General features: G+C 38.1%; 1 pseudogene; it reads right to left on the bottom strand.

Moving 5' to 3' along the window:
- Positions 1-42271: 42271 nt before the first annotated feature.
- On the bottom strand, positions 42272-51144 carry LOC148186939 (uncharacterized; annotated as a pseudogene).
- Positions 51145-72089: the final 20945 nt, after the last annotated feature.

Genomic DNA, 72089 nt, shown 5'->3' with positions numbered 1-72089 from the left:
TGCTGATTTGCAAGTTTCTACCAAAACAAGTTTCTCGTTCCCGCAAAAAAGTTTTTCTGTTGCACATCAGATACTATCTGGTGTGCACTAGAAAGTTTATGGTACCACTGAGATCCATTTGGATGCACATCAGAGACTGCTCATTTGGCTTTTATGGGATCTGTACATTTCTTTGTTTATTATCCTTCATTACTCTTATCTATGTTAAACTTGCAGTCAAAGAAAAATAATGTGGAAATTTAATAGTGCTGCATTTGTCAGTGATCTCACAAATCATCTGTAAGTGTCAGGAGTTAGTGTCAAGAGCTTCCTAATACCCCCCAACATCTCAGATTTATGGAGAGATTATATATGTTTCGACTGTATCCTCAGTGGTGAGAAATGCATTTAAAGAAATATGCAGTGAAGAATGATGTATACAAGAAAAGTTGTAATACAGCAAAGAAAATTGCAAATATTTCATTTGAAAATAATTCCTGGAATGCATGACACATAAAAAAATGATGATATGTAACATGCAGTAAAATGTAAGGATTTTTCCTTTTTAGTTCTGTGCCAGGCAGCTGTCCTCTAACCACTGTTACCTCATTCCTCCTTTAGTACTCTTTGGCCGTGTCAGACCACCACTAATCTGTCTGCTCAATTAGTCAGCACCATCCTTCGCTTTGATGGCTGGGGCTCTGCCAAGCCTAATTATATAAGCTTCATTTTTGAGGCTTATGTCAAAGAGCTTGTCATTTTTTTATTTTTTTTTTGCACTTTGCTCGGGGAACATTTTCATCATGCTTTCAGGGAGGACATCCTGCGAATATCCAACTATTACTGGACTAATATAAAGATGAAAGGATGGGAACAAACCACTGCATTGATTTCTTCGCAGGTGACTGCAGATTAAGCAACACGTCGTGCTGGTTGACTGGTTGAACTTTATTTGCCTCCTTGCGTCACTCTGGAGCTTCGGCTAAATGCACATACTCAGAATTTAAATAGCTCACCCTCCTACAGACAGCTTATGGCTCAGAGTTATGTAACCAGGTTTAAGAGGTCTCTTGAAAAATTTGTCTTATTTAAGAGCAGACTTATGATTTTAACTCCATCACTGAATGACATAGCTGGCAATCATCAGTCCCAGAACCAGACCATTTTTAATGTGGAGGCTGGGATGGGACCAGCACTAATTTTGGTAGTGGCCCAAACAGTTTTCATATGACAGTTAAAACAAAAAGCCATAACTGAATTTTGGGAATTCTATTATGCTGCTAAAGTATTAAATCTACTTGAAGACTATGTCAATATGAGAGTTAAGGAATCTCATATCGATTGACTTTGGTTTCCACTTTTACACTTCAACACTTTTAAATCTGCAATTGATTTCTTTCAAAAACATGGATAGAAGGCAATAAGCAATGGAAGCAGAAATGACCAAAAATTTAGCAAGAAATTGGTAAAAAAAAAAAAAAAGAAAAAAGTAAAAAAGATAAACAAATAAAATAAATAAAAAAGATATATATTTTTTTAAGGATAATCTCTTTACATAATGTTTAACCAGTATGTACAGCAAACCCTCCATATCTAACTGTTTTTCTTTTTCCTGTTCTTATTTCCCAAGGCTGAGGGATAAGAGTTACTCTGAGTTCAGGAGGCCAAAGTGCCTGCATGCACAACAGTACAGAGTATTCTTGCCATGAGTGTAGTGTGTACAGCAAGGCTTGAAAGTTTTATTTTCACCTGTCTCCCTGGGGAGTCCTGGGAAAGAGTTTCAAATGTGGTTGTACCATTGTGTCTTGATTTAGAAATGTCTTTTAAAAAAGAAGAAAAAATAAGCAATGATGTTATGTTGCAGAGCAATGACTAATAACAAAGATCAGGAGTTGCCATTAAGTTGAACTACACTGCAAATCTGACAAGCCGTTCTTACTTCTTGGAAGGAGATTGCCTTGAAAAAAACAGGTAAATATAACTATAACTCTTAATTGGTGTTTACTTTATATGTAACTGATACATTTACTTGAAATTTAGCTCCATATATTTAATTTTGTGAAGAGGTTACAACTTAAAAATGATGAGCAAAATCAGGTTGTTCTTTGTAAGTGTTAGCAACTTCAGTAAACTGAGTTAGTCTGATTGACTTTACTGAATTTGCTAAAACTCAGAAAGACTGATCTAATTAAACTTGCCATTTTTAGTGAATAAATATTTTTTTATTTGAAGTAAATTTAAGAATTAGATATAAAGTAAACGTGAATTAAGATCAACAGGTGTACTGACTTACATTTTTAAAAAAAAATTAACTTGATTTTAAAGTGTGTATATTACCTCACTCATTCAACAGATGATCCACACCCTCTATCTGCTTAGAAAAGAGTCAGTATTTTGAGCATTCACCCTATTTTACCCCCATAGGAATAATTATATGAACTCATTTCAAGCCAAGTGGTGTAAATCAGTGATATTCATTATTTATTAGGTCATATGTAAACATTACCACTGTACAGAGTAGGAGGAACTGAAGTACAATTCATGTGTGTGGAAGAGTTGGTACCTGGAGGTCCACTTGGGCCAGAGCTCAGTGGGGGCTCCTCTCTCTCTTTCTCTGAATCTGTTTGTTCCTTTTCCATGTCACCCTGTCTGTCACTCTCCTGTGCCTCAGCTAGATCGATTTTGCTGATCTTATTTGTCTGTTGTCTTTTTCTTCATTTTCATTTCTCTGATTTTATGCACCTGTTTAAAATGCAGAAATTACCCACTTTAGCATCATAGTACTATCTGTGTCAGCCCTAGAAAGTTGCACAACTGAGTTGTTTATTTTTTTCACAAATATTCTTTGATATTTTAATCCTAAATGAATAGTTTGATTTCTAGGAAATGGCCTATCTTGCAGCGAAAAAGATGTGAAGATTGATACACTCCGACTGAAATGGAACTCTGACTGTGATGTAAATATGTAGCTGGAGCAAGTAACCAGTTAACTTAGCTTAGTATACAGACTGAATAAAGAGGAGAAACAGCTAGCCTGGCTCTATCCAAATTAGGTAACAAAACCTGCCTAGCAGCACATCTAAAGCTCAAATAGCTCAAGGAAATAGCTCAGCACATAACCCCCAGTAAGCAATTTTAACACTTTGGGTTTTTTTATGGATTAAACAAACGAGATGTAAAATTAATCAGTGTGCTTTTGAGGTCAGTGGCTGTATAGGCGGATTTTGTTCATTTTGAACAAGCACATTTCCAAAACTGTGTAACTATTCCTTTAATGTCATCTTATTGAAAAATAATAACCATGACACGTGATAGAAGAAGTGAAAGTGAAAAGCCTGTAACATACAAACAACAATAAAAAACAAATAAATAAAAATACTACGGACATTGTATTTCTACATAGAAGATTGGGTTTTTCCCACCCACTTCAGTATAATGCATTTGGACTTTTTGGCACCAGCATTGTGAGCAAATACTAGAGGGCACTTTAGTGTTGGACTCAGCTTTTGAGTTGACATTTGTGGCTGTAATGCAATGCAAACTGCTCGTCAACGCATAAGCAATGATTGACAACTGTTAAGAAAACATGCTGTTCTGTTTTACGTTGGGGTGTATTGAGTTGACTGCATTGCTGCACCTAAATGGAGGAAAAGGAAAAAAATAGGTTTCTTGTTTATCAAGTTCACAAGGCAAAACTTTAAGCACCTTTAGTGTTTTCCACAGAGTTAGAATTTATCTTGTGTCTGTGTGTGCGTCCCTCTTTTATCATCCTAAATTTGGATGTCTGTGAACACAGCCAAGATGAAACCCGTCATGAGTTCTGTTATTCCTCACTAGCAGTTTAAGGAGTTTGAGTTGCAGGGTGGTTAACTGAGCTGTCAATGCAGTCAAAACTGATCAGACTGATAGACGAAAAGAAGCAACTGCCAAAGACTTTTAGATACAGCACAATGAACCTTTAGGCTTCATTTTCACTGTACTTCCCATTCTGCTGCTCCATTTGTGCCCAGAGTATGCACTGCGTTCTGAGAGTGTGGTGCAATTTTTCACAAACACTTTTTGTATATACTATATATATATATGTATTTTAGTCCTCTGTGCTCAGCCATTTTTCTTATCCAAAGCCATTCTGTTCTGTACCTTTTTAATGTTGTTTTTCTGTATGTGTTATGGGGGGTGGGCATGACAAGCCTCCACAAATAAATGTTTGTACAAACAGTGAAAGTCTCCTCAACTCCCCCTTCCAAGCCAAAAGATGTAGCAGGATTTAGGGTCAACTTTAATTTAATTTCTTCTGAAACCACATTTAAGAAAAATGACAAAATAAAATGACCTTGTACCTTTTACCTTGTACTTGTGGTTTGGGATGGCTTTCAACCACAGTATGAGTGCATATGCAGTAAACCGTGTTGGACATAGCTTAGTTTAAGTGCCTTTGCGTTCCTTTGAGGTACAACACTCCATGTCTAGTTGCTTATTTGTCTGCCAGACTGACACTGCATGTGTTTTTCCAGCTTGCTGCAGATGAAATCACTTTTGTGCAGAGTGACTATTGGCAGTGCAGTACATCATCGTGAATGTTTGACAAGAATGCACACAAATCAATCTGTATTAACATGTGGGCCTCTGAGTGTCCTTCAGATTATATTGTTCTAGTCTTGCATTTATTGCACTGATACTAGAGAGGACAGGCCAAAGAACATATTAAAAATAATTGCTTGTGAGGAGAATTAACAATGAAAGATAGTAAAGGTAACGAAAAGCAAACATTTGAAATGAAAGTGAGTACAAACTGTATTTCCATCAGCATTTTTTACTTTAAATTTAACTTCTATTGTTCAAAAATACAGTATAGTGAAGATACCCCTGGTGTAGTGTGATATTTGGTATTCTTCCACCCCTGATTGTAAGGTATCGTGTAATGCAATGCTGACACAGCACAGCATGTTTCAAGGTTGTGCTGAAACACTCCCACCACAGTTTATATTCCGGGAGAAGACAGAGAGAGAGTGATATTGATTTGACTTGGGAGGGCAGCAGGGAGGTAGCAGGCTGAGAAAAGTGAGCACACAGAGGTGGAGAGGTGCTCAGCTGGTGATGCACCCAAACAGGAAGCCCGGTGATTGGATAAGTGGATGTGATCAACATTCCTGCTGTGGAGCCTAAAATCGTTTTGAAGTGCTCTGCATTAAAGTTGTCAAAGTAAGTAGATTAAAAGGATCTGAAGATATCTTATTTTGTGCTTTTATATAGCTTTATTTTAGTGTTAAACCTTGCATTAGTGCATGTGGTGCAGCACTTCCTCTTCCTGCTTCTGCTTTCTTATTGCGTTGTTGTTGATAGAGAGCTATTCTCTGAGCTTTAGGTGAGTTAAGGTCTGTCACTCCCCAGTGAAAACACTTGATTGACTAAGCCTTGAACAAGCTCTGTTCCCTTGCAGAAAGTATAGTATCAGTATGCAGCAATGTTGTAATGAACTGGTTACAATTTTGTTTGGTACATGCACATGCATGTACATGCATGCAGACAAACATTTCTGGTGGTTTAATGCTATTTCGCTAAGTGCCAGTTGGTTGCGTTTATGTGCCAAGGACACCAAAACACTATTTGCTTTGCAGAACAGTTAGGGTTGCATTACACCTTTTGCAGCTGCTCAACAAATACATGGTTTCCTTTAGTCTTATTTGTGCAGATTTAGTGGCCACAAAATGTACACGATCCTTTTGTGAATTTGACCTGCATGCTGAATTTTGGACCTTTAAACTCTACCTCTGAAAATAAAAAAAGAAATAATACCGATAAGATCTTTGCAATTTTTTTCTTTGGGAGATCATCACTACATCTATCTGGCCTTGTGCATTGTATATTGTGATATTTGACGTTCTGTACTTTAGTGGAGATTTACCAATAGTCTTCACTAAAACACTCAAAGTCGAAGGGGTTTCTGTAGGTAAGAGCACTTGATCTACCCGTGGGTGCTGCAGCTCTTTGAGAACACCTTTCCCACTCAGACTCAGCAGGAAGGCTGTCGGCTCTTACATTCTCTTCCACCTCCTCTCTCTGCACTGTATATTTCTGCTCGGCCTCACTCCCATGTCATGAAATACCAGCACTTTGTTACACCCCTCAGTGTCCGAGACACACAAGGCAATGGGCTTTTGACTAACTCTAATATAAACCCATGGACAGAAATATTAGACTCTCAGAGAAACTGATGTACAAGAAAGACCAAGAAAGTCAGGCGGTGGGGTGGATGGATGGATCAAACAAACACGGCACGTTCACCCAAAGGACTGCTATTTGTGTCTATTTGATGACTTTCACATCTATCAGATGCAGAGGGGGCAACAAAGCATCAGGATTTGACAACATGGGAATGAGTATGGGTTGTACACTTACACTGTACATTATCTTTGCACAAATAGCCATACATCATCAGCATAATATGCAATTTTAAATGGTTCTTGGAGTTCCAAAATAGGAATACATTTCTTAAGGACCCTTGGTCTATTTGGCTGACGTTGTCTCTCCTTGCTGGTAACAGGGAGGGGAGTAATTTGGCCCAATCCTTCCTCCATCCAGCTACTTCACAGACATCAGGAGGCGGTGGACAGCTAAAGAAAGACTGAGGAGTACATTTACATTCAACAGTATTGATAATCTTTGAACGGAGACACAAGGTCTTTCTCTGTATAGAGTGTGGCAAAGTTCAACTCAGGATTCCAAACTCTCGGGTACAGGAGGATGCAGTATGCTCACTTTGCAATTGGAACAAATGTTTTCTTGCTGACAACACCTGACTATGTGTCTTTAACATAAAATAGTCTAAACTCAAGTGTCTACCTAAGTAGCTTCTCTGGGAGATTTCAGCTGTGCTGACCATAAGATGTAGTCTTCACTGTAATCATGAAATGTAATAGCCCTTCAATGCACTTCCTCTGTTCAACTGAATTCATATAAATGGATTGTTTTTACAAGTCTGGTAAAGTGGACCAAAAGTACACAACGGCAGCACTATTTCAAAATGCCAAATGCCCTAATAATATTAAAAGTACTGTTACTTAAGTCAAGGTAATTTTGCTAGTTTAAAGAAACAAGTACTCGTGTGAAATGCTCTACAGACACTAGTAAATTAGTTAAGAGCTGCTGAAATAACTCTATTTGTTGCACATAGGTCAACAGAGTAGTCACTTATCTCAGGAGTTGCAGAGATGATTGCCTTGTCTTACTGGTTGGCAGGTCTAAACATGTCTCTAAAAATGTCAATATAAATTTTCAATGATGTGTCCCACTGGTAAAGCCTTATAACAGCCATCCATCAAGAACTCCTGAATTAAAAGAGGTGCAAACATGAGGGAATGGAACATCGAGTCATTTTTAACAAACTTTCAAGCAAGTGTTGTTTTAATAAAGCATACATATATTCAAAATCTAAACAGTTGTCTTTAAATTCCTTTGCTAGAAAAAGCCAAAAACTCTATGTACTGACTCATTAACCGTTCTCCTTCTTAGGTCAAATAGCACCACTTTGACACGCCCCAAGGTACCCTTTGTCAGCTCTATGAGATGCACATGATTTTAAACTAATAATTCAGTAATCCAACATAAATCCATTCACAGCAATACTTGATGTGGCAGCAACTGACACATAATATAGAATGACAAAGTCCATGCAGGGAGAGTGCGATTTGGGATTGATGGGTCAAACAAGCAAAGAATTTCAGAGAAAGACCGCAGTTCATGAACCATATAACACCAAAAGTAGATGCTGTTTCAACAAGATGTTACCAACCCTAGCCTCCAAACGTAACCTTATACAGACTGTTTTTTTCAAACCTAACCAAGTACTTTCGTTGCCTAAATCTAACCACAATTTAAACCAAGTGTTATGCACATCACTGTAGAGACGGCTATGCTGTAGAGATATTAACGGATGCTTCTCATAGTCACACCAAAGGTTGCTTTCCGCATCAGTATCACACCTTGAAGACATGCGAAAGCATTTGACAACCTGAGATGAGAACACATTGGTGTTTCACCATTGCTACTGGTTGATCCAGTTTTGCAGACTGTGATACCTGTCTATCCTAAGTTGAACCGCCATCACCCAAAATATATGTCTCAGTCTACAGTTAAAGCATGTTACATGCATATCAGTGTTATATGCAGTCCATTGGCTCAATGAATGGTCATAAATATCCAAGGCAGGTTATCATGTGAAAATAATCTAAACAACTGTAACTCTTTAACACCATACTACAAATTGTTATAGAGAAATCTCATTGCAATGTGGGTTACTCTAGTTGCTGAAATACTATAGCTATATATATCTTTTATCTTTAAATGTTCTATGTGCACATCTTCTATGTGCACAGATGATGTCCAATGCTCAGCTGGGGCTTAGTTAAGCAAAATACGTCCATGTTTGTAAATTCCCAGACGCTCCGTACATCAGATAACCCTGAATTTTAGCACACCAGCAGCAAAAGCAGCATTCTGTTTGGAGCGCTGCTTTAAGTGTGATGTCAGATAATGAGAAGATTAATCATCTGCTGGAAAGAGCAAGCCCACTGCGCCTGTCTCTGGAGGAAGTGGAGCTGCAGTGGTCTATAAAGAGAACGCCGGAGTCTACAGGGGGCTCTGCACTCTCTGTACTCTCACTGTGTATGTGGCTGGAGACTGGGAAGGAGATACTTCTCCATCCAGGCCATGCAACAAAAGAGGCCTGAGACCCGGCCACCACTCAAAAGGAGTGTTGAGCGAAACCAATATCATTACTGGCAATGCAAGAGTATGTGCGTTGAAAAGGCCAGCCAGTGAATGGAGCCCGATGGGTTTTCACCGAGGTCAAGAGGGGCAACACTGTAACTACGCTGGCAGACTGCAGATGGTGGCGTCTCTTTGTTTTAGCCAGACTCTCGTAACATTGTGTGAATGAGGGTTCTCTTTTCTACATAGCTGTTCACTTACATGAATACCTGGCTGGGAAGAGGCTTGTTTGAAAGCGGTCTATTTAGAGTGCTTATATTCCCACGTTAAGTGTCGAACAACTTTGGAACAATGTGTCAAAGAGGGACAATGAAAAAATGCTGGATTACAAACAATAAAATATGTCTGTCTTAAAAGGAATTCCAGAGGTAGTTGGCATGCTGGTTTGGTAAACATTGTGTTAATACTATCAAAAACTAGCTTACTAATTAAAAAAGATAATACCGGGTTAAAAACAGATTAACAACATAATACAACATAATATGATGATTCCATGTCACTTTAATGAGAGGAATTTGATTTAACCAGGCCACAGATCTGGGGTTGTGAGCAGCTGTTTGCCTAGGATTAAGAAACACCAACCAATCACAGCTTCATAAGTAAAAAAATGAAGATTCATTCTTATACATCACAAGTAAAACAGCAACATTAAAATGGCCACAACAGTTAATCAGACTGACACAGCTGTGCAGGTTGTTGCAAGTTACATACATACAGAAATACATCTTAAAATCAGTATTTGCCTTAAATGTGTAATTTGTTAAACGACCCACCAGCTAAGCTTTGGCCCCCTAAAAAGTTCATCTGGTCATGCAATTTATTTTTAAAAGCTTTTTTTTTCTCATTCTGGAGGATGAACAGAATGTTTACAAGTGTGTGCATAAAGAAGATCTAATTAAAGTCAATTAAGGCAGCTTTGATCAGTTTTTTTGGGGGGCCACTTGGGGGAAAAACTCCATAACTACCCTAATAAAACTGATATGGCTAACATGTTAGCAAACTGTTGCATATTTACACATCCAGAGAGACATGAGGGCATTTTAGCATGAATTTCTGACTGTCTGACTTTAAAACTACTAAAGCAACATTCAGAGTATTTATGTAGCAGCAAACCAATATTTGCTGTGTAAAGATTTAGTGTAGCAATGGTGTCCTGAGCATGGAAAGACATTGCGCTACCTCTGTTTGTGTTGTATGCTGAGCTTCTCTGTTTTTTGTTTGTAGTTAGTCAGTCTGGCCAACAGTGCATGTTGCATGTGTGTGTCCCACTTGCTAGCTCATCATCGCTGCTTTGCTCTGCGCTCATGGTGGCTCATTTGGTGCTGATGTCTGTACATTGTCTACACTACACAGGTTTCCATTAACCCTCAAATTGCACAAATTGAGATAGTGCAATTTTATTTTCTTTTTATTTCAAACCTGCTAATGTTTTGAACATCTATCACCATGCTTTTTTGTGAGACGGGATGTTGCAAAACATTGCAAGAGAATTTACATGATACGACTCAATGGAAATGCAGTTTTGCACAAATCTTTAATGGAAAGACCACCTAGTGACCCCTTTAGAGATCAAACAAGACAAAGTGCTTATGGGGGGCAATGCCAGCCATATTTAGTGACTCATAGTCACTGAGTAACTCCTGACTCCTGATTTGAGGAGCAGCCCTCACGCCTCAGACTGTCAACCCTAACGATCGCACAGTCGCTGTTCTATTACTGCACTCAAACAAACAGGTTACAATGGCAAATGCACTGTGAGTCACACAAAGTCTCTGGCAGTGGCACAGACAGAACTTTCTTTTGAAATGAAGATCAAAGCTGCGTCGGCAGCGTCGGGGCCTGGCGGTGCACAGAATATTCATGAATGCGAGACATCTGTCAGCTACTAGACAGCGTCGCGGGCGGGGAGGGAGGGAGGTGACATTTGTTTCCCAACAATGAGGGATGGGCTTCAAATAGGGAAGTAAGTAAACACCCCAAGAGGAAATGCATGGGTGCTTTAAGTTTGCTCACAGGGTGTTTTGTCTTATCACGAGTTGAAAACAAAAAAGGGACTGCAAGGCTTCCGTGTTCTGGCTCCTATGTGTTTGTATGAATCATGACAGTTTTGCATAATACCTATTTCACCATGTGATTCTATCATTATTTATATGACCTCTTTTTTTTCTGAAATGCTCATCTCCCTGAGTCTGCAGAATGCCGTCCTTCCTCTAGGCACTGTGAGTTAAATTTAAAGTCACAAGCAATGTCATCACAGATTTAATTTTCATATTAATAAAGACCTTTTGCATGGCGTCCTCAGCTGTGCCTCGCTTTATAGCCTGGAATGGAGGGCTGAACGTCGGAGGGAGGGGAAGTGGAAATAACAACAAGGATCACACGCTCCGGTTACCATGGTACTTTGGTCCGAGGTTCCAGGGCTGTAATTTATAGTGGAGGGTGGTCACAGGCAGCAGTGATGCTACAAAGTGAAACATGCACCTGCTGAGAGGCTGGTAGTCTGAGGATGCCAGGGGGTCTGGCGAGGTCACATCTGGAGCAGTGTGACATCCAGCAGTGGCCAGTCTATTCCAAACACCTGTGATGGTGTGAAAAGATAAATGTCAGCAAAGTGGAACTGTATTATATTTTATTTTATTCAAGTTTTGGGGTTTATAGAAGCCAGTGTGGTATTTCTTAATCTTCTGGAAGCATGAGCTGGTTGTCAGTGATCATTATGTGACTCTTTACCCAAGGCTGAAATGTAGAAAACACCATATCTATACCCAGTTTGTCAGAGAGCAGGATTAGTTTTAACTGCACTTTTCTAGGATGTGTAAAATTTGAAAAAAAAGGATGCCTATTAAAATGGTCAAGTGAAAGCAACTCCAATATCACTATTATTTTAAAGCTGCATTTATCAATATTTTTTTAACAACAGATCAAATAATATTGTGTGCACAAGTTAACTAGTAGTGACAAAAAAAAGCAATTCACTATTCCTAACACTTCATAATTCTTTGCAGGGAATTTCTGTGGAATTAAGTGTCACCTTGTTTCCCCTTTCAAAAAGCCTTTGGGATTTTTCCATTGTATTTTGAATCATTGTGGAAAATTAGTAGTGTGGCAAATAACTGTTTAGAATAATTACGCATTTTGTTCAGCAAGATAATCTTCACAAATAAACACCAATTTTGGACACATCCTTTAACTTCAGTTGCCAGAATTTTTTTTTTTTCTTTTCATGTAAAAAACAAATACACCGTCCTGCTGCCACAAAGACTCCAAATGTGGAACACCAAATGTGGATTAATCCACCACTGAAAATAGTTCCCAAAAATGCACTATTTCCTCCTGTTAGAGTAGTGTTTGCCAAAAACTGCAATGACCTGCTGTTTTAAGAAATGCTTGAGCACATAAAAAAAAAGAAATGCATTTGTGAATTGGTTTAAAGAAGTACATCTTCACTTTAAACCAATGGGCTTTAAGCTAGGGACGTCAGAAAGTATTGAGAGACAGGCAAACAGACTGTTGCTTCTTTTCATGGAATTTAACTGTAGGAAATGCTGAATAATACCAGCCTCATCCTTTAATATGTAGATTATTTTTCAGCAGAAAATTAATTAATTAATAGATCAAACTGCCACTTGGAATAAAGCTCCTCACATTGTGCCACATGGCAGAGCCTAACTCAGCTGCGGGATGTTCTGTCTGTTCCTCTCTTGTCGCATGAACCCTCTGTGTTGTTTTGCAGTTGTTGACGTGCGCCTTTGACGTTGTTTCACGTTTCCTGTCAGGGTAATTGATGGTGACGGTGTCAAGAGACTTGAGACCAAACAAAATCATATCACAGCCAAATAGTAGTTGCCAAACTGCCTTGTCATGGTTTGAATATTTCATAGACGTATACACACAGCGTGACACAGGGGTACACAATACTCCTGTTACTTCTCCACAAGTTAATTAGTCTCACTGAGCAATTAGAATTTCTGATTAGGTAAACAATAAGCATGAAATGAGTTTCCCAAAACCTTTGCATCCCCAACATATGTGTCTCCGCTGAGAAGAAACAGGATGAATTGTTTATGCCTTGCATCCATATAAAGGCCTCAAGTGGGTCATGTTTAGCTTCCTCAGCCAGTATAAGCAAACACTGTTCATACTGATGTAGTGAAAGAAGTGCAGGGGCGATGATGAGGAGAGATGCAATCAGCTCTGCACTCATGGCAGGATGGCTTCATTTAAACGCAATCCAACAAAGCACAGAGGCTAATTACCACATTCACTCATGCATCCGTCTACTTAGACAACAACTCTACTGCTAAGTGGTCATTGCAGTTCATCGGTACTGTATTACACAAAGACTGTGACTTTTTTTTTTCTTCATTCAAATAAAACATACAGCAACCACAGGGCACTTTTATTTTTGTTTTGATTTTGGTGGCCCCTGTGGACAAATGTGGTAGTGTTTCCTGGAGTGAAGACTATATTGTCCATGAACACTACCGCCATATATAGTAAAATATATACTATATTTTATATAGTATATATAGTAAAAAAATATATAGTAAAAATATTGATCTGACTAGTGCTTGCACTTGTTTGGGGAGCAAGTAAAAGAAAGACACATATTCTGAACTTAAAAACTATTTTTAATACTGCATTTCTTTATCTATTGCGTTTATTTTTCAGGTACATACTTGTAGGTTGGGTTGCAAATATATGTGTACGTGTTGTACATGTATGTGTACATGCTTTAACACTCAAAAAAACACTTTATTTTCCTTATACTGTCTGTACTGGAATATCTGCATTCACCCTCTGTCTGAAATGCTCCATTTTAGTGCCTGTCTCTTTAAATTCCCCTCCCGAAAAAGCCCAGTCTGCTCTGATTGGTTAATGGGACATATTTCATCGAGGAGAAATCAACATCTGCAACTGATATTACATGTTTCCTTGACATTAGCATGTAGCTACATGTAGCAGTGTACTTACAGACCTGGAATGACTATAAGTTAGTACAACATCACTTTCTGCTATGAAAAATTGAACAACTAAACCTTCTCAACCAAAATCTTCACAACCGCAGATGTTCCAGCAGGAATATGATCCAAAATCAGGGAGACATTGACAGACACTGACAACCAGTATAATGTGTTTCCTGTGATTAGTTTTAATTCTTAATCCCCCCCTTAGATGTCCACACCTTTACATTTATCTAATTATAGTTTAACATGTTGGTTTAATGTCTGAATATAAGCACTTAAGCAGTGCAGGCTATGTAATGTACAATGTTTCCATTTTAGAGTAAACATAAAGAAATGGGTTATTTAAAACAGTTTGGAGCCGGAGGTTTTTTCTCACATGGATCACTTTTACATACATTCACCTCATTATTTGAAACTTTGGCCGCATTTAATATGAACATCTGACACTGTAACATTATATTTATGACAGAAAATAAGGAAAAGCATAATAGCTCCGGTTTTTTGCAGGATTCATAGTAATGAGGCAATTTATATATGTGTAACTCTGCAAGTTTAATAACTGCTCAATGGTGAAACAAAGTAAACTTTGTTTTAGTACTGTTCATCCACTTTTAGGTGACATGTTAAACTACAACTAGTAGATTTGGGTTCTCAGTCAGTATATTTACATAATGTTAGAAAAACTTGAATTATTGTGTTAGTCTGACTAAAACGAGACTTTCAATAAAACACATGTAAATATGTTAGTCTGACTGACATTGTACCGTTGGATTTTCAAAGTCAGACTAACACATCTCGAAAATGCAGCTGGGGGCTGATTTACTCCACCATGCATACGCCTCAACCAGGCCTGCATACTGTGCATGCTCCATAGTCCCCACACCATGTTTTCACCGGGAAGTCAAACATCATGTATTTTTAGAAGAAAGCAGTGAAAAACAAATGAAGGAGAAGGGACAGAAACAAAACGAGACTAAGGTATCAACATGTAAAGTAAAGCACATACAAAATGTACAGCGCTGAAAAATTACCCACGTTTTCACCATTTGACATGCCACCTGTTTGCTGCTTGCTAACTCTTTTGGTATGACAGGTCAACTGGGAGAAGGTTCAATAACAACTAGCTGAATGGAGGCATACATGCACCTTCTATTACAGAGTTGGACATACTTCTGTCAATAAATCAATTCTCCCCCTGTGCACATACTGGGACAAAGAGAGCCGTCCAGTGAAACGGCCTTATCAAGCTATAGCCGTAGCTAAACTTAACTGTGCATGTATTGAGTTATAGTAATTCTGCTCATAAAGTTTAGATTATCAACATTTCCCTGTAATGTTATGTTTCATTATAATAAGATATGGCGAGGTAGCAAGGCCAACATAAAATATTGTTATGAGCCAGTTGTATTAAAGTCATGACCACTGTCACCTCGTGATGTATTTCATAAAGGTATACATGTTGCATAGCTGTGTAAGACATATAGGGCCAATTCAGGATTGGTTGTAAATCCTTTCAAATCCCACAATTCTTTACATCTTTTGAATGACAAACCAAGGTTTACTCATGTTTTTGTCCCTGCTCTGTCGCTGTATGTTTAAGCTCTTTTTTTTTATTGTTTTGTTCTTTGGTCAATTCTTTTCTTTTTCTCTTTGCTGATCCTGCCCAAGTATAAGCCATGACCCTAACATATAACATTTACAAAATGATATAGAACAATTTCCTCCTGCTTCTGTTTACCTGGCTAATGTACGACTCACTGGGGAAGTTTGCCAGGGAAAAATTTAACATAGACTCTTCCGGTCTGTGTTGGGAATCGGAGCATAGACATATAGTATATGGGAATAACTTTAGAGAAATAGCCAATCTTCCTGATAAAGGTCTTCTTTGCATATAAAAGTCATTTAAAAGCATTGGTTTTAAACTGAGACTGTTTCATAACCCGTACAAAATAAAACGTTGATGCTGCTTTAATATTTAGTGCAAAGACCTAGAAAAAAACTGCAGTTTAGAAAAACAAATGTTTGTTGCCTTTAGGAACTAGGTCGGAGTTTACACATTGTTCCCTGACAGAATATAAATTACGATAAGACTAAGATTCTACAACCACAGTATCAGCTCTGGTAAATTAAGGCACAATGATGCTTGGAATTAAATGATAACATCAGAGTGCCACCATGTTAACATACTTTGAGGTATAATGTTAACCAGTTATTTGCATATTAGGACTAAAAACAAAGTACAGCTGAAGCTTGATGGGACTGTGATTAGTTTTTCATGTGTTAAGTCTTAACCTCCCCTCAGACATCCATCTCTTCACATTTATCTAATGACAGTTTCACATGTTGGTGTCATGTCTGAATAAAAGCACTTTAATGTAAAAGTCACTGTGGCAATCTTAGCAGGTTGAACCCTGGTAACATTTCTGTATCACTTTCAACACGGCATAAGTTGAAATTGAATGCCATCAGATTAGCATAAAGGCAACAGCAGCACAGGGTAAATGATGCAAGGAAAGTGAGAGCTTAATGCATGCTTTCTACTGCCTTCCAAGATCACTGTAATACATTTTTTTTTCCTTATCTCAATCGCTTCTTATGCACAAATACGTTTATTAAACTAGGAAACGCTGTAAAGAGCCAGTTTTAAGGCACTGATGAGATAACAGCTATTTTCCCTTGAGGCAAAAGAGGTTAGATATCCCGATAACAAACAGTGTCTTGAAGTATTTTTCAACATTAACTCTCGCCAACTGAGTTATTTATCCAACTAGATTAATGAATTAATGCAATATCTCAGAAAATATGAGTTAATGGGGGACAGAATTCAGATTTTATGACACTCCATCCACCAGCTGTTGAGACAATTCACTTAAATCCATGAAAGTCAGCCACAAATGTCTATATAAAATTTTGTTCCAATCCATGCTGATATTTTTTGAATAAATGAAAACGTCAAGGGATCAACAAAGCCATGCCTTAGGTAGACTGCATTTGGTAGAATGCATCCTCTTGGGACCATGACTGACCAAACTAAATTTGATTCAGTAGTTGTATGGTGACATTTCAGACATTTCAGTCTGCACCTTAGTGGTCCACCACATGCTGAAAAATGTTATGCATGAGAAAACTTCATGGAGTGTCCAAGAGAAAAGGGTTCATCCTCTGGTAAGCATTCATATAGTCAATGTATTCTCATAAGCCTCATTTCCACTGCACAAATACCCGCTAACACCGACTAACATCTTGCTTTTTAATGCCATGGAAATGCGTACAATCAGCAATAACACCGGAGTCAAATGACTCTGCAGTAGAAACAGGTTTTTATCACCTCTGGCTCCAATTTTTTTTTTATTATATCTTATGAATTAGCGCCCCTATCAGTTGGGTACAGTTTAGGAAAAGAATAATGGCTGGCGGTTAATGTAATGATGTGATGTTACAGACCCACATAATTAAAATAACTTTACCTTACCATTTTCTGTTTCCCAAGAACCTGTACTCCTGGGTGAAAGTCCTGCTTTTGTTTGACCCATCCATCACCCTAACCTTTTTTGCTACATTAACTTTCTCAGTGTTTATATAACATAACCTGACTTCCTCTTTTCTCCTGTCATATACAAGAGGATGGCCTGCAAGTTCATAACTCGCATAACTTCATATCCCAACTGCAGGAAAATAGCTTTGGTAAAAACTAATGGGGATCCAAATAAACAATAAACAATCACAATCAACTGGCTCATGATCATGTGTGTTATCTACAAATGAAAGTGCTTGGTGATTGTTATATAGCTTTTTAGGATCTTTATCTGGATTAAGTTCAAAGTTTGACCTGATTGAGTAAGGCATAGTATGATTATGAACATGACATTTCATTGCAGTCTCGCACATAATTGATTGGGTATCTGCTGGAAAGAGGGACAAAATAATAGTAAACCCCCCCCAATATCTCAATAATGAACATCTAAATGCCAGGCTACTTTTAAAATGAAGAGTAATGTTTTTCTTTTTTCTTTCTTTTTTATTTTAATTGGCAATGTAATTATGAACTAATAATACATTATTAGTTATTGGATTTCTTTGTAAGAGATGTGCAATATTGAACAAAAAAGGTTCAGTTGGATGTATTTATATTAAAATTACTCTGTCATCTGGTTGACAGTTTGAGAAAAGCTTACTGCCCAAATACATTGCAATGCTAAGGGAGTGATACAGCTATATAAGCTGTCCCATATACAAACATATCCAATATCCAAACATAAATACCTGTCCATCTGGACAACACAAAGGCCTTCTATAAGAAGAGCATGAGCTGGCTCCACTTCTTGTTGAGGCTCAGGGGCTTCAACATCTGCAACTGCATGCTGCAGGTGTTCTGCCAGTCTGTGGTGGCCAATGCTTTATTTTATTTTGTTGTGTGCTAAGAATGAGCCTGGAGCTTTTTGTAAACTAACAGGAGACAACTAACAGGAGACAACGTGGCACGGACCCCTGTTGACGATACATGAGCTACAAGCATGCACAGAGGCAATTATGCTCAACAGGATGTCCGTTTCAAAATGTTCCGAAACACAGGCTGCCTACGAAAAAAACAAAAAAAAACCTCTTGAGATATACACATCCTACAAACCTTTATTTAATGAAATAAGTCCCACTGAGATCAAGATCCCATTTTCAAGAGACACGTGAGTACATAATAAAGATGTAAAACAATTTTAAATGCACAATATCAATCACTGTAAATAAAATAATATAAAACAATTATAAAAATCATAAATTATATTAAAGCAATATAATACAATAATGAGTCTACTGACTGTTAAAACACTCGGAGTTAAAATCAATCTCAAAGGATTTTGACTAGATTATTTAATTGACCCATCAGATCCAGAGTATCAAACTTCAAGGTACACTGCAATCCGTTTTATGTGTAAGGTGCAAAGAATCTAATAGCACTTTTTCAGTGTTAGTTCTAGGAACCTGCAGCACTAACAAGTCCTGTGAGTGTGTGTTATGTGTTCCACCTCTCCAGCCAGTAAGCAAGAAGTCAGAGATTCTCACCTGATGGATGATACCAGAAAAGTAGGCTGCTTGGCAACAGTAATAAACAAAAACATAATGAATGCAAAAATTGCATGTTAGTATTTATTGTATGTAATTATAGTTCTACCTTAACAACTCACTTGAGATTATTTTGTAACACTTTTGTCCCCTTGGGTTGCCATTCTTTCCATGAGGCTGTGTTAACTTTTACATTGACCTTTCGTGTTCTTTTACACCCTTGGCAAGCTTTCTCCAGTGTAGTGGGTTATTTCAATCCAAGAATTCAGGGCCATTGTGCTGTCCCAGAGGTCTCTCAATGTAGAGTTGTAGAGATGTCTTCACAGGCAAACCTGCTTAACCAGTCTTCCCTCCAAAGTGGACGCCTAGTTACAAAATTTCAGAGGTGCACTACTCACCATAACAACTTTTGAAGCCTTTGTGCTCAATGCCAGAAAATGTGAGAACACAATTTTGTGGTTTGCTAGCCTTGGTCCAGGGACAACCTGACTTCAGGGTAAACTGGCAGGCTGCTGAGGCCTTACTGGATGCTAATTTGCAATTCTTAGTATAGCAAAGGTATGATCCACCCTACTCAACAAAGACAACAAATGTTGGCCAGTCATAGGGAGAGTAGGCTGTCCTAGGAAACACATTTTGCATGCTGGAGTCACTAACTTACTTACAATGTTTCTGTAACTTTTGGCAAATTTCAGGACATCTTTTTAATATTTCTATCCGTTCTGCACACCTTACAGCAATGTTCACACTCGTATGCACGCACACACTGAAGGGCATTCTTTCTTACTTCTTACTTTCGAACTCGGCACTTGTATTTGACACTTGTTTTAGCGCTATGTTTGCATCATGTAGTTCATTCTGTTACTGCTGCTGTGACATGCAAATGTATTCCTCTGTTCTGGAAGATTTTGTTCTTTAAAATTTCATATGCAAAGCACACATTTGAGTACAATCTGAAATTCAAAACTCTCCAAAGTTGTCTCTCCGATATCCTGCAGTGATGATATTGAATCCAGTTCTCTTTTGATTCAGATTATGCATGGCTCTTTTGCACAGAAACTGTTGTGACTTAAAAGTGGTTAACCAACTCCAACCCTACCCTAATGATGGATTAATGAATGAAAAACCATTGTACCCCATGGACTGAATGAAATCTGAATAAAATAATCATGAATAATTAAAATCTCCACCTGAACCACATCCACACCAAAGTGGAACGTAACCACAAAAATGTTCTCATTTGTCATGTCTAAAAATTAAGATTTAGGGGACAAAATAAAAGTTAGATCTACTGGATAAAACAATGTTTAAAAAGTAGAGTTTACTATATAAAAACATGTTTCAAAAGCGAAATGTATGGGGTGTTGGTGGCTTGCTGGATAAAGCAGGCGCCCCCTTTGCTGCATGTTGTCCTCTCTCTCTCCCCCTTTCACACTATTAATCTGTACTATCCAACATACTGTAGGCTAAAATGCCAAAAAATAATCTTAAATAAAATAAAAATACAAATCGTAAAAATAAAAAACGTAAAGGTTACTGGATAAAATTGTAAATTCAAAAGTTAAATCTACAGGATAAAATCAGAATTAAAACATCTAATGAACGGTGGAAAAAAAAATCATTATAAACAGTACATGCACTAGATTTAGACCATGGGAGAGAAAATCGGTAAATATGCACAAAGACAGCTAGGCGGTATGTTTTTCTCTCTTCTCTGATTTTATTTTTGTTGCATGTGAACGTATTTTCTTGTTTGATTGTTTTGTTGTTTGTTGCACACTGTTTTGTTTGCATTTGGAGCACTTATTTTGTGGCACTTAACTGACTTTGGCTCATCGGGTGCAAAACCAATCCTAAAGAATTATAGCTACTAAGTCTACACTGACTCACCATCTCCCGAAGACCCAAGGGTTGTGGATGGCCAGGTAGTCGAGGCCCAGTCTACCATTGATGGTACCAAGAAACATACACTGAAGGACAATTGTTTAAACAATAAAAAGGCTATATGCCTGTGCCTTCTGCTTGGCCAATAAAAGTCAGACACACATAACCCTAACCCGTGAGGCTGGAACTATAGAAAGACTCTTTTATGTACTTGGTTGCAAAAACTAATAGCAAGATCCTCTGTCTGTGAGCACTCTCCAGTCTAATTAACACTGAACTGCACACAGGAAGCTGGTGTCACAGTGCATCCACCTTCTCCCACCCACCCCCTTAACTCCCATTCAAACACTGGACAACGCAGCGTGAATTCTAACAAGAAGAAGAAAGCTGTCTCTTTAATGCCACGGCAGCGCTTTCCTCTGGCGTTCCTGCGTTCTTATTTCCTTATTGGACTGATGTATATGCATGAGGAGGCGCTGCATCAACCTCAGTGGCAAAATTACCCATAGAGGACTAAGGTCTGATATGACAGGTCACCCATCACATTTGTATTCATGAGCAGTTAAATGAATGAATTGATGAATAAATGCATGACAAGAATCCGCTAAATTGTTGCGTAAATGTCAGAGGATGCGTGATCCACCGGAGCTTTGTGATTTCAATTCACGAGAGAGGCCAAGCTGGCTGATTGGCTGCAGAACGGCTTGAATGGAAAACAACTATGTCTTCAATGGAAAAAAAATGCACCAAGCTTCCTACTGTGATGAAGATATTATTAGTTGGTTTTGAAACGTGCATGTTGAATGTAAAGAGCGTGAAAGGGCCCGTTGGAGTGGACTTCAGAGGGATCCGACTGTCTGGAGAGCAACGTGATATTGTACACAGACTATGCTGTTATTCAGTGTGTTATCTCCCTATTTAGTCCTTTGTGTCTGCGAGGACGGAGACATAAGGGCTGTGTGGAACATCCAAAAGCAATCTGTTTTAACAAGATGGCTCAGTTTGTATACACGCTTATCACCGAGCCAGGCAGCAGGACCAGGGTTTGACTGTTATTATTCATGATACAAGATGCCTTTGATCTGGGCTCTGGTGCTGCGCACAACCCTGCAAAACCTTCTTGCAGCAGTTCTTTTTCTTGCAGAAATACATCACGGGCACCCATGTTGTCAAGGCCACCTGTGCTGTGTCGACGTCCAACCAAATGTCGTTCCTTTTTCAGAGGCAAAAATCATTTTCAAAGTGATTGTTGACAGTTTTCAATATGTGGAGGAAGAAAAAAAGTGTTTTTCTGCATACATTAGATATGCGCCTTAAGCCTCCAAGGGTCTGAGTAAGTGGGTCGGCTACATGATTGATTGACAGCTGACCTGGCAAAGGCATACAGACACAATTTAAACAAACGTATACTGATAACTGTAGCCTAGGAGCTAATTAAGGACACAGAGCGCTGGTAGCAGTGGTATTGAATAATAAGCTCACACATAATTCCCCTATTATGAAACCGGTTCCTTGGAATTTTAAACCATACACAATCAAACACTGCACATCCTTTAAATTAATGAAATTGATTGTAATTTGCATAAGCAGCTTGTTTAGATTGTGTGTTCCAGACGGCATTCATGAGCTGTTTAGTGGGAAAAACTGTTTGTGTTTTTTATTCTGTAAGAAAAAAGAACAAAATTATATATGTATATATATATATATATATATATGTGTGTGTGTGTGTGTGTGTGTGTGTGTGTGTATATATATATATATATATATATAAAAAAAAAAAAAAAAATATATATAATTTTGTTATATATATATATATATATATATATATATATATATATATATATATATATATATATATATATATATATATATATATATATTTCTTTGCACCTGCAATAATTGCGATTGCAACTGGCAATTCAAACTATGCAACTATCCAATAGAATAATCTCCCATTTTTAAGTAAATTGCTGTGCCTACTTGGTCAAAAAAAAAACAAGTCGGATTGTCAGTGATATCATTAATGAATTATAAAAGACTCATGTAATTGAAGTGTTAAACCTGTCTTGAGAAATATCTGCAAGTAAATGATCATCAAGAGATTATTGATTGAGCACACCTGAGCTTAAGCGTGCAGTATATAAGGAGTGAAGAAGCCAAACATTTGTCAGTGAGTCAGTGTGGGTGCTGTGTGTTGTGGGAGGCTGGTGTACTTTTTGTGTTTAAAGATTCACTGATTTAACTGTTAAATTTAGTGTTGCTTTGTCTCCTCCTGAGGAAAGACTTTTGCTTATACTCCCATTTCCACTTGCCTATTTTAACTTTATGCCCAGTTTTATTTATATTGCTACTCCCCTCATCCCCTGAGCCTGATCAGGGAACATAACACAGATTCATAAAATAAAACCTTCCCAAACCACGGAGATGATTAAAACAGCTTTCAAACCGATTAATACCTGGACAGGATGAGTCATCATGAAGCAAAAACTTTTAAAATCCAAGTTTCTCCCTGTTGGGTATTTTATTTCTTAACGCTTTGACACCTTGGCAAATGGGCTTGATTTCTTTAAAAAACATGGGAAGAAGGGGACGAGCCACTTAAAACAATGGCCCCAAAATGGCAAGAAAAAAGGGAAAAGTTACAAGAAAAGTACCCAACATAAGTTTTTGGAAAAAAGTAAACACAAAAACTGCCCACTCGGTTGAAGAGCATGTATTGCCAAGTTAAAACAGATTTTTTGAAAGAAATCAAACTAATTTCCGCAGGTTTCAGAGTTTTAAATGCCTTTAAAGGCATCTTAATGCAGCACAAGAAAACTGATGTCAATCCAGGTGTTAAAAAGAGCAAATATATATATACATATACTGTATATATATACAGTATATGTATGTAAAAAAGTATTTGGCAGTCACCGATTGTGCAAGTTGTCCCACTTAAAAAGATGAGAGAGGTCTGTAATTTTCATCATAGGTACACTTCAACTGTTTGAAAAAAGAAAAACATCCAGGAAATCACATTGTATGATTTATATATATATATATATATATATATATATATATATATATATATATATATATATATATATATATATATATATATATATATACATCTGTTCAGTAATTTTCTTACAGTTTCTTAAGTACTTGACACTGAGCTGGCTACCTCCCTACATCTCTTTGAAAGTGAATTAACCTTCTTGGTTCAGCTGTTGTTTGTTTCGTTTTGGCTACAGTAAAATGTCAGATGATTAGCGATTGTTCTGGTGTCATTATACATCGTGAACTATGAAAATAAAAGTGACAAATACATGATTTGATTGCGGTTTCATTATCAGAGTAGAGCTCTGGAAACTTGTCTGAAACAGCTCCTGGAAATTTTAGGAGGAATTGCTAAAAAATGAGTCAAAGTCCTGATATCAGGGACTGAAGACTGGAATGTCCACAGTCTGATAAAAGTGTCTGCTGTTGTATAGCATCCTCCCACGTCCTCTAATTGGTCATGGCAGACAGGCCGGGCTGTGTGTGTGTGTGTGCGTGTGTGTGTGTGTGTGTGTGTGGATTTACATAGCTCTTCAATCAATAGCAATTACAAAGACACATAGCTGATTGCTGACCTCAGTTGCTGGCAGAGTGCGTGTCGATGTGTGTCATGTTTCTCTCGGGGTCAACACGCCATCACGGTTTGTTTGGCGCGGGCTTGAGTGGCACCGGAATCAGTGATAAAGGTAGAGCTTGTCTCAGCAGTTCGACAGAGCTTTGCAGATTAGCATCAGATAGGGATGAAAAATTCATTCAAACAGCTCCTCAGCACACATTGTGTTTAGTAAACAGGGAGAGCGGACAGCGCTGTGGTGGTGATGCTGTGCTACGCTGCAGCGTGCAGATGCTCATTTGTTGAAATAAAGCAGATTAGTCCATTAGCAAGGCTGGCAACATGCACGCAGACTGCCAGGGCAGCAGAAACAGTGGGGAACCTCAAACGGCTGGATCAATCACATGGAATTACAGTGATGATCAGCAGGATTGTGATATCAATACGTGTCCATTACGCTACAGTCCAAAGCAGATTGATACACAATAATTAGCCAATAGTGAGTTAATGGAGGCTGGAAAACACCACAGGATAGTTTCTTGCGTGTTAAATGAGGCCTGTGGTATTTGGCTAAAGTGAAATTCCAGGTTCAGTTTAACCCTTTAACACCTTGATCGCCATAATTTTTGGTGCATTCAAATTCCTTTTAAAAGGAAAACCTCTGAAAACTGCCAAATTGGTTTGATTTCTTTTAAAAGTATGAGATAAAAATAAGCAACTTGGCAAAAAATGGCCAGCAAACTGAAAAAAAAGTGAAAGGTGATAAAGAAATTATCTGAAAATTAGTACAGTTGGATTATTGGATATGATCAAACAACAGGGGAAATGTCCAGAAAGCTATATTTATATATTTAAAATTATCAAATGTTACATTTTTATTATTTATTTATTTATTTGAATATTTTTCAGTTATTTTGCTATTATTTTCTAACATTTAAATGATTTCTGGGATATTTCTTGTTAAGCCAGTTTACTCAGGTTTCAAAGGGTTAAAGGTACAGTGGAGAATTTTCATGTGAGCACATTTATATTTAACGTTTTACATTAAAACTTTGCATCCCTAAAGCTTGGTCAACAAATCTTCCAAATGCATCTCCTTCCTTATAAAACAGAGATAGAGTGAGTTCTAAAAAACAACAGCAAGGAAAAAGTGCTTAAAATGAAAATTAAAAAATACTGTAAAATAATTAATAATTTAATTTTAATTTGTAATTATGATTATTAAAAATATTTTTTCTCTATTTTTTTTCTTTTCCCCCTATATTTTCCCCATCTTTGAAAAAATAAATAAATTCTACATCTACTACTACTATCTTGTACTCTGTGGAACAATTTTATTTCTTTTGACAAAAGATATACCAATTTGAATATTTGTGAACACACAGCAGCACAAGAAAAAATGACTCCAGGTTTTAAAGGGTTAATATATTTATCAGTAAATGTAAATGTAATGTAAATGTAGTAAATGATATATTATCTAATCAATAATACCTGTGTGGTGTTCTGCTGTACTGAAAGACAAAATACGTGATTGCAGAGGCGTTCACCTGCAAAGATTTAACAGCTGATCTGTTCCATCAGACTCTTTACCTGATAGTTGCAGTAAAGGGATTTTTCCTCCCCTTTAAACTCAAAGGCAGATATGGCCTAGAGATGAGAACAAATAATTTTCAGCTGTTAAATACATATAAAAAAAGTGCAAAGAATATAAAAATTTCATTGTGGCTTTTACGGGCTGTTTTTATGTAGCTGTGGTCAGGGAGGAGCCTCCATCATTTGGCGCGTGGATGACATTTACTGGTCGATAGCTGATCTTAATAAAAGTCCCGTATTGACAAACCAATTTATCAGCCTGGATCACATAAGCTACAGCATGCCAGCTGTTTTTCGGTGTGTATCGTCTCTGGCTTTTGTTGTAAAAGCCTGTACACTCATGGTAAATACTGCAGCTCAGACCTCACACAGCAGCCTCAGTTGTGGTCAGTCACTGTATGTGTGTGTGTGTGTGTGTGTGTGTGTGTGTGTGTGTGTGTGTTGCAGTAGCACACTGTTAAGCCCTGGAGAGACACACAACCTGCTCTGCATCAGTCCCAGCCCCCCTCAGCTGTCTCTCTTCAGCCTTAGTGGACATGGCAGCCTGCTCACAAGCATTTTCCTCCATGGGGACATTTACCCCCCACACACACATACACAAATTCACACAATTCCTGACAGCACTCTCCCCCGCCCAGGCTCCGATCAAAGGCATCCACAGAGTAAATAAACATATCAAAATGGCCAACAAAAGAGGCGGTAACTGCTGTGGAATATTAAAAAAAAAAGACTTCAGGAACAACAAAGTGGGGGCTCTTGGCTATCGGATCACAGGCAGGAGGAATCTGATGGTGTGAAGATGTGAAGGTAAACTTGCAGGGAGAGGCTTCTGTACTGTAGGCCGCCAACAATGTCATCTAGACCAGCAAGCGCACACCAGAGAATGAAAATATATGATGCAAAATATTGATGTATGGCAGCCGCCTTTGAAATGCACCCTGAAGTCAGACTACAAAGGAGCTTGTAGTGCAAAATCAGCAGGTAGATGTGATGGACAGGCAGGTAAGGGCCGGGTGGTATATACAGAGATGTGTTATCGCAGAAAGTCATATATCTTTGACAGACTGTATCTCTCTGCTGGTGAATATATTTATATTTATAGACTTGAATTAAAGGATTTTGAGAAACACATTTGACTTTCCTTCTGGGAGTGAGGCTAGAAAACAGCTAGCACCTTAGTTTTACCATATTAATAACTGTAATTGTATTGATTATTTCTAAAAAATCAAATGACCATACTAAATAATTTGAACAAATATACAAATAACAAATATCAAACTTTACATCTCCTTTATTTATTATACTTTAGATGCGCAGTGAGGTTTTTAAGGTACTATAATGCTTTATATCACTGTCTTTACTGCGATATTTGGTGCAATATATCAACCACAACAATCCTCAGTGCAATCATTCAAATGTACAATATTCTTCCAGCTCCTGAATGTAGGCTACATTTACCATGTGAAACACATTGTATAAATTGTATATATTCTTATTATTATTTTTACTCATATATATCTCTGTTGTTCATTATAGCACTGCACATCTATTTATATTTTTAGATTTTTAACTTACTAATTTTATACATTGTACTGTAGCATTAGGCACAGTTTTATATTTTACACACTTTACACATATTATACATATAATAATTTAAATGTTCACATACTGGTGTGAATTGTCTATTACTGACTTTCTCTATATTTTATTATATTCTCTACATATACCATATTTTCTATGACTGTATTTCTATTTTCTATTTTTTATTTTTATATACTCGTGCTTTCTATTTGCTATAGTTCTCTATTCTGGCACCAGAGTGACTGTAATGAACCACAATTTCCTTCCCGAGGATTAATTAAGTATTTCTGAATCTGATGTTAAAGGTTCACTTCATCCTCCAAATGACCATTTGAATTTCAGTCACTATCCTTGTACTACATTATATTTGTGAAGAAGCATGCCTCCACTGTGACTAAAGACTAAAGACTAAAGAATAAAGACATTTTGATGAATTGATGTCATCGGAGTCCATGCTGAAAACCAGCAATATATATATATATATATATATATATATATATATATATATATATATATATATATATATATATATATATATATATATATATATATATATCGTCTATATTGGCTCAATGCTAGGGATGAGCAAGTGCACCATTACCTGTATCTGTATCTGTATCAGTTCAGCCCATGGATGTATAAAGAGAATTAGATACAGGATTGAATGTGGGGGCCCAGTTCATTCTTATGAAAATTGCTCAGTGATGCATGAAGCCAAAATGGTAAAATTACCTAGATGATCCAGGGTTGATCAACGTTAGCACCATGCAGCCCATAGAGCAAGTGCACAAGAGATTTATCGTTGCACATTGTGGCCAAGCAGATAACTTCAACAAGCTGAAAGCCAAACTTCCAGTTTAGTGCTCTGCCAACTTGAATGAAGATAAAATAATATCATATTGTAGCTCTTTTAGACTTTTAAAATGTTACTGGATTGAGTGGATTGAAACCCAATAGTAAAACGAGTCATTACATGTGAGTTGAGATGCTCAACAAAAAAATATGTATCACAGATTAACGGGCATTTTTTTTGTTATGCAAGTCTATTGGGAAAAGTTATCTTGGGCCACAGGGCATTACATGACAGTGTGATGACACAAAATTGGATATAAAGCCCAAACACTTCCTGGGGGATTGGTTCAACCAACTAGATAACCTGTATCCATATCTGTACTCTGTATGGGTGGAGTTAAGCATGCAAAACTCAAGGCATAAACAGGAAAGTGATATAATTTGATCAACATTTTATCTTTTGATATGAAAGGATTTACCTATGAGCCTAAAAGTTGAGCTTCAGATCATTTTTGAGTAAGAGAGTTAACACTGCCATCAAAATCATGTATTTTTCTTCACCAAGAGTGCAGATATTGACCCATTTTGCTCAGATTATACTCATAAAGAGTACTTTATCTGTACTGTATACTCATTTCATGCAAATACTCAGCTCAACCCTACTCCATGTATATTTTATTCTCCAGTGTTCGCTTGCTCCTCTAGAAGATGTATTTGTTTTTTCTTCTTAAATTCATCACAAGTAATTGGGGCAAGTATTCCTTTAAGGACACAAACCACAAACCTATCAACTGTCATGGTGAAATACTATGACTGCTGCGGTTTTGCTTTGACTTTGGGCTATGAAAACTACACAAACCTCGAAGACTTTTGTGAGATGAAGACTTGTGCCAGATACAAAGATACAAGCTGACATAATGTTATGCGCCTATCACATTTGTATTCTGCGAAACAGGTTAACTTTTATCCCATTCTTTAGAGCGTGCCAACTGACTTGGGTAAACCTTGTTCTGTTTGAGAATTTTATACTGCCAAGGCTGACTCAGTGTTGTTTTCTCGGCAAATCACTTGAGGATGATATAATGTGGATCTACTATCAATATTCCAAACGGTGCACCATATAGAGCTGTATCACATGTTGCTTTTTAATTACATGCACTTGTGATGCCAATAACCTGGAATCCTGCATTTCATCATAACATAAATTAATTATAGCTACTTGGAGGACTAATGACTTTCAATAGAGGATCGAGAATATTTGTGTTCAGCACTGTATTTCATTATGAAAGCAAATCAATTTATGACCCGATGTTATAAATGGGGAGTAATTGAACATGGTTTCTGTGCCTGGGTCTTGCAGATTGCCAAATAGTGAAACAAAGTGCCTCAACTAAAGCAGAATGGAGTACTTGTAGATGTATAATATTTATCTGGAAGGGAAAAAAATCACAGTGATGTTTAAGAACTAAAGCGCTGCATGAGGTTGTCCGAGACTTCAAAATTCCATCAGTCTGATCTATTGTTCCTGGTATCGTGTTGGCTTTCTTTTTAATATGCCAATGAAATGCGGTTGATTCAATTCAGACGCGGCCCCATACCGAGCCCGTGGCAAAGACCAGGGGCTGCTTTAATAGTTTCTGACAGGGAAATCAAAGATCAAGATGGAGTGCTGTACTAAATGGTGGGTCTTTATAATTACAGGGCAGGTGGGCTTCAGCCAGGCTGAAATAGGGGCTCAACTCGCGGCTGGCTTTGTAATTAATGAAGCAGAACCCGCTCCCTGCAGAGGAGGGAGACTAGCTGTTAGAAAAAATGCACTTCACCTCTGATAAAATACCACTAAGGTCTAAAGACATATTTCCAACTGCCTCACATGAGATCCGTCTCCAACACTGCTCATGATCAGGCTGTTCATTGTGGTGCCCCCAGAATTTTTTCATAGGAGTGGCAAGATAGTCAGGTCAGTCATGGTTTGGCTGTATATTTAAATGGGAAGTGAACACTGTATTCTTGGGTGAAAATCCGGGGTTTGTTGGACCCATCCATCCCCCTGTCTGCATTTTTATAGTGCGTAATTTTAGACACCCTGCCGGTATTGTGGAATCGAAAGAGGCTTGACATTTAGCGTAACATATGAGACATGTAATATATGTATTGGCAGTGCTATATAAACAAGAACGATGTCAATAACGATAATTTACCATCTCTGTTATATGGTGGCTGATCTCATCCACGGCGCCCAAGGTAAAGATCTCTCGGACACCGTTTTCCCAATTTGTGGACATTATCAGCCACTGTTTTACCTCTTTGATGTCGATGCTAACTGCTACTTTTTAAATCTCCTGCTGTAGCTTGCACGCATAACATGTCGTCAAAACGTTACATCCATGCCACCCATAATCCATACCTGCCGGCTGCCTAATTTATACAGACATTGTTTCGGCACGGTTGCAAGATCCGATGCCAGCCTAAAGATGAGAAAACTATTCCTCCATTATGCAATTTTACCTTTTATGCAGAATTGCGAGGCAGCATATCTATGCGATATTATTGCCTTGAAAAGGCCATGTGAAAGGGGTAATTGTAGGGGGACCTTGCCTCCCCCCCGCCACCACCTTGAGGGCGCCACTGCTCTCCCAAACTGCTGAAAGGCATTGTTAGTATGAAATATACCAAAAAAAGAGAAAAAAGCAGCTTTTCACTTGCAGTAATCAATTAAAACTCACCTCTGGTGCCATTAATAAACTGAAATACAGCTCTGTTTTTATTGCTCCTGCTAGAACACTTGCATCTCAGAAAAAGAAAGTTCAACGGTTTAACTAGCGGTATATTTCTATGAAATTCCCGCCCTGTGACGAATTAAAACAACAGCGGCAGAAATATAGCTGATAAAAATTGCCTCATTTCGTTATGAAATTAGAGGAAAATCTTTCTTTTGGGTAAATACTGAGCAATAAAAGCAGAAAACGACTGTCTCATGTCAGAGTAATTTCCTCTTGCGGGTTCTTTAAAGCGCAGCCCTTGTTGTGACACGAGTGGAAATACCACATCTGTCCTTTGTGGGAAGTGGGAATCTGCCATAAAAACTCATGTGTAGCATGACAAATCATGCTGTTGCTCAACCTGTGTCAGACCCAAAGATAAAAGCCCACTGTGTGTTTTCAATTAGAATGATGCAAATGGAGCTTGATATGTGCTGCGCATATGCATCCGCTTCAGGTCAACTATCCCGAGTGGCTTTACTTTCAATTACATTATGTAATGAATCCATCAAGTGAAGTCAGACAAATTATTAAGAGCAAAACTGTGGAGCGCCTGTGAATGCAAAAACTCAAATTGAGAGTGGCATATGGTGCCTCATGTCTGATATTGTGCGTCACTGTGACAACAACATGAAAGAAGTTTGGATTTCATTTTTTGTCAGTAATGCACATGGTAAAGATTTCACTGTAAAATGAGGTTCTGTTAGGTGAGAATGTATTTTGTATTCTGTGCATCTCGTTTATCGTTTCATACAACAGATTGTGTAGAACAGACATCCCTAACCTTTTTCTTTTTTCTTTTTTTCTTAATGGGGCCCCTTTTCTGTTATTGCATAAACTAACAACCCCTTACTAATTTTGTGGTTATTTCATATTATATTCATTTCATAACAATAACACGGCAGTTGATAAACTGTGCAATTAACCTTGATAGTGAATTTTTAAAAACAATCAGGAAATTAGTGATTAGGATGAATTTTGAGCATATTATTTCTTGCTGTTTTTGTGAATTTACATTTTTAACTTTTTTTTTGTTCAATTACTTAATAGGCTTCTTTTTTGCAAAAAAAAAAAACCAAAAACATGCAAATCAGCCCCTCATACTACAAGAGAGAACAGGAGGAATTATTATCACATCAAAACATGAAGAATCTCGCACCACCACATTTATTAAATAACATAAAAGATAGTGAGTTTTATTTTACATAATTTAAGGGTCCGGGCCAATTTAATGAAGGGTTAATTAATATAATCAATCTACAAACAATTTAAGTAAGGAAATTCTGAACATGTTAAAAATGTAATTTTCAATTTTTTTCAGAAATGGTTTAATATCCCACCATGCTGTCTGTACAAGATAAATAAGCTCTAGTTTTGACTGCTTACTAAGTATGATGTATTATAAACATTATAGTAAATGTACAACATACCACATGCATGCAAACGCTATATGCATCCAATTACATGCACATATGTGTATGTAAGCTTATGAATGCACGTATGCATGTATGCTTGTACTGTACATCGTGTATGTGCACTGTCACAGCTGCTAGTTGTTGTTGTTCTTAATTTTGGGAATTTTAATTAATAAAATCAGACATAGCCGACATTTTTTTCCAAGCAGAGTATTTTTCTGCCTTAAAACATGTCTGGAGGTGGTCTTAAAAAATCCATCATTTGAATCCAAGAAAATATTAATTTATCATTTATGTATCATCACTCGGTTCCCTGTGGACACATTAACCATGACTGCAGGTTCACCTGACCTGCACTTGGCTGCAAAGTTACATTAGAAATTAACTGGAATTAACTCATTAGAATAAACTATTTCAAGTGTGCCAGTTGAAGACTGTCCCTGTGTTTTTCTAATAAATTGTGCCAAATGATACAGTCCTTCCTGGAAAATGTTTCTGAAAAGTTATGTCACATATTTTGTATGATAACATAGAAAACTATATGAGCCTGTAAGAAAGCGTTACCATGGTACCGCAGGTATTTCTCTGCAGACACAGACATGGTGCCAGTACACAAAAAAAGGGGGCATTGACTCTTTATTGCAAATACAGTTAGGTAACACATTTTAATAAATGATATGATCTTAGTTTTTTTTTCAGTTTTTCAAAGACATCCTCAATTTTCTTCTATTTTCTGAGTTATTTTTTCCATGCATTATTATAAAAAAGGTTTGTGGTTTATTTGAGGATACATCACCACACTGGTAATAGCTGTCACCATTTGTCATCTGGCTGATTTACATTGTTTTTGTCATTGTTTTTGTATATATTTACTTTATGTTTCTGTGCCGAACCCCCCCCCCCGCTGTGGTGCACCATGTTCATGTAGCTGCACCGAGTCAGACAAGTCTTTCAAGTCAAACGGGGTTAACTGTTAACTTCTGGCCAGACAGCAGATAGGCGCCCACACACAGGTTAGTTTGACCCCTGACCTATGAGCATTATGTCCAGAATGAGGGCAGCGAGTCAGCTTTTCGCCGATTCCACAGCAGTGGAGGAAACATTGACCCAGCATCTTTTGGGATGGATTTTCCTCTCTGTGCTGAGCTGCAGCTTCCTGACTGATTACTGCGATGTGAGGTAAAGCAGACCAACCTTCCCTCTCAAAACGTAAACACATATGGTGCGGATTTGTATCACAAGAAGGCTTGCATTCTTCGCTGCTCAACTGTTATGGCATTATCTCGAATTCTCCGCCGATACAGTGTTTACGTCTGAGGAGCCAGCAAAATGACAAAATACTTCAAACGGCTTCTGTCCCGCGAGTTGCCACAGCAAACAGGCTCGGCGGCTACTCATTGAGTGCCATTTTAAGAAAGAGGCCATTGCATCTTCACCTGTGGGCCGCGGGGAGAGCAGGGCGGGGATGAGGAGTGATGTGGCTGTCTGCTCTGTCAGCAGACCGCTTCCTGTTTGTCTCACGCGCACCGTCCGCTGAGAACAGCACGCGATTTACTCTCTCTCAAGCCGAGGTGTCCATTTATCTCAAGGAGAGATGTCAAAGGTGTGACAGATGAGAAGAGGGCCGAATATTTCCTTTAGCTGATGCCCAGTCAGTCGCCGCATACACCCACTGTTCTTTTCACAGCATCCCTTTTCCCATTGTGTTTGAGTTTCTGTGTATTAATGAGTCTGCTGAGCCTGTTGTTATTAGTTTTAAAGTGTTGTTGCAGAGAAATAAAGCACAAGTTATTTTCAGTCCTTGAGTCTTGCATCTAGTTCCTAATGCTGAATGTGTATATGCATTTTCATTACCACATAATTACATAGCAAATAAATCAGAATGCAGATTTTATCCAACATGCAACTCATAAATTATTTCTCCTAATATAACTAAATCAGCACTTTATTATTTATCATTTTAGCCCAGAGAATGATCAAACCAAAGCCATATTTCTCCTTATTAATTGAAAATTAAAACCATTGGGGACATGTTTTTACAGTTGTAAAATCCTGTGGGTATTGCAGAGCAGTGTGCAGTGTCTGATCAGACTTTAATCTTATTTAGTATTATAGTATAATACTGAGTATTTTACTCTCTCATCAAGCATCAGGCTGAAAAAATGAATCCATTGTGCCAAAAACTGTAGTTCCTCTAATGGCCACTTGAGGCTGGCTCTAAAAGTTAGTCGGTCCCAGTAGACCTCCATGTTAAAATGCACAACTTTACAGCAGAAATAAACATGTTTACAGCCTGCTACAAAAAATGAAAGACCCCTTGCAGATGCATAATGTTAGGAAACTTTTTGCTAGCACATACACCCTCACAGCCTCACATGATCAGATATTGTGTTTGCTGGTCAATGCATTGCCCAAAAGTAGATAATAATAGATAATAATCAATTGATGCAGCTTTACAATCACTGTCTATAGTTACCTAATACAGAACTGAGATGTCTGGTTGCCTTTTTTAATGTTATGGACTATCTTGCATGTGTGGTCTCTGAACTTAGCATAATTAAAATGCTTTTAATACCAATTAGAGTTGTTATTATAAAAGCGCTCTGAGACAAAGTTCCTCTTGCCACAAAGAGAGTGTCGCTAGTTGATTTATACTTTGATGGACAGAGCAGAAAGTTCCCGTTTCTGGCTCAGGTCTGTTGCCAACTTGGCAAGAAAATTTCTAAATGTATCAGCTTTTTCAGGTCCAAAAAACACTAAGTGTGCCCTTCATTTGGCACATAGACCAGACAATAGATTCTTCAGTTTTTTTCAGTGCCAAAATGAGTAATCAATTAATTGATCAGTGAACTGACATAAACTTTATCAGCAGCAATTGATTAATCATTAATTCATCAAGATTCTGTAATAAGATTTTTTTTCTGTTTTTCATCCCTGTAGACAATATATATAATATCATTATTTATTTTATCAGCAACTTAAGGACATCACCTTGTGTATAAAAAAGTTGTTGGAAATATTTGGTAGTTTCAGGTCTTGACGTATCATTTGTTGTTTTCTTATAAATCTAGTTTATGACATCATCTGGCAGTTTACAGAACTTTTCTGAGTGACAAATTGTTACATGCATTTGATGAATGTTGACAGTAATATTATAGTGTTGTACAAAAGAGTGGAAGAGAAAAGGCTATACAACTCCAATAACCACAAACCACAAATATTTAGAGGACTTACTGACTTGGAAAGCACTCAGACCAAAGAGATTTAACTCTATGATGTACTTTTTTTCCACTGGGCACCTCTGTCCTCCATGATTTAAAACTCTTCATAACTTCAAACACCAAAATCTGTATGATATGAAAACATAAAAGAATGAACTCTCCAAACATGAAGAAATGCAAGGTTTTTTTCATCAGGTATGGAGAACAAACCCAACGTCTGCAATTCACTATTATGTAAAAATCCACTTAATGTGATATTTAAATGTTGTTAGATATCTAGATCAGCCTGATTTTCATTTGAACAAAAATTTATTGTCCGTCGAACCTAACACTCAAACATCTTTTTAGTGTATACCCAGTTCGTGCTGGGCTGTTCAGACATATAGACAAATATATGAAATAAGCATCAGATGCATATTTTATAAAGTATAAGAATCAGATCAATTATGTCATATAAAATACATCATCTTTAATAGATTATAAGTGTGTTTTCCTACCAGATTATTGGACAAAAACTGACCAGACGCCAAAACTATCTTTGCAGTTCACGAGCCAGCTGTGGAGCTCCGTGCTGAAAGGTAGCGGGCAGCTCTCCACGACAAATCAGTGCAATCGCAGCATTTCTGTGTCCAACGTGAACCTGGCCGTGGAAATAATTAACCATATGAATACAGAATTTGGTATAAAGGCCTTCTGCTACTCTGCCGCTTAAACTTTGAACACAGTACAGCAGGAACTGAAGCTGCCCAATATGATTCCCTCTGAGGATTTTACACTTCTTTTAACCCTATGAGAAGTAAATTACAAAATACATGAAATTATTTTTTTTTTAAAAGACCTGATAAAAGCTCTTCAAAATTATTGGAATTTCATAACATAATTTTCATTATGCAGGTATGATATTTAAAAATATAGGTCTTCGCTAGCTTTTTTCTTTTTCTTTAAATGTTTTCCCTTGCTTAAAAAAAAAGCAAAATCTGCTAATTTCTTGCAATTTATGGAACATTTCTGACCATGCTGCTTATTGCCTTTTTTTAAAAATTGCGTTTTTTAAAATAAAAACAATTGCATCAATTTGCAAGGTTTAAACAATTGTAAAAGGCACCTGAACACAGCACAAGAAAAGTAATGTTGTTCCAGGTTTAAAAGGGTTAAAAAACCTGGAGAGAGCACCCAAGATTGTTCTTGTAAATACTCTTTAAACTACCGCTTTGGCCTTTTTTCACACATTTTGTTTAGTCTTTGTATGAATGTCGTATTTGTCTGCAACTTTGTGCTGTATGCTGTAGGTCTCTCTTGAGACAGATACTTCTTCTTTCAATAAAATCATCTGTTGAAATAAAGGTTGAATAAAAACATTTAAAAAATATATGACAGACCGGATTCTTAAGGCCTCGTGGGTCCAAAATGTGAATTGAAACTAAATCAATGCCACAGCAGAAAAGCCATCAAAACGCTTCAGAGAACAAAACAAATCAAAATCAATGAAAACAAATCAAATACAAACTCTGACCTAAAAATACACGCATAAAATATCGAAGTAGAAAAAGCTCCCTTAGGCATGGTGTAGCAGCCGTAAAACTCGCTGCAGATAAAAAGTCGAAAGACTAAAAAAGTTCTCCAGTGCAGCTGTTTTAATCGTGATCTGTGGAAATCAATTTTGTCCCATTTTCAAAGCCGCATTTCTTATGATGGCGGTATTACCTCATAACAAAACGTCACCGGTTGATTGTCTCCTGTGGATTTTTTTTGCAGAATAGCAAACATGCTGCAAATAATCCTTGTGTATGATGGTAGATACAACTTAGATATGCACTGATATATAAATAAAGAAGCAGTCATCCCTGTTTCCAGCTGCTAAAGGCATTCAGCAGGTGGTGCAGTGTGTACACCTCGTCTGTTTTTCCTGAACAATAATATGACAAGTAAATATCAGCAGGGGGTTGCTGACTGCTAGTAAGTGAAACAAAGTCAACACACAGCGCTTTCACTCCAGGGAATTCTGCATCCGGCCAAGGCTGGGTTTTTTTGGTTTGGTTTTTTTTTTACTCATTTGAAGTTGCTGATCAATATCAGTAAGTCAGCATCTGCTCCGGTGCCAGAAATGTCAGGTGCTGCGATTTCTGCCTTTCAGAACTCACTGTCCAGCTGGACTTCTATTGCACTAAAAACTCCTGTTTCAAACGCTTACCCTACACCCACCGATCTGTCCTCAATCTGCTCACTGAAGAATGACATACACAAGATGTTTCTCTTTCCCCAAATGAGACGACTGCAGAGGATTCCCCTAGCAGCCGAGCAGAGAACACAGGTAACCAGTATGTGGTGGATTCTGGGAATAACCAGCAGAGGCTTTTCAGTTTCAGCTAAAAGACCCCCCTCAGCCACCTAAGCTGCCTCCTACATCAAGAGTTGGACTAAGAACACAACCAAGTGAAGACCAGACTGAATCTGCACCTGCTCCCCAGGTGGATGGATCTGCCTCACAGAGATCAAAACTGATGGTGTGTTCAGGTGCAGAGACTATTACCGGGAAGTTTATCTTTACACATAACTGACAAAGACTGAGGCTGCAGCTCAGGTGTTTGCACAAGGTACAAGGTAGATTTATTAGTAATTTTTTCAACAAAGTTAAATAAAATCGATATTGAACCTGCTATATCTTTGGAGTTGAAGAATAAGTTGATAAAAATCACCAGCTACTATGAAAATTCCATCTGGTTGCTTGGGCATGTTGCTGATTCCTGCCAATTCCTGCAGTGCATTTTTCGAATTTACATCAGTCTTGTGTCCTGTTGGCTCTGAACAAGGTCTGCCCAAGATGAATCCAGAGCAGTGTCTGATTTCTCATTGGTGAGTGAGTTTTAGTCACATCTCATCCCCTTTTTTCTCCTGCAGCCGGACATTAGACAGGAGAAGGCTTGGTAGAGGACCAGCTCTTGGTGCAAGTCGGGTCAGCCTTGCCCTGATGCTGGCTCTCTTCCCTCTCTATGTTCAGCGCTTTCGGTTTTGTTTCTTACCTCTGGTCTGACATGATGCTTGGTGTATGCTGTTGGTGGGAATCCTTTCATGGTCTGCTACATTCAGTCCAAACTTCACACAACTTTTGTTGATTTTGATAAGTGCTCCTCCATTGTAAAAAAGAAAAAAGGTCTTGCTGTCATCAAAAGGGTGTGGTTTTGGGGTTTGACCACATTAATTATAAAACTGATTAATACCATTACCAATTACGCTGATGACAAAAACCAACTGGCATTTATGTAAGGATGATGGCTCACTTTTTACCCCCCCCCCCCTTCAGTGTGGTCTTTTAGAAACTCTGACCTCAGAAACTAGTTATTTGAAGCACATCGAGGCTGTTTACAAGACAAGACAAATGCACAGAACGGCTTACAAACACACATTGTGCATTGCTGTGACAAGGAAGAGCCTGTTGTCATTCTTAACTTGTAAAATACTGCTGCTTTAAGAGTGCTTCTGGAGGCTTCTGCAACGCCACAAGCCAGCTTTCGTGTGTCCATGAAATGCAGTATGATGGTGATAGATGCGAATGGGGCTGGAAAGAACTGTTGGTGGTGTTATTATGTGCCAGCGGATGGCCAGACAGCACCTGCTCTGTCAGCATTAAATGTGTCACGATGGTGTCCACTTATTGCATGGAGCACGAAGGCACCAATAGAGCAGGTGGGAGGTATGGAGGATAGATCTAACAAACCCAGGACTTGAGAGCTACCAGCGGTGTTCGTTTCCTGTCTGAATGTGAAGTTTGCTGTCATGTGCTGTTGTTGCCTAAACGTCACCACATGCCATGTCATGTCACCATGTGTATTGGTTGGTAAACAGCAGATGCAGAAGGATACCTAAATTGTAATATGCGGATGCGAAAGCAAAGTAAAACAGCAACATGTGACAACTTGTGATAGGAAGGTTTTTTGGAGGAACCATGATTTTTCAACAAAACTGAGAAGTATTTCAAACTGAACCCTAACCCTAACCCTATAATACCAAAAAGTCCTCTAAACCATACGACCTTGTAGGTTGTTTGTTCCTTCATACCCTCTAACCAGAGGTGCAGTGGTAGTTAGGTAGAAGGTAGATTTATTAATCATTTCTTAAACAAAGTTCATTAAATGAAATTACAATTTGTCCTTGATCTTTCTACATCTTTTGAGTTGAAGGAGGTTTTTTTTGAACCGCTCTTCGTCTGGCCCCTCCCCTGGGACTACTTTGCCTTGGGAGTCCCAACCAGGGTCTGATAAGACCTGGACAACACAGCTCCCAGGATCACAGGGACACGCAAACCCCTCCACCACGTTAAGGTAGCGATTCTCGGAGGGGATATTGTATTACATTACATTACATTACATTACATTACATTACATTACATTATGTTCTATCATATTATACTGTTTTACATTACATTATATTGTACTATATTTTATCACATTACATTACACTACAATTCATTACGTTATACTTTATTTTATTGTATTAGATTACATTATATTGTATTATATTATTAGTATTATAGTAGTAATAGAATATTATATATTACTCGTAGTAGTATTATAAGCATTATTGGTATTGTTGTTTGTGTTGTTAGAATTGTTAAATTACTTTTATTGTTATTATTATTATTATTATTATTATTATTATTATTATTATTATTAGCAGTAGTAGTGGTAGTAACAGTAGTAGTATTGTGTAGAAATGCAAATATTACAAATGTACTTGTTTATCATTTTAAATACTGCTTTACATTCTGCAAACTGCTGTTACGATTTCTATAAACATTGTTTTATTATATATTAATATAACTAACTTTATCATATCATATTGAATTATACTAGCTGTAATAATATTAGCATTATTTGTTTGTGTTGTTTACTATTAGTAGGAATTTTTTAGCTATTATTTTTATTATTTGCATTTGTTTTCTGTAGAAAAAATATATATTATAAATGCACTTGTTTATAATCTTAAATACTGCTTTACATTCTATAAACTGCTGTTAATAATTCTATGCATTGTTATATTATATATTTTTAGTATTATGTTACATTGTATTATCTTATATTACATCCTTTATTTTACATTATATTATAATATATTACATTTTTTACATTATATTGTATGATATTAGTTGTAGCAATATTAGCATTATTTGTTTTGTTGTTTATTATTATTGTTATTATTATTTTTACTATTAGTTGTATAATTTGTATTATTATGATGTAGAAATAAATGTATATTTTGAATGCATTTGTTTATCATTTTAAATAGTCCTTTACATTCTGTAAACTATGCATTATTATATTGTATATTGATTTGAATAATGATATCATATTATATTATTTTATGTTATATTGTATTGAAATGTATTATGTTATTTCATTTTATATATATATATATATATATATATATATATATATATATATATATATATATATATATATATATATATATATATATATTATATTATATTATATTATATTACATTATATTGAAAGAGTGAGGAAGGGAGAAAGGGATGGTTGAAGGGAGGAGGGATGGAGAGAAAACAAGAGGGAGGGAGGTGGATGCTAGCAGCAGAGGTCTGCCTCAAGATGCAGATGGAGGCAGCAGTTGCAGTTTGCTAGCAGAGGCTGTAGGTGGACGCGTGGTCAAAGCAGTCTGCCAGAGGCGGCAAGTGGAGGCAGCAATTGCAGGTTGCTGGCAGAGACTTAAGGTGGAGTTCAGGAGGCAGTGGTCTGCCAGAATCTGCAGGTGGAGGCGGCAGCAACAGATTGCTGGCAGATGCAGTTGGTTGAGGTTTTAAGGTAACACTATTAAAGAAATAATGACAGCTGTGAGAGGCTCTTGGTTTCAGGTGGAGCAGGACTATTTAGGGGTGGTAGATGGAGTTTTGGGGCAGCAGCAGTCTGCCAGAATCTGCAGGTGGAGGCAGCAGCTACAGATTGCTTGCAGAGGCTGGAGGTGGAGGCGTGGTCGAAGCAGTCTGCCAGAATCTGCAAGTGGAAGCAGCAATTGCAGGTTGTTGGCAGAGGCTTTAGGTGGAGTTCAGGAGGCAGCGGTCTGCCAGAATCTGAAAGTGGAGGCGGCAGTTGCAGGTCACTGGCAGAGGCTGTGGGTTGAGGTTTTGAGGTAACACTATTAAAGAAATAATAACGGCTGTGAGAGGCTCTTGGTTTCGGGTGGAGCAGGACTATTTAAGGGGTGGTAGATGGAGTTTCGGCAGCAGCAGTCTGCCAGAATCTGCAGGTGGAGGCGGCAGCTACAGATTGCTGGCAGAGGCTCTGGGTGGCAGAGTTTAAACCTGATGGTGGCTGTTAGAGGCTGTGGTGGAGGCTGGAGAGCAGAGACTGCAGGTGGATGCTCAGGCAGCAGTTGGGTGGCTGCTGGTAGAGGGTGGAGGCAGTAGACGGCTGGAATAAGGCTGATTCTGCAGCAGAGTGACAAAGGTGGAGAGGTGTCTGTCTTGCAGCACACAGCTACTACTAAACTTAAAACTGTCAGACTTTACTTAAAACTACAATACTCAACTTAACACTACAAAGCTTGACTTTACACTATAATACTTGACTTAAAACTCTAATGCTTAACTTAACACAACAATACTGTTTACATATTTACAAATTTGAGCTTATATAAGAAACCTTTAGTTCTTAGCTCGTTTCTGAGGCGGTGTCCGGGGCTTTGGTTCGCCTGAAACGTCCACATCATACGCAGGGGGGGGTGTTCCCCAGCCCCATACGACACATCCACATGAACCAGTCCGTCCTCACTGACTGACTCAGTGAACGTTGGACGCTCCAGACGCTCCCACAGCCGGTGCTTGATGCAACGACCCAATGCCAGACTGTATGGGTGCAGCCGGCCACTCTTGGTCCTGAGAGGAGCAGAGGAAACACAAATTAAGTCATGACAATCCATGTAATTAAAAAGTTAATATAAAAATGATTGAAGCAGATGATCTGATTGAAAAAGTCATGATGTTGACGGCATACCTCAGCATGCCATCCACAACTTCGTGGTAGATCCTCTGGTACTCCTCAACAGACCGGTTGTGGATCATCAGAAGGGCGTCGTCAAGCAGCGCAGCAGTGGAGGGCTGGGGGCTGGGGGCCACATCGGAGCACGCTGGTAGATCCTCAGGCGGGATGGTGGCGGAGGGCCTGGGGACTAAATTCAGAAGAGAAACAAAGTCACTGGCTGAGGTCAAGGGTTCAGGAGTGGACACTGAACTGACCACCTCAGGAGTCTCAGAAGACTCAGAAGGACGAGCCGCAGCAGTCCGCTTCCTCTTCTGGGGAGGGGGGCCAGCAGAAGCAAACGGCTGGTGCTTCGGCTCAGAAATCCACACCTGGGGAAGGTCAAACACACACGAGAGGATGTCAGACTCCAGTGAATATGTTTTTTAACAACATAGTCTTATACTCTTATCCCAGGTTCACCCTGGACGCAGAGGCAGTGTGTGAGCGTTGTTGATCTGCAGTGTGTTGCACGCTCTTGGTGTTCACACTGACAGCGTTGTGGCTGTGATGCTTCTGCAGGGCTGCATGCTGCTATGAGTTTTGTATTTCCACATTTATAAGCACAAATTCCACTCGTTTATGAAGTCGTGCTACTCCTGCATTGTCAACAGCACGGCCGTGCAAATATTTCAAAATAAAATACCTCATGTCAACAACTGTTGGGATTCTGTCAAAAGAGATGTTGTCAGAGGGCTTTTATTTTGAAACAGAAGCAGGGAAGTTTGAGTCCAACAGATGGGTTTGTATTTCCCTATTTCCTCTACCACGGATTAAGATATTGAAACTGTAATTAATAGTGGTGTAGAGTCAATATAATTATCAAAAAGCCATTTTCACTGTCTGTTTCTGCAACCACAGACAAACGGAGAGGCATCAGAAAGCCTTTTTGCAATGGGAAACTGCAGTTATTATCTCAACACTACCAAACTCCATTGACAAAAACATAAATTTCAGAACAAAATTTTAAATTTAAATTTAAATTTTAAAATTTTAAGATTTTTAAATGGAAATTAAAAGGAAAATCACTGTAATATAAATGCACCCAATAAGCAACAGACCCAAAACCTTCAATATTCACAATATAGTCTGCCATGTGCAGCTGATCAGGATTACACTCAACAATGTAGGACATAAACATTTTTTCTATCCGAAATATGAAAATCAGATGTCATACCTGGTCGCCGCTACAGCACGGACACGTTCTGCGGGCGGCAGGCCTCCTGGGTCTCTCGGACCTGCGTGCAGACACTCTGCAGTAGTCGTGGTCTCGCAGGAAGACCGGCACAGCAGACGACTGTAACACACACTCATGTTAGAATGATACTCCACAAGCACAGTACACTATAAAAACCCATGCTATGACCTCTCAGTTTGGAGACATAATTATCAAGTCAAAATGTTTCACAATTATAAATACCATTTATTTACAATGTTTTAAATTTCCCAATAATCAAAAAGACTTGAAAGAAATCCTAATCAGTATTTATTAAATTGTAAGCATTTTTCAGGGGGCAGCTTTGAATAATTTCACGATTTATTAAAATAATTCTGTTCAAATTAGAGTCACTCTATTGCTCTTTTTATTTCCTACATCTGCCCATCTGCACACTCAGCACTTATTCATTCCCTCGGCATAATTTCTACATTTAAAACCTATAATGATAAAATAGATTTAATTGGAAACAAAACATACAGAAAATTGTTTTGTGCTATTTTTTTTAAAGTGCATATAATATAACACCGAAATAATACTGCTGTTTTTGTTTGTTTGTTTGTTTGTTTGTTTGTTTGTTTGTTTGTTTTGTTTCATTTTGTTTTGTTCCATAAAATTTCACCAATAACTTCTACACTATAAACTCTATTTTTACTGCTGTACTTGTACTTGACATAATTAAGTAATTTAGTTGTGTTGCTAATTTAATTAACTGTCACGTACATTAAGTGAATACATCCACTCCATTTTTTATTTTTATTTTTTTATGGTATGAAAATGATTTTAAACTGCTGAGTCAAAAATTACCCTAAGACCAGATTTTGACCCTGTTGGTGTGCAGCTTTCATGGAAATAACAAAGGCAATGTTTTACTTTTTCTCATGTCGGGGTCAGTCCAGGAAAAGAAATCAAACTTCAACATCGAAAAAAGATCATTTGAGCAGTTTTTTGTTAAACATTTTTGTCCAATAAAACAACGTAAGGCTTAATATGTGTATTCATTTTCACTTTAATACCATATATTATGCATATTATGAGACAATAAGTGAGGAAAGTATATAAAAGCAAGTAAACAGAAAAAAATAGGCTATTTTCATTTTAATAGCCACTGAAAACTTAATATTGAAATGCAAATGTCACTTAATCCATGGCATTGAAATATTTTACTTTGAAAATCATAAATCTTATGTTAATTTGCAATGTCAAAAGCTGAATTTGAGTATATTTTGTTCGTGTTCACAAATTCAGATCTATAAATTAAAGTTTTAGAAAAGAAAGTTTCAGTTGCTCAAATTGATTGCTGAATTTATTATCCAAAAAGTCAGGAATATATATATGTTTGGAAATTCTTATGCATGAAATTACGGATTTGATATTATAAACAATGAAGGAGATGTGTTTAAATTCAGGTGTTTGGAATTGCAAATCAAGAAATGTCATATTTTCATGATCAATCATATTTTTAATCGAAAAACGTAATATTTTGATGTCAAATAGGCAAATTCAGATTAAATACATGCTGATTAAATACATGCAACATGATTTTCAAAGTCAAATATTTCAATGCTGTGAATTCAATGGTGTGTAAAGTCTGATATTAATAATAAATGGCTGTTGAAATGAAAATACTTCTGTCTCTTGTCTGCTAGCCTGTTAGCAGTGTTTCAGTCGACGGTTAAACACATAAAAAGAGCGTCAATGTGTTTGAATCTTACAGTTTCCATCATGAAGTGAGTTGAGAGTCTTTCAGTGAGTTTCAGAGAGTCTTTACTCCTGTTAGGATGCAATTTCTCAGCACAAATCGTCAAAGTGGTTGTTGTCAGTGAAAGTTGTTGTTGTGAATGTTTAAACTTATTCTGGAATTATCTTACAGTTCTGATTTGTGATGCAATAAAATTCCACAACGACCAAACTACGTCACTGCAAGACTTTTCGTGCACGCAAGGCCAAATCTCACCTCTGTGATGTAAAATTTATTTAATTAACTTGCGAAACACCTGAGATCAGATCCATATATGACTAATGTAGAAATGCAGCCTGCACACCTGACTGCGTACTCAGAGAGTCTGATGGAGGTTTGCTGTCAGTCTGATGAACAGCGAGGCCTAAATGTGGGTTTTTGTTTTTCAAAATATTGCAGCGACAAACTGCAACCTCACGTGGATCTACTGCATTACAAACTGTAAAGAGAATATTTCCTATTTATATTTTGCCATCTTGGAGGTGCCAACATCTAACCATGATGCGTTTTGCCTCTTTTACTTTGTTCCAGAACATTTTAAAATTTGCATCAAAATCAATTTTTATTGTAAGGCAGATTCCGTAATTGCTAAGTTTTACCATCATCGAGCGTTATGTGTTGATGTGTTTATTTTATCCTTCGTTTTGAGTTTGTTAAATATTTGTGTTCATCACACAGCAGCTGGATCGATATGTGTGTCACCAGAAGCGCTGTGCACATTTTACGCACGTGGCGCAGCGCCGGTAACTTCATCAATTAGATCTATTTAAATCGTCAGCAGGTTCAATGAGGATCTAACCATATTCGACAGTCAGAGATTTCTACACATTAACCTGTTTACTCCAAAACTCACAGATTCCTGGTTTATTTAGTAAAAACATCTGGAACAGTCCAGCTCCATCACAGTTGTGGGGACATTTTTATCATAACTAATAAACAAAGTACATTCACATATTATTATTATTATTATTATTATTATTATTATTATTATTATTAATTTATTTCTTTTTTTTTCTGTACAACTATGCAATCATAATATAGAGTTTTTAATAAAGTTGCTTTAATAAAAAGTACGCATGGAACATATCCTTTTTTGTTGGTTTGTTTTTTATTTTGTTTACCAAGGGTGTGAACATAAACTAGTCCATTTTATGGAAGTTTTTAAATTTCAAACTAAGGTGAACCAGTCCATTTAAATCTGTGTAACCTGAAGCAGCTCTTGTGAGGAGAGTATCTGCACAACCTCAGTTGAGACGATTGAAAACTTTTGTTTCAGTAAATGAAACTTTTTCAAACATTTTCTTGCTTTGTTCTTGCAAACCTCAGTCAGTGCACTGATGTCAAATGTTTATGGTGTGTGGAAGTTAAACAAAAAAAAAATCAAACAAACAAACAAAAAACCTTGTGATACATCTCTCAAATTGTCCTTGCTGACTTGTTTGATGTGCTCTAAATCACAAAAAATACACACTTAACTTGCATTGTTCTTTTATTTATTGGGAAGTTCTCTTAGACCAAAGTAAGAAAAATATATATGAAAAAAACACTATGAAATTATAATGAAATTACATTTTTTATGGTTGAAGAGGTGGGTGGGCCTATTTGTGTGCCTGTCTCCTGTTTCTGTTTGTCTGTGTGCTTCTCCAGGTGCAGAGTGATTGAGCACACCTGTGATTAATCTGCTGATTAGCAGCCTGCAGTTTATAAAGACTGAAGAAGCAAACAGTTGGAGTCAGCGGGTCAGAGTGGGTGCTGTGTGTTGGACTGACAGAACTAGTGTTTTAGTGGAATCTGTGTTCTTTAAAAAGATATTTCCAAAACACTTCTTTGCTGATTGTTAAATTTAGTGTAGCTTTCTTTCCTTTTTTTAATCAAAGTTGTAGATATTTGGCTCGCCAAGCTAATAAAGCAAGTTGCTATCAAATCACACAGCAAAGAAAATGTGCATTGCACTGCTGCAGCCTTTGTGCATGTTTGATATCACAGATACGGCAGGAGGTGTTGAACCTGCTGAGTGTCCTGCAGCAAACACTGTATTTACACTGATAATTTGATTATATCCACATTAAACATACACTGCCATTATTGCAGGTGTTACGTAAAGACCTTAACAAGGTTATGTTATTCATATAGACTGAAATTGAGTGTATATAATCCGATTAACGCAGCAAGATTACCTGTCAGTCTCTTGAATTACTGTGAAATGTTCCGGAGGTGGACGTAATATATGACCACCTGTACATTTCAATAATGAAATACTGCTGCAAGAAATGTAGCACTCATTGAATTCAGATCACGTTATGTCACAGTTTAAACATGACATACAACACGTTAACATGTTTGTATGATATCTTATGTGGTGTTTGTGTGTGTGTGTATGTGTGTGTTTCTGTGCATGCTACATAGTGAGGACAAGATATATATATATATATATATATATATATATATATATATATATATATATATATATATATAAGTGGGAGATTCTGACTAGTCCTCACTTTTGCCATCAGTTTGCAATCAGGGTTAGGCTGGGGTTAGGCATTTAGTTGTGATGGTTAGGGTAAGGGTCTAAGGAATGCATTATGTCAATGAGGATCCTTACAAAGACATAAGTACAAGGATGTGTGTGCGTGTGTGTCAGGGAGGGAGCAAGAGAGCGAGACAGAGATGCTAAAAAAAAATAAAATAGTTATACAACTACATTTTATATATATACTACCAGTTGACTTCTGTTGGTTTTATCTGGCAAAGACATTTTTAACTCTGCAGTATTTGAAATGCTGTGAGACAAACCACTTCAAAGCGCCATTCATTCACCATCAGTCAGGCTCTACTACTTAACCGTCAGAGCTGCAGCTTGTAGTCGAGGCACAATTGCGAGATCATCAGGTCAAGTATTCACTCTTCATCAGAATGGCCCACTTTTTTTTTTTTTTGCAGAAAACACAAAATCGAGGGAATTCTTTGCAGATCTTACCAGTGACACTATGTGAAGTGAAAATGACAAGATTGGTAAAAATATTTCTAAAGGACAAATCAGCAGCACTTAATCACTCATAGACACATGTCCACTCCATACTAGTGATGGGCAGACTGATTGTTTTTACAGTATTGGTTCCTTTGAGTTGATGTTAATGTATCGAACCTTTTGTGAAATATAGTGTCAGTTTTGCTGCAGCACGCCCTTTACACTACATGCTTGTTCTCTTTTGTTTACATTAATAAAGATTAAATGTTATCAGTTGAGGTTGCAAATTGTAAGCACCTCCCTTAATTGATCATTGTCAAATTAACAACTAATGGAGTAATTGTTATTTTAAAAAAGAAAAGAAAAAAGAAAAAAAATTCTATACAAAAATATTCCATTTTTTTTCTTTTCCTCAAATTTCACAACAACATATTGCCTATAGACAGCATTATCAGTTGATTAAAGTTCACACGTTTGATCATACTCTTAATGACCGATTAATCATTCGTCGATTAGTCGTATCATCCCTAATATCGATGCATTGACTCAGCACCCCACTTGTTTGTGGTTTGGCGACGTCAGCTCAATGAGATGTCACGCAAATGCCAACGACCAACAAACTATCGGTTTTTGAGGGACAAGTAGCAGATGCCCCTTTCACTCTTGGGAGCATCTCCTCTTGCCCATCGATTTGATCTGATCAGCTCTGACCCGATCATCAAAACAAAACAACTATCTGCTCCGTGACTAAAGCTCCTCATTCTGCTCGACCTGCGCTGTGCTCCTGGACCTTGGAAAAAAAAAGTAAGAATTTACAGAATAGACACAGAATTCTTTAAAAAAAAAAGAAAGAAAGAAAGAAAGAAAGAAAAAGGACACACACACGATTTAAAAAAAGTAAGTTTGCTGGAGCTGCAGGTTGCCTATCCCTAGCCAATAGGATACACGCAAAGGACTCACATGCACAAACATGTACGCATGTCTGGACCCTCCATCACCACATCTGACAGAGAACCTCAGAATAAAACACACAGAGGTAGCAGGACTTCATTCTCTGCTCAGGACGCCATTACTCGGCTATATCTTCAGTTTGCTGCTATATATGCTCTGACTGTCGTATAGAGTTGCTTTAATCCTGTAACCCGGCTCACTGACTCTGACCATCTCTATTTAGAGACTGAATGAATAAATATGTAAAAAGAAACCCACACTTCGGCTCTGTTTCTTTGAGTTTGTCCTGCACTTGTTAATTTCTCTTTGTCTTTAGTTGTCTGTTTGTGTCACCTCTTTTTTATAAAGCACATAATGACCCTCCTGCTTATTGAAATACTCAGTATAAATAATCTTGTCTTGACAGAGCCCTGACTTAGCCTTTTTTTTTAAAATAAACCTCCGGGACATTACAGATGGATGCCTGCCGACTGAACACAGACGAACCGTTTGCCATCTCTCTCCCTGACAGAAATGGCTGTAAGAGTTTGTTGCCAAATACACCTTGTACATGATTAACTATCTTTCGCTGTATTAAAACACACTCGCGTAGCCATCTGCCAAGTACGATTGTGTTCAACCACCAAAACCATTTCATGAGAAAACTCATTTTCAGCCTCTTAATTATTTTTCATTACAGTGGCGCTGAGGAGTAGATTGGAATAGGACAGTAATTGCCCGGCCTGAGCGGCGAAACAATCCTGATGCATCAGGCTAGATGAAGTGTGACAGGGAGACATCTCACCACTGTCCAGAGCCCATTAGCCTGTTTCCTCCTTTCTGATCGCCTAAAAACCCCCTCGGATTGTGGTCAGCGCAAGGTCAGCGTGGCAGCCTTTTTTAAGGGGGAGGCAAAGTGCTGGCGGCAATCTGCACGAGATTTTGATAACCTTGTCGCCAACATTGCAACCGTCCTTAAGCGTGTCCGATTGTGAGTAGCTGTCACATTGCGGTGCACTTTACCATTCTCCCGGAGCTGCCACTGGAACGAAAGGGGGCAGCTCCTGCGGGTTTAAGAAGGATGTGTTCAGCACAGCTTGTGAGGCTGCTGTTAGGATTATCTCCCCCACCCCCCCCACCCCATCTGTGGTGTGATAGAAAAGCTTCTCCAAATGTACTATCGTGAGCAGTGCTGCCAATCAATACAGCTCAAGAGTTAAAAAAAAAGGGGGTCTCTGCTGTTAATTCATCTCCAGTCCTGCCTGTTCCAAAATCTGGTTTATCCTCCCCGTGTCATGTGTAGAAATAAAGACTGTGCATCTGAGAGCTTGGCACACAAATGTTCAAGCAGTGCAGAATAAATGTAACCTGATATGTTTGTCTTTAAAAATGGGACCGTGGAAGTTTGCTGATCAGCAGATATTGTAGCCACAGGTGTCAGTTACAGGATAATGATGCATTATAAATGTCCCATGATCCTCTCGCTCCAGAGACATCACCATTAGACGACACGACTGAGAGCAAGTGGAATGTGACCACATTGGAGAGTCAACAAACATTTGCTGAGGGAAAGTGTTCTCGTTACCGGCAGCAACAGCACGGCTGGTATTGTTTTCACCTTGCGAATCTGTGTGTGAGTCATCATGGCACAATGTGTTTCTGTAGACACCAACTGCAGCGTCAAATACCACAGAAACTGCTCTGAGTACTTTGCCAGGTGTTTATATGTCTGGAAAAATTTTTGTCAATGTGATCCCAGCCAGCACTGTTTGGTTCTAAATGGTACAATGCAACCACTGAGTGTTTAAATAACGTTTTCAGGTGCAACTTTTCTTTATGTTCCCAGAGCATTCTCTTTAAAGTTTGGGCAACATTCTCTTTAAACATCAAAAAAAAAAAATTAAAAAAATTTTAATTGTTAACATATCACATCACGTTACATTTTCATCTAAAACAAAAAAGGTTCGTAATCTCAGTCCTCAATGACATATTATGGACATTGCTTTTAAAATGTCCTCCCTTTGTTCTCATGTAACATTGTGGGAACATATTATAAAAGAACATTCTATGATTTATGACCTCAACATCCCCAAAACATCCTCAGAATGTTGCAATCATAACGTAACATCTTAGTCTGCATTTAACTTTACAGGAACATTACTTGAAATGATAAACAGTACCTTAGTACCCAGGATAGCCCTTGCAAAAGACCCATGTGGAGCCACCACATGGGTCCCACATGCAAATGTTGGCTGAGAACTGATGCTAGAGAAAACTTCAAGGAGTGTCCAGAGAGAAAAGGGTTCATATTTGCTCAATGTATCCTTAAATGCCTTATGAGTGGTATTAAAATTGGGGCCCCTACCAGTTTGTTTGTTTGTTTGTTTGTTTGTTTTCATGTAAGGTTTAGAAAACGAATCATGGTGAATTGTTGACTTTGGGTTTCACATAGTTGTTTGCCTATTTTGGGCCCACTTAGTTCCAATGTAACCCTAGCATAACCCATGTGGGACTCACTTTGGGCACTCCAATTGAGGAATCGAAGGTGTTGGTCTATGAGGCCATTTAATGTGTGAATTGATTATTCTTTTCTCTATAATTGTGATTCTTTTTTCCTTTCCACCTTTTTAGGAATGACTTTGCTGTTGCCAAAGGCTGTATCTCGCTTTACATTTGCTATGCTTCCCCCAGGATCTAGGGTGGTGCTGCTCTGTTTCATCCATACCTGTGAGCTTTCAGCAAACGTGCACAAATACGGACAAAATGAATGAAAAGTATAGACAGAATGTTGAGAATAATTGAGCCCAAAGTATTGCCTTCAAGGCAAAACTTAACTGCAGGTCTGTAATGGGACTGAACTCCAACCTTCTGCATTAAATTCTGAACCCCTAACCTACCATGACCAGCCTCCACACCTTTCTGCTCCGTGGTATAAAGGATGGAAGCATTAGAATAATTGGATGGGCTGGTTATTATTTGTACCTGATGGACCTGGAAAAGAAAGAAAAATAGAGAAACATCCCATTTCACAAGTGATCAGATAGCTCTCTCCACAATGAACAGTGAACACAGGTATACCTTTTTTGTTTTAATGGACCTTCCAGACAAGGGACTGGAAAAGGCCTCAGGCTTTAACAGAAAGTGTACAGTGGCCTCACTGAGTGGTCTAAGACATGTTTTGCCTTGAAGATTTTGCAGCTCCAGCCAGCTTTCACACATGGGTGGACAATGGCCATGAAAGTAAAAACAAATTGTTCAGCCGCACCTGAGTACCCGGACAGCAAGGGAGATCCTGCATGTCTTCATTCTTCACCTTAACCCAGTTTTATCAAGGTCAGCCTTTGCACTTTGAAACAAGGACACACAGTTTTTTCTTTTTTCCTTGGGGCAACGCAGAAGCATCAGCTCTGCCCGAATGCTGCTCCAACACTTTCTTGCATCAGACAATTCAATAAAAGCTCAATAAAGATGTGGTGTCCTCTGATATTGCAGGCAAGGTCTTCATTATGAGAATGATGGGAGAGGAAGGAACGCTGAGAGCGGTGTTCAGTGGAGCAGTTTACATGAGGACGACACATAACAGAAAACTTATGAAACTGATCCAGTAGCTTGTTTTAAAACTTGTGGCCTCCAGACAGGATCAGATTATCTTTGCCCTGAAATGTATCACTCTCTGAACACGAGGCATCACCATTTTCTGATGAAATGAAAGCTCTTGATTTCTTAAAGAACAAGGAAACATGGGAAATATAAACAGTTCTGGCAAACATGCATTTGTGCTACTTAAATGGCTGCGTCCAAACTTCTCATTATGTAACCGTAAGATGATGAAATATGATCCAGGAAGTCCAGCTTGAATAAAACATTAATGGGTTTGAAGACGGCACAGTGGTTTATGAGGCAGGATTGCACTTTTGCGAGTTAATGTAGTAGCAATCATATTCTCCTAGGTCTTGACAGTCTCTAAAATAATAGGAGACAAGTCTCGCTGTTCAAGGTCAACTTCCAGAAATGAGACCTTGACCATAAAATATCATTGCTAGGGTCAACATTCTTGCCAAATCCCTGAGTCTGAACCATCAGTGTGCTGCCACAGTGATCCCACTGAATTGAGTGAATGAGTGAAGATGCAGTCCTAATGTTCGTCTAAATGACTAATTTATTAGAAGACTGAAGACTGTATTTTATGATGCCACCCTATTTATTTCAGTAAAGGATGCTCATTGGACCCCAATGTGTTTTTGGACAGGAGGAAATTTTGTATAGTTCTTAGAACTCCCCTATGTATTGTGTCTGCACCACAAGAACTAGGATCGATCATAATTCTTAGAGCTCCAATTTGGGGGACGATTTCAGCTCATATTTAAGAGCAGATTCCAAGGCAGTTCACCAGACTTTGAAGACAATTTGGCATAGTGGCCAAACTGTGTAACTACAACTTCCAGTTCTGTCACATGATGCCATGGGGGCCCCAAAGACTATTTCCCACAGACTGGCATTGGGAAAGAGACTTCTTTATATCAGTGGATTATTTATAACCCCCTGAATGACTAGTTTCACTATCAGAGTTTGCAGCTTGCCAAGGGTGACACTGAAAATAAGTTAACATTAGCTCAACACAAGCCATGAACTTTACTTTGCCAGTTGTCATAGTTACCACGTCATCACTGCCACAAAAGGCATACCTTTCAATTCATCCGATCATCTATCAGAAAAAAAAGAAAAAAGAAAAACACACTAAGTGGTCTGCTTTTCTGACTTCTAAAAAAAAAAAAAATAAAGTTTTAAAAATCCAAGGTGTTTTGGGCACTCGGTAAGCAAAATGCATTTGTTTCAATAAAAGCCATTGCAAAAAGCTTTGCTCGGCTGCTAAAACATGCTCTGTGTAATTGGGGCATTGCTGATGCAGACTGACTTCCTTTTGTATTTAATGTGTAGTCAATTTATACTAGAACACTACTGTATACTAGTTTTTTGAGCCAATATCACAACATCTTCAAGTCCTACTTTTGCCAATACAGTCCAGAGATATTCCAGAGGGTTTAGTCTAAATGTGGCTGTAATCTCCAAAGCCCACATCTGGGCCTAGACAATACAACACACAGTGAAAGGCAAAAGTGACTGTGTCACCTACAGTTCTGTTTTTCAGAGGTTTGCCAGTAGAGTGTCTAAAACTGTCCTGAGGATGGCAATAGAGGAAAAGCCAAAGGACTAACAAAATCTTTTTGTAAGCATGACCAATCTGCCTGCTGTATGGGGATATCTTGTGTGCAAACCTGCCAAATAAAGTGAAACAGCCAATAACATATTTATATAGACAGTCAGATCAGATTCATTGCTATTTGACACAAGCATTCGATACATACCTGAAATCAAATGGGTTATTTTCACCAAAAACAATAACAGCCCTGTCAGTTGTTCCCTATAAAACATCACGTTTTGTTCAAATATTTTATTTCATGTAATTTCATCATAAAGATGGATTTCTTGTACAAGTGGACTCTATTGCATTATATATTCTGCCTTTGTGTGCAGTGAATAGCTGAATATTCAGGCAGATAAATGAACAGCAAAACATTTCATTCTTCCTTAAGGCTTCCATCACCGTGAAAGGTGCTGCATTCAGTTTGCAGCTGTACAATATTCAGCAAACTAAATGGATGATTTAAAGTTTAAAACAAAAATGTGCTTTGTTGGAAGTCATTTAAGCCCATTTAGATACTTGAAATAATACACAGCGGAAATGCATTATTCTCCTGGTAGAAAATGGCCCTGTTGTTAGAGAGAAAAAAAACCCCTCCTGTTAGAATGAATGGATCTATTTTTATCAGCTTCTATCTGTAGCGGAGGGGGGGTTTAAAAAAAAGAGATTTTTTCTGCTCAAGAGCTAGGAGTATTGTCTAAGGGACAGCTGATCTGTATGCTTTAGCGCCAGGAGAAGCCACTTACTCCATCATCGCAGAAATCCCTGCAGTACAGCCTTCCCTTGTACATTTACAGGCCTGAGTTCAGCCCTGTATCCCACCTGTCAAGACAGAGAGCTAAACATGTCCATCTTACTCCATTTGGCAGAAAAAACACAAGGGGAAAAGCTGGAAAGGTGTTCTTCTCTATCTCCACTTTCACTTTTTTTTCCTTTATTGTACTGTAATCACAGGGGCGAGTGGGTTGCATATTTCTAAATCATTTATTGGGGAGCTAATGCATTGCACTTGCAGGAAGAGTGCCCACTTTGGCTGTAATTACTGTTGCAGGAGATACTGTGCAGTCTCACATGGGAAGTCCCTTTCCTGTCTTTCTGCCTGACTGTACACAATGATAACTATTGTTGAAGTTTTAGTAAACAGAAAGTGTTTTAAAGTAGATTGTAAAGTGGTGGATTTTGCTGTAAAGGATCGACCTGATCTTCTTGTTTTCTAATTGTCAAATTCATTTTTTGGAGAATGATCTTTTGGTGAAATGTGTAAAGAACCTTTTTTTCCCCCACTCCTATATGTAGAAAATCAAATACTTAATATAGATATATGATTGTTTATTTATTTGATTTTAAACAATTTAAATGTATATTCCAGCAGAAACCTGTGTATGTCATGAGCCACAAAGGTGTGAACAGGTTAATGTACCTTATTAAGCAACTCTTACTCAGGATAGATTACTTCAGTCCCACCTCCCCGTAGCTGCAGAGAGTTCCTGCAGATCTCTTTTTTCCACACATGAGCTCCAACAGTGGTTACATTGCAGGATTTTTGATGCAATGCTTGCTGGAATCTCTGCGGAGAAAATGCAACAACAACTGAGTGATGCTCTGCTGGAGATTTCACTGTGATCACAAAGATGAGATGTCTCAACGCTTTCCTGACCATCGCTGTCACGACAACAGCTTCCCGGAGAGGAGTGTGCGAGGCCTAGAGTCTCTAAACTGCTCCGGTGGTTTTTATCATCCTCTCCCCCCTGAATCATATCACCTCGCCCGTACCTTCTCCTCTACTCAATCCAATATGCTGTTATCTATCTATATATATATATATATATATATATATATATATATATATAAAAACATCCTTACCTCACTACTTCACTCACATTCCTCTTATCTGCTCCTCTAGCACTTCTGATCCTGGAGGAACAGCAATGTTGTTGGGGTGTTACAGCCCTGACCTTTGTAACCTCTGTGAAATGGCTTGGATTGGGACCAAAGATTGAGCCATGCCTGTCAAACATTAATGCCAGTGGTTTGATTTTGGGTGGATTGCTTTTATTGTGCTCCTCCAATAAAACCAATTCTGATTTATTATGAAGATAAGCATTTAAAAGACTATCTCAGTAATTCAAAAGTACATTTCCATTTTATGTATGGGGCTCACAAGAGACAGATTTTTTTTAAAAAAAGAAGAAAAAAGAAAATAATGGTCAACAGTGATGCATCAGGGTCTGAGAAATCTTCATTCTTAGTACTTTGCATGGGTCTATTGTCAAACAACTTGGATGGATAGCTGCAGCCATATTGTTTTTGGAGTCCATGTGGCATGCCCTTGCCAGCCTTGTCCACCAGTACAAGACAAACCAACAAGTTCTCATCCCATCTCATCACATGTTGCAGCTTTGCAGTGGACTTTCACATCTAAATCTTACATTTTAGGTATCTTTTTGTATCTGATCTTTACACTCCCAGATGCTGCTGATGTCAACAAATGCATATGATGGGATGACGCTGCAGTTGCGCATGTTTAGGCAACAGCAACACATGGCATATGACACAGGAATATCAACAAACGGACATGCTGGGGATGGTTAGGTTTAGGCGACAAAGTCACAGATGGTTAGGTTTAGGGGAATGGGGCACATAAATCGGTGTTGAAAAAAAACCCATCACATTCAGACAGGAAGCAAACATAGGACACTGGCATGAAAATCCAGAGTGTGTTAGATCCATCCACAGCCCCTCCTATACATCCCTATATTATGTCATTATCAGGAGTGTTTCAACCTGTTGCATGCAACAAGTTCCAATCGGCCGCACTTTGAAATTTTTCACCTGTGTAGGTATTAGGTGCAACAGATGCCGTCCGGCCGTCTGCCAGTTTATAATAACACAGCCTCTGGTTCTGTCCAGCCTGTGCTCTTTCACGCTGAAATGTATGTATGTATGTATGTATGTAAATATAAAACAACAGTCAACTATTTAATGTAGTCAAAAAAACAACGTGGAGATTAAAACTAAATAGAGTTCACTAGATGTATAAGGAGAGCTGGATAGTGTTGGGGTGAGTTGGAGCGTTGTTCATTCCAATGAAAGTTGATAGGCACTGCTTCCACACTGTGTGGCCCATTGAGCAGGCGCACTGGAGACTTGTGTTGACTGAGCCAGCTGCTTGCGTGTGCTCTGCTAACTTGAATGGGGATAAAATGATTTAATCATGTGGCTCTTCTGGACTATTGAAATGTTATCAGTTTAAATGGGTTAAATCCCAGTGGTGAACTCATTTCACAGCTGCTGTGCTAAAAAAATTGTGGAGGTCTTATTCACCATGGAAGTCTATGGTCAAAAGTCTTTTTGAGACACAGAGAATCAGGTGATGGACATAACTGTACTCCAGGCGTCCTGATTCACCAACATTTTGGTCCAGAGGTCTTTTCCAGGTTTCTTCCACAGCGTTTTGCTCCTGTGTGTTTTTGGACAGTGCCTGCTACAGTGTTAGAGAGCAAAAGCAACTTTGCCACTAAAGAGAGACTGTAACTCATGTGAGAATGTACACAATAGCAAGGACACACCAGCAGAGTGATAGCTTGAAGGTTTTCACACGGAGCATGCTGAGAGCTTTATGGCTTGTGTGTCCTTAACATCTGAAGAATCTCTTTAGTCTTTCAAATGAGTTTTCTTTGCACTTACACACGTAACTATTGACTAGTCATTTCTTAGACTGTGACAAAACTGAGTGCTTCAGATGGAGGCTAATGTAAACGCTAAGCAGAAAAGAGAAGCTGCCAGGTTTTTACTGACGTGATGTTTTTGCTACACTTGTCAATGTAGACAAGGTCCAAGATAAGATAACCTTTTGACAACTCTGACTATAATAACATTTGTTTTAGGGGATATGATTTGCTTTTAACTTGAATGCCTGTTGCTCAATTGTAGAATAAGAAATGTTGAATATGTTTGGGGTGCAACATTTATAACGTAGCACCTTCTTTAGCACTGATCTGATGAAGACCAGCGAGTGAGTAATGTAAATTCACAATTTGAGATGACAGGGTACAGTGAGCTGAATAATCCCACACCGAGCATTTCACGGATGACCTTTCCAGTCTTCAGCTTGAGCTGCAGTAATGTGAAAGGCAGATGGGAGGGAGAGTGATAGGGGTTCAGGAGGGGGTAAGCAGTGCCCTGTGGCTCTTGCTCCTGTTAGGCAATCCCAAACTCCAATGGCATTTTAATATGTCACAAGAGGTGTGTTTAATTTGATAATGATCACATCAATATGTGACAGTGAGTCCCCAACACTGAAACCCAGGGTGCCAACGAATTCTTCAGCCGAGCTTTGAAAAAGGTGTATCGTTGAGAGCCAGCCAGCTGGATGGAAATCAGAACTGGGAGGAGAAGTTAAGCTTCTCTGCAGGACTCTGCACAGACCGTGAGTTAATCTTGATAAATGCTGGACGTCAATATGAAAATGCCAAAAGTGTATGCAAGATAAGAGGCCATGCAAGCCATATTCCGGGCCTCAGACTTTGTGCTTCCTCTTTTTCTGCTGACTTAGAATCCTCGAGAAGGTTTTCTTTCAAAGGTGTTATCTTTTTTTTTCAACCTTAGACCTTGAAACTCTTCTCCTCCAGTGAGTATGGAAAACAAAGACATGTCCGTACAGTAAAATAAGGTTGTCTGGCTTCAGAGACTTTGACAAGGTGACTCATAAAGGGGTGTTACAGAACAAGAGCAAGACACACCAGGAGAGTCTGGAAACTCCATCCCCCTTTTGCTCTGGCGCTGATGGATGTGCCATGCCGGACCATCCGTCTGTGATACAACCTCGTAAAGATGTCATTTACCCAAATCAAAGACAAAAAGGACTCTGTGTTACTTACCGGTAGTCCAAAAGGTCTTTGCGAGTGCACGTCTGTCAGGAAGCCCCGAAAAAGGAGCAACAGATAGAGAGATCACCAGCAAAGTGAAAATCACTCACTCACCAGGAGTTGTTTTTGAACAGCCGTTAAATGATGCCTTCCTGGGAGTTTTCTCCCCCCACTCGAAGTCTCTCATTATGTCCTGGAGAGTCTTTTATGATCTCAGGCATGTTTCCCATGATGCCCCATCTGTCTGTCCCGCTGTGACAGAGGGCCCGGCCTCCTCTCATTCCTGTCGGACAGCTCCATCACTCACCGATGCCTGCCGCTATCTCTACATCAAAACAATGCTGTGCCAGAGTGAATTAGTATGTCCTTCACCTTGGGTGGAACCCTGTCATTACTTTACCTCAAGACTCAAGACAAGAAGATATGATTTAGCACATGTTACAGGAAGTGCAACATTGGTATGTCCTCAAAAGCAGGCACTGGGATGTGTGGTTTATAGGTGTCTTGCCATTTGCTAAGCTCTCATGAGGACAGCTCTGGGCAAATGTATTAATATGTTTAGTTAACAGGGGTTTGGAAATGATTTCTGTGCCCTATCATTGTCTTTAAGTGACTCCAATACAATCTACTTTTGCAACAGCTGCTATAAATGGGAATTTTCAGTGTCCTCAATCTCCATGCCTTTGTATAGCGCTAAACGTTGCACCATCAAAGCATTATAAGGTGAACTAGAGTTCATGGAACTTTTTCAGTGATCACAATCATGCAGCAGTTTTGCAAATGTTGCTCAAATGAGTACAAACTCTAAAGAACAGATTATGTTGAGTGGACGTAGTGGGAAGATTACATTGCTCCACCATGAGAGGATTATGTGACAAGGAAAAGCTTTGGACTTCAGTTTGAGTATATGCAATCTCACCTTAAGCAGCTCGCTTATCTCTTATCTTAAAAGTTCTTAGCATGACTCTGGGATTAAAGAGACTTGTCTGCTGGAGTTTTAGTTAAAAGACATGATATAATAAGACAGTGGCAGTGTAACAGACAGCATTTATCTCCATTGTGTGCATCTATACCATGAATGTATAAAGAGCACTGGATGCAGTGTTTGAGAAAGGCCTTGATTTGTTCTTATAAGAGTTGGTCAGTGGCACATGGAGCTAAAAATGATAATTTCCCGCAGTTTGAAATTACTGATAATTGATCTTCATTGTGGGACCCATAAAGCAACAACACTCGAGACTTTTGGCAGCCAAATGTGGCTTTGCAACTAACTACTGTTGTCCAAGCAACTAACTTTTAGATTAGCAAACTTGAATGAATATTAAAAATAATAATAATAATCTAGACTTTTTAAATGTTTCTAGACAACATGGATAAAATCCCAACAATGTGTTTATTCGCTAGGGGTTGTGACATTTTCAAAAATGTATCCACAGGTTTCCAGACATAATAACGTAGGGCTGTGGAGAAAAAAAAACAATGTACTTTTGGACCCAAAGGCATCAGGTGACAGACCCGAAAGTTGTAGTTACACATTTGGCCACAATCTCAAACTGACTTTAAAGTCAATAAAGCACTGTTACTGCAGGCTCGGTCGGACTAGGCCAATAGTGGATGTCATCATATTGATATCATTCATTTTCTAGTGGAACGTTTTGTGGGCTTCAGCACTTTTAGGCCCTTTATTCATTGGATTGGTTAGGTATATGCATGATGAGTAAGACTGGTTAGGGTTAGGGTAAGAATATCAGTGTAAGACAATCAAAGACAATGAGCTAGGGATTAGAGTAAGGCTGACTTTTTGTCATTGACTGGTGCCACGACATCCAAATTTTAAAAAGAGATGAGACAAGTCATTAGCAACAACCATGACTATGACTGGATGAAGCATCTTTAGGTCAGGTAAATAAGCTACCAGACTAACCAATGGTCAGAAGAAAAGCTGGTATTGTAAGTTTCTATCTGTGTAGACTTAGACTTAGACTTAGACACGTTTATTTATCCCACTTGTGGGAAATTCACTTGTCACAGCAGCCGTGTGTACAGAAAATAAAAATATATGTAAAATATCAATATATACAAAATATAAAATATGAAATGTACAATAGTGCAAAAAATAGGCAAAAAATAGGCATGTGTCAAGGAAAAACAAAAAATGTACAGGTTGTAATACAAGAGGTCAGAGAGTGCAACATTTATTGTAGCCTGATGGCCGATGGAAGGAAGGACCTGCGGTAGCGTTCCTTCCTGCAGCGTGGGTACCGCAGTCTGCTGCTGAAGGAGCTGCACAGGTCTCCCACAGTTTCATGAAGGGGGTGAGAGGGGTTGTCCATGATGGATGTCAGCCTGGCCAACATCCTCCTCTCACCCACCTCCTCGATGGAGTCCAGGGGACAGTCCAAGACTGAGCTGGCCCTCCTGACCAGCTTGTTCAGTCTCTTCCTGTCTTGCTCTGTGCTTCCACTGTCCCAGCAGACCACAGCATAGGAGATGGCTGATGCCACCACCGAGTCATAAAATGTCCTTAACAGAGTCCTGCTCACACCGAAGGACCTCAGTCTCCTCAGGAGGTGGAGACGACTCTGGCCCTTCCTGTACAGGACATCTGTATTGTGTGCCCAGTAACATACCAAAGCTAAGTTATATCTACACAGTTCATATGTAGTAAATATGTTGAAACTTAATGTTTCATTGCTGTTATGAATCGTTAGGTTTGGGCTCCAAAACCACTTGGCTAGGGTTAGAAAAGCACCATGTTGTAGCTAAAAATACAGTTAGTTTCCCTGCATGTCACAAAGTGGAATTTAGAAAATACTGCTTTTGTTTTTCTGGTTTTGAATAGTGGTCTACTGTTGTCTGCTGCTTGGCATCCACCTCCCTTCCCATCCACTTGTGACTCATATGACTAACAACTGACTAAGTGATTGACTGATGTGATAAAATGACTCAATGTTTTAGTTTCAAATAGGACATAAATACCAGTTTCCAGGGTCGCCATGAGCCTAAGCCAACTTTCTCATTATTTTGTCAATGGCCACTGCTTTAACCATTTTATAATGATGCACCAGTTTACATAGGAGCTGGCACACAGCGTCTTGTGATGATGTTAAAGGGTTCATTGTGCATTAATATCTGATGACTAACCCATCAGCATTTTTGAAGCCCTAGGAGTTAAACCATGCCGTGTACAAATAACATCACTTTTGGATAAACAGACACGAGAGTACCAAGTAAACACATTAATGGACTCTCTATGGGACGAAGCTGAAGACAAAGCAAATGTGTGTGCAAAAATAACATGCAAGAGTGAGAACAATAACAACAACATGGGTGGACGACTGAATAGACACAATCACGGGCCAGGAGAAAGTGCTGAATCATTTATGACTGCTGTCCATTGCCTGGCAGAGCATTGTGCATTCAGCGATCTTAGAGAAGAACTGATCACACTGTTGTTGCCTTGAGAAAACTCTCATGCTACTGTCCTTGCAGTCGTGATATCTCCCGGGCCCCATGACCAAAACGCTGTCAGTGTGTTGGCCAAGCTAAAAGTACAATGCCCAGTTAAACCTGTGTCTCTGCAATACTGGGTAAATACTTTTCTCTACTCAACCCATGCACCATGAATGCAAATTATGTATGTTTGCATGTGCTACTTGATATTGTAATATTGTTGTTAGTCCTGTGAGTCACAATCTCAGGCATAAGCATGGAAGATATGTTCGTTTGTATCTGAGTGTTTGTATCTATCTGTCTGCAGCTATTCATGCAAACTACTGGACCAATTAACCTAATATTTTGTGTGCGCATTCATAATTGTATGTTCAAGGACCTCTCATGGTTGCAGTGATTCACAAATATTGTAAAATCTGTTCTATGATTGTTTTATATTGTCATTGACTGCTGACCCCTCACCTCACTCTTTACCGAGCCATTTTACAGAAATTTGTTTAGCTAAAACAGCAAATCTTAGCATTGGTTGCAGGACACATTTTTGCCTTTGTCATGGCTCTAAAACAGACATCCATAGAAAAGTTGGGATTTCTATATACCAAATATGTTATGATTCACTAAAGAGAGGCACGATACGAGATGATAAGATCCCAGTTTTTGTTTCCTTTACTGCTATCTAGATCCAGGAGGGACAACTGAGCGCGGTTGCACCAAGGTCATATCACACCAGGAGTCTTTGAGAGGCATCTTGTAGACTTGCAGATTTTGTTAATTTGATCATTTGACATTTGTTCCTTTACCATAAGTAAGAACACAATAAAATTGTTTCATCTTTTCTCTGTATCAGCTGTGTTTAATTTTTGATTACTTGATGTAAAAATCTTTCAAGTCCAGTTATGAATGGCATGAAGCAAAATATTTGTGACTGCATTTTCATTATATTAAAAAACACATTTGCACTCATAATTATACTTATCTATACTTCACAAACAGTGCCTATTAGCAGGAAAACTAGATCTCTGTGCAACACATTGTAGCTCCTTCAAACAGGAGCAAGACATATATATCTGGGACATTTTTGAAATGCATATGCTGGAATTAGAAGGATTGTCTACAGTGGCTGCGATCAGCCTGAGGGCTTTTTTGGCGATATCTGCACTCTACTGAGTGCATTTTTTCTAGTCTAAGTACGAACAGCAATTACAAACAGAAAATCAAGTGGCATTAATGCAGGCAACAATAGGAAGAAGCTGTATCCTTTGATTGAGTCATCAAGGATGTAATGTGTAATATAATTTGCAAGATGTAAATTATTAAGTCATTTGTGTAAGCAGGTATTCTGCAATTAAGGCCCTTGGAATTGGCACTTCAGACCTCAGAGCACTTTGGTCATTTGCTGTTTGAGACAAGGTATTTTTTCCAATTATTATGCAACCTAGGTGTACACATGTAGGCACAATGCACACACACATAACAAATACATACACCATTCCCTCCTTGACAATTCTGCTTTGACGACCTTGCTACCGAACACAAACTGTTTTAAAAGCTCTTGCTGCTGAGCAAAGAGAGCGGCGTGTCCTGTGTGATACAGATCGATAGCGGGCCCTGGTGAAGTGTGCCTCCTTTATAGCCGCTGAACCCAAGCTAGAAGGGTTAAAGGAACCAGGGAGGGCAAGGGCAGGCGTGGATGCAGACAGAATGCTTGATGAGGAGGAGAAGAAGCAGGCTATGGAACCAGCATAAAGGAGGCCCAAGGATGGGCCCAAGAAGGCAGCAGACAGTCTGAGAGAAACACACTTCAAAACAGTCCATGAGGACGATGGCAGCAAATAGAGACAGGTAGTGTCCGAGAAGATGTTTGAGGATTGTTTGAAAGGAATGGGGGAAGTTGGAGGCAGACAGAAGGAAAGCATCATTAACATTTCTTTTTTGTGGAAAACAAGCAAGACCTCATATAGTACTTAAAAGAGGAATTGAGAATGTCTGACTTGTGTACAGACTTACAGAGGACAACAAAACAAAATGAAATTACTAGAAACAGATAAAGTATGGCACATTTGATGCTAAGATTAATTGTACAAAAATTAATGAATTAAAATAAAATAAAATTAAAATAAATAAATAAAACAGAATACATGTTGTTGTATATAGGGTTTGTATGGTCATGAAAGCACTCAGAGAATTCTAAAGTCATAGAATTTCCAATAAGCAATTCCCAGGCCTGAAAAAAGATTTGGAGAAATAAATATACCCTGAAAGTTTTGGAAAAGTCCTATTTTTTTTCAACATGTTGAATTATAAAAAGTGTTCAAAAAACATTGGAAATTTCAAAATCTAGTGCGGTATGTGGAGGCATTGTGTGCAACACTGAGTCCAGGACAATTTCCCTACAGGGACAATAAAGTATATTGTATCGTATTATATTATATCGTATCATATCGTATCGTATCGTATTGTATCGTATCGTATCGTATCGCATCGTATCGTAATTTCTGTTTTTACTGTTTCTGGCTGTGATAAATTATGTAATTTTTGGTGATTTTTTTGGACAAAACATGATTTTTTTTTTTTTTTTTAAAGAACCACCAAAAACTTTAAAAGAAAAAAAAGTTGCAAAGATGTTATTTAAAAAAATCACCAAAAAGTTTTAAAGAAAAAAAAAATTATCAAAGTTCTTTAAAAACGTCTCCATAAAAATCACCATTTTTTTAATGAAAAAAAAAAATTGTTCACCAACTTGAAATAATAAATTTATCTGTAACACATACATGAATAGCATTTTCAGATCTAGTTATCAAGTTTGATTGAACAGCTGTTTGGAAATTGAGTTGAGAAAACCTAATTAATATATGTGTTATCAACTGAAGTTGTTATTTTAAAGTTTGTTAACAATTGTCCTTTGTCAGTGAAACCTGCAGCCTTACACATTTGGAAGGCTTTCTTTAAAAATTCACGGTAAAATAAACACAAACCACAGCCCTTCATTTTTTAAAAATATTTATTTCTAAAAGCTATAATACAGTTATGAAAGAGAAGCAATAAGTAGTATTGCTGTTCATTTCAGAGAATTTGTGAAAATATGCCTCAAAATCGGAAAAAAGAAGTGGAAATTCATGAATAAAACCTGTATGAACCCTTTTTTATAAACCTGCAAAAAACAACTGAGAAACCACCGAACCGCGAGCGGCAGTGATCTATAGATAAAAATACCGCACCCAATCTAGCTTCCATGTGCTCTAAAAGCCCCGCTGAGGTCAGTTTACAAGTCTTAAATGTGTTTTCATATGGTCAACCATGATGGAAAGCCCGGCCCGTGACATTTTGGGTCACTTGTGGGTGTTTTGTCAGGAAGAGCCAAGAACCGCGCGGCTGTGACCGGTAGATGGAAAAAAGCTGAATCAGTGCTTGGGGAGGAGAGGGAGGGTAATTGGCCTGCAGCTGATGTTCACGTTATGCTGTTTGCGTGCCTCTCCACAACAGACAACGGACATTACCAGAAGCAACACATGCCTATAAATAAGACAGGAAGCACAAAAGGTAGTATTGACAAGGGAAGAGGTAGTGTAGGAGTCCATTAGTCTTATAAAAAATGAAGGCAGGCGTTAGTGGTCAGAAAAAAACATGCCAGAAGTTGAACAATCAGAGAGTGTTACAGTGAAGACAATGCACGCGAAGTCAGTGACCTGGACTCAATCCCCCAAACTTCTGCTCTTTTCTTGGGAGTTGTTAATGGAAAAAAAAAAGTATCTGAGATGCATTCACCAAATGCTATTGCCATACTCCACACCATTCTCTTTATTTGAAAGGCTCACAAGTCTGAAACACATTTTCCAAAGAGTGTTTTATTTTCCTGCGGGCAAACCTCCGAGGAAGTTATATTTGGCACAAAGGTTGCAATCCTCACATTGCATATGGAGGATCTCGACGTTAGCTTTGCAATTTTAGCTATCATTATAATCAATCATCCAGATGCTCCAAATTGCCAAATGAGACCTTTTGCAATGTGATCAGTGCTATTTGTCAAAGGACATGAAGGGGATGAATGTGGTGGTTGATGAGCGTTTGGTCACAGCTGACTCAAAGGAAGGCTGAGTGGCGCTCTGAAGTCGTGCAATGCCTCAAAGTCTCAGCACTTTTAATTCAACCCAAATAAACAGTTCTCTTCAAAATGTTTTAGTGATAGATGCAGATTAAAAGAACAGCCTCTTAGGTCCAACCAGAGATGTGGTTTTTAAGTGGAATTTGTGGGAGCTGAAAGAAACCAGAAAATGGCAACAGATGTCTTATACTAAATGAATATTCTGCTGACATACTGAAGCATTTAAAGCAGGGGTCGTCAATGGTTATTGGACTAAAGACCCCTTAGCCAAAAAATATACGGAGCATGGAACTACAGAGATATTATATAAAATTAAGTTGCACTTGGGAAAATTCTTTGAATATTTTTTGGGTTTTCTGTCAGTTGCACTTTCCTGTAAATGCTACTTAAAATAAGCAGTTATTGTAGCAAGGCAAGGTGAGTTAGCTTGACCCTCTGCACTTTCACTGGTGGTTTCTGTATGTCTTTTGCTGAAAAAACTACAAAATAATCTATTGTCGGTCATAAAAATGTCCCTTCACATGGAAATATGTGAAAAAAAGGTGAGAGAAATTAGCTAGCATTAGCTAGCTCACATGATGTCGGACGGATTCATTGGTAACAGTGTAGCATTAATGCTAATAATAATAATAATGTTAATAATAATAATGATAATAATAATAATAATAATAACACATTTTATTTATACTCAGAGATGCTTAACAGAAACAAAAACAATGTCAATTAAAGTCAGTGAAACCATACAGAATAAATAAAATCACAATCAGTAAAAGCAAGACAGACAAGCAAGAAATATGCATTAATGCTGTGTACTGTAAATTAAATGGGTTTTAAGATCAGGCCAGTTGATCTTTGCTAACATGTGGAATTTATGCTAATGTATATTTTAAGTCACATTAAAATTTTAGGGAAAAAAGATTATAAATGACATCTACAAACACCTCCAAAGCTCACTGATTGACACTTTGAATCTCATTTGTGTAATCCATATCAGAAAACAAAGTGTAAAAATGACAAATAACTGACAACTAACTGATGACAAATAACCAAACGGTTTATTGAGTGCGAGCTGCTGCCAACCAGCAGGTTTTGTCAATCAGCTGAGAGTCCAGGAAGTTACTGCTGACAGCCAAGAAATTGTTGTTGGGAATCTCATTGCTCAATAAGAAAAGATCAAGCAAAAAATTACATGCCACAGAGCAAAATTTCATTGTGTGTGTATTGTTACATCCTGTTATTTTAAATCAAATGCAAATTTTTCATTTTTTATGAAAAAATATTATTAAATTAAATTAAATTAATAAAAGTTATTATTAAATTATGTGTAAAAGTGGCTGAAGCTCAACTTAGACTGTTGAAGTTTCATAAACTTTGGTTAAACATTGTAATGTTTTTATGCACAAAGCGAGGATGTTGGATTTTGTCTCCTATCTGTTTCTGTTTGGTTCCAAGTTGCAGCAAATATGGAGATGAGGAGTGATTACAAAACGCATTGATCACAAACATCAATGATTCTCTTAATGTACATTTGACATAGGAGTATTATATTACAAAGACTTGAATAAAAAATGAAAATATTCTTTAACTGACAGTCAGCTGAAATTAAAATGTAACTACACAAAATGATTGAAAATTTCCTCTTTACAATCCAACTGTTATAAACACAAAAGAGAGAGCAGTCAGAGAACTGGGCATCTGGACCGCTGTGGGTTTCTCTGGCAGGACAGGTGACTGTAGAAGGGCGGGGAGCCAAACAAGACTCTGACTGGCCAGGGCTGCGGGAGGATGGGGAATTAGCTAATTAGTACTGGAGCTAACATCAGAGCGCAATAAACAAAACAAATAACATAAATAAATACATAATGGGAATTGAATGTGACATTAGAGCACAAGTGACGGATGTGCTCACAGTGTGTAGCAAGCAATGCTGCCTTCACATGCTAATGTAAATAAAAGCTAATACTAAAAACTAATATGAGGTTGTTAATTTCTGTGATATCTGCATTAGAGAGATGCTGTATGTCTTTTAAGAAGAGCAACTCAGAGAAAATTCGTTATGCTGAACAAATCTTGTCAGTTGATGAGTTTGTATCTTTTATCTTTGCATTAGGCCAAAACTTAATCAAAAAAATTACTTCTTCATTTGTTTCTTGAGAATTTATTTCAGGTAAATTTTATGTCTCTGCAGTGGTAACAGCTGTGGACAGAAGCATTACATTTTTGGGTTGTCTATCCCATTCTCGTGACCACGATATCTCAAGAATACTTTTAGGGATTTTCGTCAAATTTAGCATAAACGTCCACTTGGACTCAATAATAACCTTATTACATTTAAATGGTCATAGGTCAAAGATTAAGGTTGCTGCGACCTTGACCTTTGAACACCAAATTCCAATCAGCTGATCGTCTCGTCTACTCAAATGTCTGTCAAATTTGAAGTAATTCCCTCAAGACGTTCTTGAGATATTGCTTTTACAAGAATGAGACAAATGCAAGGTCACAGTGATGTTTGAGCACCAAAATCTGATCAACTCATCCTTTAGTCTACTCAAACGTTTGTGCCAAATTTGATTAAAAAAAATCCCTTGCTTTGGGACTATGTTCTTCATAATTTTTAAAAAAACATATATCGCTATGTATAAGGTCTTTTGGAGATTTTGCATTACAAGAATGACACTGACATAGTGACCTTGACCTTTGACCTATGACCACTACAATCTAATCATTTCATTGTTGAGTCCAGGTGAATGTTTCTGCAAAACTTGAAAAAAATCCCCTTGAGGCATTTTTCAGATATTGCACAAGAATGTGCTGAACAATGGGATATCGGACAACCTGAGAGCATAATGTCTCCATTCTTGGCTATCACCGCGCAGAGGCATTAAAATAAATAATTAACAGTTTACTCATATTTGTATTTCACAGTAACATGTTATAACTATACTGTCATGTTTTCCATTTCCTGAGTTACGATATAGTACACTTAATACCCCCCCCTTCATTATCCACCTATTTTCTCTGTGGTGCTGGTCATTCTCTGTGGCTAATGCATCAAATGCCATATTACATTAAACCAGTCTCTGCCATAATTATATCACACAGTTTCCCTTTGCTTTGGGAATCTGACTGTGTGGTTTTAGAGAAATCTGATAAAACCACACATTCAGAACAGTATTAAATATATCAGCCAGTGCACACTCGCATTACTGCTGCACACGTGGTGGAGGAGCTGGACAATGTCATGTGTGCAACAGGCTGACAGCTTGTAATTGAATGTCTCTTTCATTTGTACAGACTTTGCTGCTGGCACATTTACAGTAAATGGTCACTGCATATATATTGTGTGTGTGTTCCGTGCATGTTAAAAATCCCCAGCAGGTGTTCCATTCTTCACACCTGCCTATTTATTGTAATTTATGACAATGAGAGGGGGAAAACCACATGGACTCAGTTGGAGAGCCAGCCTGTCAGTGTTTGCTAATAGAGACAAGAGATTTATAAAGAAACGTGAGCTTGTACTGCAAATGATAACGTGTCCAGCTATCGCAGGACAAATTGAATGCAGGCTTCCCAGACTCAATCTGCTTACTTAGTGTTTGCTTTTGTGTAACTTGGCAGCGTACGAGACGGTTTGCACAATTGTGTGGCTGGAGTGAAAGCGAGCGGGCTGCTTTTTTTCTTTTCCCACACAGGCACCAAAATGGACTCAGGCAGTTCTGATATCATGTGAACAGTCAAGTTCCATTTCTGCGCAACTTCTTAAAATGTTATTTTTCTTCATTTCTATTTTTGGCCGCCGCATGCACATCCAGATGCAAACGTGAGTAATGATTGTTTATTTGTGGAGCTAAAGGAAGTGGTTAATTATGCTGTCAGCTTCTTCCTACAGAAAATTGATGAACTGCGTCTGCGTCGTGATGTAGTGCTGAGAAATAAAACCCCAGTTAATCATACACCAAGTGGTGTGTTCACAATCTGTCTGCCCACAGACTCACATTTGCTGCTGATAAAAACTAATATACAGCATACAGTAATTGTGACTGCGCTGCAGTTAACACTCTTACCAAAACCTTTTGTTAACATCCTTCAAGCCCCTGAAAAATAAAAACAATAAAAAAAAAAAACTCAGCTGATTTGCTTTAGGACAGTGTTATTCATCATTTCTCATAACATAACGGCAATGTTTAATTTATTATTTTTTTATAGATGTGATTTATTTTATTTTAACTGCAAATCACTCTTTGAGACCATCAAACAACAAAATTGATTGTAATTTAACTAGTCAGTCAGTCCTAACCAAATGTGGGTAGTTTGTTATTAACCTGTTGCTGTTTTTCTGGCAGCTGTTTTAACAACCTGTCACTGTTTTTCCAGCTGCTGTTTTGGCAACATGTCACAGTTTTTACAGCTGCTGTTTTGGCAACACGCCACTGTTTTTCAGCGGCTGTTTTAGCAACCCATTGCTGTTTTTTCAGTGTTTTTTAAGGCAACCTGTATTTCTATTTGCAGCCGCTTTTTAGCCAAGAAAAGTGGTTGATTATTGCAGAGATCATTGCAGATAGCACCATGGAAAGTAAAATCAAACAGCCAGCCAACAATGGTGGTTGACACCATTTTGCTGATGATTTATTTAAGCAGAATTTCCTCTCAGTCCTGACAGTTGTATTTTGACAGCCTGCATTTGAGGTTTACCTGTGAGCTTTTATACTTTGCTTTTACAGCTGCATCTTCACACAGAAACTATGAGAACGTGCTCCAATGAATAATGTGAGAAATGCTCAAATAATTGAACTTGAAGCACAAATATTTTTTCATTTACAAATTACAACTTTACCCTCCAGGCATTTTTATTTTATTTTATTTTATTTTTTACTGTACAGAAAATATTTAGTGTAACATTGCTTAGAAAGTGCACAGAATAAACCATGTGTGTAATTTCAAACTTCAAAAACTTTATATAG

This window comes from Plectropomus leopardus, chromosome 16 (assembly GCF_026936395.1).
Source record: "Plectropomus leopardus strain MGB_pleo_1.0 chromosome 16, ASM2693639v1, whole genome shotgun sequence".
Taxonomy (NCBI): domain Eukaryota; kingdom Metazoa; phylum Chordata; class Actinopteri; order Perciformes; family Serranidae; genus Plectropomus; species Plectropomus leopardus.
This window is presented reverse-complemented; position numbering and strand designations above follow the sequence as displayed.